Raw genomic sequence first — 64,781 nt, 5'->3', positions numbered from 1 at the left:
GTCCAGCATGTGGTGAGTGGCATTAGGAAAGGTAATTCATTCTGTTCCCCTTTGACTTCACATGGTCCCCCTCCCAACAACAGTCCTCCATGACACCCGCTAAATGTTCATGCTGCTCTGTGGGCAGCCCCTTTTCTGCTGCATCCTTGGAGCTGCTGATCTCCACCTCCCACCCACCTGTGGCTGCCATCACAGGTTATGGGTGGCTCCTGTACAAAGAGAACAAAGAAAGGAGCATTTTGAGCCCTCTCTCTTTCAGATGCCCAAAGAAGTAATTTGAGGTTATAAATCTCCCTGAGAAATGTGCTTGGACTTTGAAGTGCTGCTGCTATTCACAGGCTAATAAAGAATTTAAAAGACACTTGAGATCACTACTGCTCCTCCGGATGATGACCCTGACCCTCTGGGTTAGTCAGCTTTGTATCGCTGCAGTCAAATACCTGACAAGAACGACTTAGCACAGGATAGATTATTTTGGGCTCACAGTCTTAGAGGTCAGTCCTTTGTCAACTGGCATGAAAGCAGGACATCCATAACATGAGGGCATGTGGTGGACAGCTCCTTAGTCCATGGCAATCAGAGCCAGGAAGAAGAAGAAGGAGAAAGAGAATGAGAAGAGGATGAGAATGAAGAAGAATAAGAAGAATAAGGAGGAGGAAGAGGAAGAGGCAGAGGAGGAGGAGAAGGAGGGGGACAAGGGGACAGGGAAGAATAGAGAGAAAGGTGGTGTAGGTGGGAAGAGCAAGTGCACATGGAAACCCATGGACAAAGTACAGTCCTCAGGGACAAGCCCCAGGGACCTACTTCTACTTCCTTCCTCCAGTCCACACCTGCCTATATGACCACCACCTTGGAATTCCAACACACTCCTGTCAGATGGCAATCATCAAGAATATAAACTACAGATGGTGGTGAGGATGGGGAAAAAGGAACCCCTTACTCAGTGTTAGTGAAAATGTTAATTACCAAAGCACTATGGAAATCAGTGTGGAGCATCCTCAAGAAACTAAAAACGGAACCACTATATAATCAGCTGGACCACTGCTTGGTATTTATCAAAGAATTAAAGTCAGGGGCTGGGGCTGCAGCTCAGAGGTAGAGCACTTTTCTCACATGCATGGGTTTGACCTTCAGCACCACATAAAAAATTAATAAAATAAAGATATTGTGTCTATCTACACCTAAAAATATTTAAAAAAGAATGAAAGTCAGTATCCTGAGGAGAACTGTAGAGACACATGCTTACCTACTGTTATGGCTTAGACATGAGGGGTTGCTCAAAAGCTCATGTGAGACAGTGTAAGAAAGTTTAGAGGCGAAATGATTGGGTTATGAGAGCCTTAGCCTAATCAGCATCTTAATCCCTAAAAGGGATCAATGAGGGTGACTGCAGTCAGGTATGGTGTGGGTAGAGGACGGGGTCCACAGGGGCGTGCCTTTGGGGTCTATATGTGGTCTGTGAATGCAGGTTTCTCTTTTTCTGCTTCTTGGTGGCCAGACCTGCTTCCCTCTGCCACATACGTCTGGTTTGATGTTGTGCCTCAACTCCAGCCCTGAGGAATGGAGCCTCCATGGGCTGAGACCTCTGAAACTGTGAGCCTCCAATTTAATCCCTTTTCCTCCTCGAATTATTCTTGTCATGTCTTTGGGTCACAGTGGAAAAAAAAAGATGACTAAAGACACCCATGTTTGTCACAGCACAGCTCATAATAACCAAGTCATGGAATCACCTCAGTGTCCTTCAACAGATGAATGGATAAACAATATGTGCTCTATTTACACAATGGAGTGTTATTCAACCATAAAGAAGGATGAACTTATGTCATTTTCAGGAAAATAAAAATTAAAAACACCAGACACCCCTGTTATTTCCTTCAACCAGAGCAAAAGTAAATTCCGCTTGGGGACTCTCGAACACTCACAATGACCATAGGCTGCTTCATGGCTTTGGAGACAAACTTCTTCCCGTCATGCTCTTGTCCACGTATTATTAAAGCAGCAGATGTCTCCTGGTGATCTCCTGGCTCTCAAGGACTTAGATGCTCTGGGAACAATGATCACCTGAACTTCTCCCCACAACTACCAAAGAATCCTCAGGACAGGAGAGAGCCAAGCCTAGACCTTGGTGTGTCCACCTGCAGGATGGAGTGGCTTCCATGCTAGGCTCCTTACACGAAGCCTGGGTATCAAAGGGTGTCACCTCCCACCAGACCCCTTGATGCCTGGAGCCCTAAGAATTAACCTGGTGGATATAATTGGAACCTGTGGACTGTGGGAACGGCACAGCCACCCATCATACATCATGGAACTCAGTGGGATATGGCTGCCTTAACCAGAGCCTCCCTCTAAAGCTTGGAAACCAAGGACAACACACCTGGCCACAGCCCAGGCAGCCTCCTGAGCTCAGGGCAGTTCACCTCTCTGCTCCACACCTGGAAGTGGCTCCCATTTCAATCAGAGTGAGAGGAAGTCCCTTGAACACAGCAGGGACATCTGCTCTCACGTCCTGTGCACATGGGTTTCTCTATCAGGAAGCCCTTCTGCCAGAAAACCTCAGGGCTGCTCCTGCACCTCCTCTTAATTGCTGCTCAAATTCCCCTTCTCGTGATGCCCGCCCAGATCACCCCATTTGCAGTATCTCTCTCCCACAGGTTCTCCAGTTCCCTTATTCAGCTGATTGATTTCACTTCTCATAGATCACTGTTTGGTATGTTACACAATTTATCTATTTTTTGTGTGTGTATTGATCACAACCATTGTCCTTAGAGTGACCTTGGTTACACAGGGCAATTACTTTTTCTCTTTTGTGTCCAATGCATTTCAAGTTCCTTAGTAGGAATAGTAGGTGTCCAATCAATGTGTGCTTCATGTGGGAATTGCTCAGTGCAACCCTCCCTGCATTGCAGAAGTCTATTGAAGGGAATGCATTTTGTAGAAATTGCCACAAGTTGAGTTTTCCACACAGAATATTTAGCAAAACAAGAAACATTTGCCAAATATAGGCAGGAAGTAGAAGAGCCCAGGAGAATAAAAACACAAACCTTCTTCCCCTCACTTCACCATTCTCTACACCCATTGGCAGAAACTTCAGAAAATTCATAAATCAGCCAACTTGTGCCTCATTTACTAATTTCACATACCTCTTAAGATGAAAACGCACCTTTCTTTTTGCTTTCAAAAAAATACTAAGATGGAATCAATATAAAATTCCTGTGAGGTCTCTAGACCCCCTCATGATGACCATAAAATGACCCAGGGCTTCAGAGCAACAATCTGCCCCCTGCCCCAAGGTCTTGTACTATACGCCATTAAAACAGATGTCTGGCCACATGCAGGGTCAGGGCCACAGAGTTTGAGAAGATGGTGGCTGAACCACGGGCTCCAGATCAGACCATCTGCACCCAGACCCCAGCCCCAGCACTGCCCCTGGAGGACCCCGGAGCTCCTGGTGCTTCTGCTTCTCAGCTGTAAGGTGGGTGGCCAGAGTGTCTGCTGTGGGTGTCATGGTCACGTGACGAGCTGTACAGCATTTCAATGGAGTGTGGTCCATGGTGAGTGTTCAAGAAATTGAAAGTTATTACTCAGTTGGTTTCCTGAGGCCTGGAGCCTTCCACTGGCTCCCTATGATGTAGATAAGGGTAAGGTCATCGTCACAGCTTGTGTCAGTCAACTTTTCATTACTGTAAGTAATACCTGAGACAAATCCACTTATGAAGAGAAAAGCAGGATGAGCTCACAGTTTTAGAGGTTTCAGTCCAGCTTTGATTGGCCCCAAGGCTATTGGGCCTGTGGGAGGCAGCAAATCAATGGAGGGGGAAAGTATGATGGTTGAAGTCATGAATCTGAAGGCCAGACTAGAGAGAAAGAGAGGAGAGAGAGAGAGAGAGAGAGAGAGAGAGAGAGAGAGAGAGAGAGAAGGAGAAAGGGAGACATTGCTCCCTGCATGGCCTTAATCAGGTCGCCTCACCTCTTGGGGTCCCAGGAGTTATTAGACCTTAACATTGATCCTCTGGAAAGGTACTGTGAGCTGAAGATTATAATATGCAGGTCATTCTTGTCAGCTGTTTGAAGCATCAGCTGATGTGATGTCTCTAGTCCCATCTTCAGAGGACACATCCACAGAGACAGTGCTCAGGACCTTTGGTCTGGGCTCCAAACAATGCCCCGTCCTTGCCATGATAGCAAAGCCTGTGTTTATCCTGAGTCCCTGGGAGTCCAAGGGCAGAGCTGACCCAGGGCCAGGAGAGAGGACTCTCCCCAGACAGAGCTCACTCACCTGTGAGTCCCAGCAGGAGGGTCAGCAGCAGGACAGGACAGGGACGCTGGATCTTGGAGGCAGGTGCAGACATGGTGGAGCCCTGAGGAGCCTGCCCTGTCCCAGGGTCTGTGCTGGGGAGATCCCTGACTCTGCTCTATGGAGAGAACGGACACTCTGCCTCCCTAGTTGCAAGAGGAAGTGACAGTGACAGAGTGGCAGGCAATTTGCTTCAAGATTGTGAAATAGAAACCAGGAGCACAGACAGCAAAGGTTAAGGGTCTCTCATGCTGCATTTTCAGAAGAAATCGGACAGGCCTCGAGGAACAAGGCCTCCCTAGGCCCGTACTGGTCCACGAGGCCTCTCGTGGTTTCCTGGGCCTTAGTGATGGTCTTTGGGAGTCGCAGGACAGGCAGGACGTGCCCCAGACTCCTGACCCTGAGACCCTGGTGTGGCTGGCTGGTGGCCTCACTAAGCGCTACTCAGCAGAGGGAGGAGGAGGGGTCCTGGGGCCTCCTCAGTGTGGGGGAGGAACTGGTCATTTCCTTCAATGGCCACCCATTGCACACCTTTATTTTATTTTTTAGAGGGTTACAGTTACCTATATAGTTGGTTCATCCTGACAAAAACCATACATTCATGGAATTTGGTTTCAGCTCTGGATCACTCCTTTCCCCTCCCAATCTCTCCTCCTTCCTCATCTCTACTAGACCTCCCTTTGTTCATCTCTATATCTGTTTTTGGTTGGTCCTTTTTATTTATGCATAAAGGTGAAATTCCCTGTGGAATATTTATATTTGCAACTAAACATGATTTTTTAATAACTCATTCCAGACTTCCTCCCCCTTTCTGTTTCTCCTCTCTGACTCCTTTTTTTTTGTTATTTGTTTTATTTTTTAAATACATGACAGCAGAATGCATCACAATTCTTATTACACATATAGGACAATTTTTCATGCCTCTGTTTGTATATAAAGCATGTTGACACCAATTCCCATCTTCATACATGTACTTTGTATAATGATGTCTGTCACATTCCACCATCCTTGCTAATCCCCTGTCCCCTCCCTTTCCCTCCCACCCCTTTTCCCTATCTAGAATTCATCTCTTCCTCCCATGCTCCCCCTCCCTACCCCACTATGAGTCAGCCTCTTTATATCAAAGAAAATATTCAGCATTTGCTTTTTTGGGATTGGCTAACTTCACTTAGCATTATCTTCTCTAATGCCATCCATTTACTTGCAAAGCCATGATTTTATTCTCTTTTATAATGAGTAAAATTCCATTGTGTACATATGCCATATATATTTTTTATCCATTCATCCAGTGAAGGGCATCTAGGTTGGCTCCACAGTTTAGCTATTGTGAATTGTGCTGCTATAAACATTGATGTGGCTGTGTCCCTGTAGTATGCTGTTTTTAAGTCCTTTGTTTATAGTCCAAAGAGAGGGATAGCTGGGTCAAATGGTGGTTCCATTCCCAGATTTCCAAGGAATCTCCATACTGCCTTCCATATTGCTTGCACCAATTTGCAGTCCCACCAGCAGTGTGTGAGTGTGCCTTTTCCCCCACATCCTCACCAACACTTATTGTGTTTGTCTTCATAATAGCTGCCATTATGACTGGAGTGAGATGATATCTTAGAGTAGTTTTGTTTTGTGTTTCTCTAATTGCTAGTGATGATGCATATTTTTTTTCATATATTTGTTGATTGATTGAATATCCTCTTCTGAGAAGTGTCTGTTCATGTCCTTGGCCCATTTATTTATTGGGTTATTTGTTTTTTTGGTGTTTAGCTTTTTGAGTTCTTTATATACTCTAGAGATTAGTGCTCTATCTGATGTTGGGGGATAAAAATTTGCTCTCAAGATGTAGGCTCTCTATTCACCTCAAAGATTGTTTCTTTTTCTGAGAAGAAACTTTTTAGTCTGATTCCATCCCATTTATTGATTCTTGGTTTTAATTCTTGCACTATAGATGTTTTATTAGGAAGTTGGGGCCTAATCCCACATGATGGAGGTTAGGGCCTACTTTTTCTTCATTAGACTCAGGGTCTCTGGTTGTATTCCTAAGTCCTTGATCCATTTTGGGTTGAGTTTTGTGCATGGTGAGAGATATAGGTATAATTTCATTTTATTGCACATGGATTTCCAGTTTTCCCAGCACCATTTGTTGAAGAGGCTATCTCTTCTCCAATGCATGTTTTTAGCACCTTTGTCTAATGTAAGACAATTGTAATTTTGTGGGTTAGTCTCTGTGTCCTCTAATCTGTACCATTGGTCTACCAGCCTGTTTTGGTGCCAATGCCATGCTGTTTTTGTTACTACTGCTCTGTAGTATACTTTAAGGTCTGGTATAGCAATGCCACCTGCTTCACTCTTCCTGCTAGGATTGCTTTAGCTCTTTTGGGTATCTTACTTTTCCAGATAAATTTCATAAGTGCTTTTTCTATTTCTATGAGGAATGTCATTGGGATTTTGATCAGAATTGCATTAAATCTATACAGTGCTTTTGGAATTTTGGTCATTTTGATAATATTAATTCTGTCTATCCAAGAGCGAGGTAGATCTTTCCATCTTCTAAGGCTTTCTTTGATTTTTTTCTTTAGGGTTCTTTGTTTTAACTGTATAGATATTTCACCTCTTTCATTAAGTTGATTCTCAAGTATTTTATTTTATTTTTTTGAGGTTATTGTGATTGGGGTAGTTTTCCTCATTTCCTTCTCAGAGGATTTGACACTGATATACAGAAATGTCTTTTATTTTTATGTGTTGATTTTATAACCTGGTACTTTGCTGAATTTGTTTACTAGTTCTAGAAGTTTTCTGGTGGAGCTTTTTGGGTCTTCTAGGTATAGAATCATATCGTCAGCAAATAGTGCTAGTTTAAGTTCTTCTTTTCCTATTCATATCCCTTTAATTTCTTTCATCTGTCTAATTGCTCTGGCCAGTGTTTCAAGGACTATGTTAAATAGAAGTGATGAAAGAGGGCATCCCTGTCTTGTTCCAGTGTTTAGAGGGAATGCCTTCCATTTTTCTCCATTTAGAATGATGTTGGCCCGGGGCTTAGCATAGATAGCCTTTCCGATGTTGAGATATGTTCCTGTTATCCCTAGTTTTTCTAGTGTTTTGAACATAAAGGGATGCTGTATTTTGTCAAATACCTTTTCAGCGTCTATTGAGATGATCATATGATTCTTATCTTTTGAGTCTATTGATGTGATGAATTACATTTATTGAGTTCTGTATGTTGCACCAACCTTGCATCCCTGGATGAATTCCACTTGATCATGGTGCATGATCTTTTTGATATGTTTTTGTATTTGATTTGCCAGAATTTTATTGCGAATTTTTGCATCTATGTTCATTAGAGATATTGGTATAAAATTTTCTTTCTTTAAAGTATCTTTGCCTGGTTTTGGAATCAGGGTGATATTGGCCTCCTAGAATGAGTTTGGAAGTGCTGCCTCTTTTTCTATTTCCTAAAATAAATTGAAGAGTATTGGTATTAGTTCTTCTTTAAAGGTTTTGTAGAACTGGGCTGTGTTACCATCCTGTCCTGGTCTTTTCTCGGTTAGTAGACTTCTGATAACGTCTTCTATTTCCTCACTTGATATTGGTCTGTTTAAATTATGTATATCTTCCTGATTTAGTCTGGGCAAGTCGTATGACTTAAGAAATTTGTTGATGCCTTCACTATCTTCTATTTTATTGGAGTATAAGTTTTCAAAATAATTTCTAATTATCCTCTGTATTTCTGTAGTGTCTGTTGTGATACTACCTTTTCCATCATGTATGCTGGTAATTTGGATTCTCTTTCCCTTCTTCAGTAATGTAGCTTAAGGTCTGTCAATTTCATTTACTTTTTCAAATAACCAACACTTTGTTTTGTCAATTTTTTCAGTTGTTTCTTTTGTGTCAATTTCATTGATTTCAGCTCTAATTTTAATTATTTCCTGCCTTCTACTGTCTGTGTGAGTGGTATGATTTGTCCCAACCTTTCACCTTCAGTTTGTGTATGTCTTTACCTATCAGATGAGTCTCCTGGAGGCAGCATATTGTTGGGTCTTTTTTTTTTTTTAATCTAATCTGTTAGTCTATGTGAGTTTTTTTGATTGGTGAATTTAAGCCATTAACATTCAGGGTTACTATTGAGACATGTTTTGTATTCCCAGACATGTTATTTAACTTGACTTGATTTTCTTCTTTGATTAGTTTTTCCTTTAGGGTACTACCTCCCTCTGCTGATTTTCATGGTTGTTTTTTGTTTCCTCTTCATGGAACATTTTTCCAAGGATGTTTTGTAATGTCAATTTTCTAGCTATAAATTCTTTTAACTTCTGTTTATCATGGAAGGTTTTTATTTCACCTTCAAATCTAAAGCTTAAGTTTGCTGGATACAAGATTCCTGATTGGCACCCATTTTCTTTCAGAGCTGGATATATGTTGTCTCAGTATCTTCTAGCTTTCAGGGTCTGTGTTGAAAAATATGCCATTATCCTAATTGGTTTTTCCTTATATGTAATCGGATTGCTTTCTCTTGTGGCTTTTAAAATACTCTGCTTATTCTGCATGTTGGGATTTTCATTATAATGTGCCTTGGTGTGGGTCTGTTGTGATTTTGTACACTTAACATCTTGTAGACTTCTTGAATTTGGATTTCCAATTCATTCTTCATGTTTGGAAAATTTTCTGATATTGTTTCATTGAATAGATTGTTCCTTCCTTTAGTTTGGACCTCTATGCCTTCCTCTATCTCAATAACTCTTAAATTTGGCCATTCTATGCTATACCATATTTCTTGAATGTTTTGTTTGTGATCTATTTTCTTTTCAAGATTATATATTTTGTCTTTATTGTCTGATGTCCTATCTTCCAAGTGGTTTACTCTGTTTGTGATGCTTTCATTTGAGCTTTTAATTTGGTTTATTATTTCTTTCAATTTAAGGATTTCTTTTTGTGTTTTTTAGCACCTCCATCTCCCTGTTGGGGTGATCTTTTGCTTCCTGTATTTGTTTATGTAGCTCCTTGTCAAAGTGATCTTTCACTGCCTGTATTTGCTCTCTTACATCTTCCTTGAGTTCTCAGATCATTTTAACCATGTGTATCCTAAACCCCTTCTCTGTCATTCCTCTTGCTGTGGCTGCCAAGGATTCTCATGATGTGGTGTCTTCATTTGTTTGGGGCACTTTCTTCCCTTGTCTTTTCATTTTGCTCCTGTGTCTTCCTTTCCAGGGTCTAGATTATTATTGTTTTATCCTATAGGTTTTTAGTGTTCTTGTATGGCTTCAAGACCTCTCCTTTGTGGGGAAGGACAATGTTAACAGATCCCAATATCAATAATATACCACCTACGAACAATTGTTGTTATTTAGACATTTACAGTTTTTAGTCTCCATGTACAGACATGTTGGATTCAATTTTTATCAAAAATATAATCAGTAGTTTTGTAAAAAGGTTTACAGTTTCTGACAGTGGACAATAAACTGCACGTGGGGTTTAGGATGATACGTTGAGGAGGTAGAATGTGAAGACAGAGAGTTAATATATCTTAGGAAGTATGAAGGAGAAATCTAGTGAAGAGGGTTAGTAGCAAGAGAATAGACAGGAGGTAATTTAGGGTAGGCAAGTAGGTGGGATGACAGTAGAGTACTTAAAACAAACCCACATATGTATTTAGAAAAATACAGATGTTCAAACAGTAAAATTTGGAGGGGGAAAGAAAAATGAAAGAAGAGAAAAGGAAAAAAAGGGCATATACAACACCTCTATACTATATTATTCAGATGACTCAGTCCCCAAAGTCCTGTTTCATGCAAAGTTCTTGATTTCACATATGTTGGGGATGTGAGGGCCGGAGATGGAGGGGTAGAAGAGAAAAAACCAACCAACCGACCAACCAACCAACAAAAACTTGAAGGAAGAAGCCAAGGTTGTAGCTATCTTTAGAGATCCCTCTTTCCTGCTTCTCTTCTCTTCCAGTAGGTGGCGCTGTCTGCTGTAAGCTGGTGTCTGTCCTCTGGATGGTGGAGGTAACCAGAAAGACTGGTCCTGGCACAGGGAACCTGGATGTGGGGAGTGCCACTCACCAGTCCCTGCAGAAAGACTGCACCTCATGGATCTCTTTTTGGGACCGCTCACTCGTATGAGGTGAGCTCCGGGTACTATCTCCCTCTCTTGCTTGGAGATTCCCCAGTTCCTGGTCTCCGCCCCCCTCCTGTGGGCGGCTCCCTGGTTGCACTGCACACCTGTGTTGGGCAGCTACTGTGTTGGTTACCACCGCTGGGGAGTGGGTAAGGTTGGAAACCTGGTACCTGGCCTCTGGAGATCCCATCTGGGAACTTTCCCCAGCTGAATGGCGAGAATGTTGAGCCAAGCAGCAGCGGTCTGCTTTCAGTGCCAGGGAGCCTGCGGAGGTGGGGGGAGCTGGGCAATGGCGTTGTGCTATGGGCAGGTAGCAGCTGAGTGACCTGCGTGGGAGCGGAGCCAAGTCTTGGCGATCTGCAGATGTGTTGATAGGTGATTCTGCTCAGGCACTCGCCAAGTCTTGCGTGGACTGGAACTTCGGGCTTTGGGTCCTGCTCCAACACTGGGTGTCCTACTTGTACACTGAGGCCCAGATCCCTGCTTGGGGTCACAGCGCTGGTGATTTCTGCAGAGAGCTGCTGGCTAGGGGTCCTCTAACACTCTCAGAATGTAGTATTCCGAGTAGGCAAATCTGCGGGGGTCTGGAGGTGTGGGGTGCCAGTAAGGGACAGCTCACTCCCTTCCTGCCATCATGTTTGAGAGCCCTCTCTGACTCTTGATCTTCTTCTATGATACTGACCTTTCTTATATTTTTTATTATACCCTGCTCTTCTCTCCTTGAGAAAAAAACATTAAAACATTGATTTTCTGAGTCTGACTTATCTCACATAGCACAATGTTCTCCATTTTCATTCATTCACCACCAAATGCCATAATTTTATTCTTTTTTTTTTTTTTTTTGATGAGGAGATCTCCATTGTGTATAAGACCACAGTTTCTTAATCAATTCATCTATTGAGAGGCAACTGGTTTATTCCATAATTTAGCTATTGTAATTGTGCTGTGATAAATATTTAGGAGGCTGTGTCCCTGTAGGATGCTGATTTTAGATCTTTTGGGAAAATACCAAGGAGTGGGATAGCTGGGTCATGTGGTGGTTCCATTCCTAGTTATTTTATGATTCTCCAGTCTGCTTTGCTGAGTGGTTGCCTTCATTTGCAGTCCCACCAACAATGCAGACTTCAGTGTACATTTCACATACATCCTTGCCAACACTTATTATTATTTGTAATCTTGGCATTTGCTGTCTGACTGGAGTGAGATAAAACTGTATTGGAGTGTTAATTTGCATTCCCCGGATTACAAGGACTGTTGAAATTTTGGCCATTTGTGTTATTTCTTTTGAGACATTTCTGTTTAGTTTTTTTTTGTCCCATTTGTTTTTTGGGGGGGTTTTATTATTATTATGGGTTAGGTTGAATGCTTTGAGTTTTGTATATTTTCTGCATTTTAATCCCCTGTTGGGGGAGTGGCTGGTAAAGCTCCTTTTCCATTCTGTAGGCCCTCTCTTCATTCCCTTCATCATTTCCTTTGCTGTGCACCAGATGTTAACTGATGACATCACGCTTATTGATTCTTGATTTTCTTTCTTGCACTTTGAGTTTTCATTAAAGAAGTTTTCATTGCATTTTTATTTGACTTCTGTGCAGGGTGACTGATATGGATCTAGTTTCAATTTTCTACATGTAGCAGCTCTCCAGTTTTCCCAGCACCATTTGGTAAAGAGGGTTTTTCTAAATGTTTTTAGCACTTTTGTCAAATATCAGGTAGCTGTCAGTATGTGGGTTTGTCTCTGTGCCTCCTATCCTTTTACAGTGGTGGCCAATACCATGCTGATTTTGTTACTATAGCTCTGTAGTATAATTTCAGGTCAGGTCTGGTGATGGTCCCTGTATCACTTTTCTTGCTTAGTATTGCTTTGGCTATTCTGAGTCTCTTATTCTTCCAAATGCATTTAAGATTTTTTCCCTAATTCTGTGAATAATGTTATTGTCACTTTGATGAGGATTGCATTGAATCTGTATATTACTTTTGGTAGTAAGGCCACTGATCTTGGTAGTAGGGCCATTTTGAGATATTAGTTCTGCCTATGAAAAAACATGGGAAGTTTTTTATCTTCTATAGTTTTCTTCAATTTTATTCTTCAGTGTTCTTTAATTTTCATCTAAAGCTCTTTTAATTTTTTGAAAAGATTAATTCCCATGACCTTTATTTGTTTGAGTTTTTGTGTGAATGGGATGGTTTTGATGATTTCTTCTTTGTCCGAATCACTGTTAAGAGTATAGGAAAGCAATTGATTGATGCTTATAGATCTTGTGTCCTTCTCTTTTGTTGAATTGATTTATAATCTCTAGAAATTTCCCAATGGAGTTTTTAGGGTCCTCTAGGTATAAGATTATGTCATTTGCAAGCAGATGATTTACTCTGTTCCTATTTGTATCCCTTAATTTCCATCTCTTGCCTAATTGTTCTGTCTACTGTTTCAAGATTTATACTGCACAGGAATGGGGAGAGTGGATAACTCGGGGAGAGTGGATAACTTGACTTGCTCTTCATTTTAGGGAAAATGCATTTAAATTTTCTCTACGTACTGTGATGTTGGTTGAGGTTTGTCATTCAAAACTTTTAAAATGCTGAGGTAAGATTCTCTGTCCTCACTTTCTCCAGCATTTTTAACATGAAACGATGCTCAAAAGATCTTTTCTGCATCTATTGAGATGGTCCTGTGATTCTTGCCCTTAATTCTGTCTAATTGGTAAATAACATTAGTTGATTTGCTTAGTTGATTTGCAAATGTTGAACCAACCTAGCCTCCCTAGGATGAAACCCATTGATCATGCTGTATTTGCATCTTGATGTGTTTTTCATGCCGGTTGGTAATATTTCATTAAGTATTTTTGCATCTAGGTCCATCAGTGATATTTGCCTGGTTTTCATATAAAGATTATTCTAGCTTCATAGAGTGCATTTGGGAGTGTTCCCTCCTTTTCAATTTCATGGCACAATTAGAGAAGGACTGGTGTTAGTTTTTCTTTAAAGGTATGGTAGAACTTAGCTGACGATGCCTGTGGTCCTCGTCTGTTCTTTGTTGGAAGCCTTTTACTTGCTGTTTGAATTTCACTCCTGACACTGTTCTGTTTTTGGGTTCAATATGGGTAGGTCACATGGATCTAGTAAATTGTCAATATCTTCTAGATTTTTCTGTTTTTTTTTTTTTAGTCTGAATTTTGCACATAGCGTCTAGACTTTCTTTGGATTTCAGAAGTGTTTCCAGTGATGTTTCCTTTTTCATCTTTAATTTGATAAATTTGGGTCTTCTCTCCCTTCTTTTGGTCATTTGGCTGAGGGATTTTCAATCTTATTTAGCTTTGCAAAAAACCAGCTCCTCCTTGCATTGATCCTCTGTGTTGTTTTTCATTCTCAATTTCATTAATTTCTGCTCTGATCTTAATGATTTCCTATCCACTACTCTTTCTGAAATTAGTTTGTTCTTCCTATCCTAAGGCTTTGAGTTAGAGTATAACCTTATTTATTTGATATCTCTTTTATTTCGTTCAGATAGGCACTCAATGATTTAGATTTTCCTATTAGAGCTGCTTTCATAGTGTCCCAGAGATTTAGATATGTTGTATCTCTGTTCGAATTTGCTTCTAAGAATTTCTTCATTTCTACTCTCCTTTCCTCTTTGATCCATTCTATATTTAAAGATTAACCCATACAGACAAAAGCACAATGAGGACAGGAGAGGTGACAATTGTGGAAATGAGATTAAACTGGGCACAAGTGGGTCAGAACAGAAGCAGCTGGCTGTGGTGTGTGGACATGGATCCCGCATACGGACTTTCCTTTGTGGATGGATGAACCTAGTGAATTGATGTTACCCACATATACAAGGGAGTGGTGGTGACCAAAAGGGCGATGGTATTAAAGGGGCTGATAAATCACCCAGGTAGAAAAGATGCTTGCTTCACATCTTCCAATAAAGAAGAACAGGCCAATTTGCTCAAATTCCTCTGGGTAAGCTTTTATAAAGAAACAAAACACTAACACTCAGTGTTTCTAATGTTTCAAATGACTGGGCACTATGCCTTCATTTTATTATGGTCTCCCTATATGTTTAAACTGGCATTTTGTGTCTTTCATATTGTGACAAATGGGTGAAAAGGTGGAAGAACCATCATTATTTTCATGATTACTATGGAGATGGCTTCCCAGGGTTTTGGTTTCAGTTTGCAAGGTCATTTTGACAATCCTGCTCTTCCAGGGAGAGAGAAGACTGCCTTCATCCAGGACAATACTGATGTTCATAAGTGCTAAGGAAGACAATCACTGGGTTTAAGGAGCACCTTTTTCTTTATGGGTTTGAGGAATAGGACACTTAGGTAAAGAGGAAGGAGAATAATTTTTCATATTAAACAGAATGAGTTTCATGTGAGAACCTCAACAAGGCTGGGGAGGAGGCGTAAGCAGGAAAAAGATGGCTGAGTGAGGACTTGGGGTGCTTGATGTCCAAGCCCAAGGCAATGGAGGAGAGGTTTCCTGACGTGGTCAGGTGGGGCTTGCTGGTCACATCTGGGGAGGTGTCATGAGTACTGCTCAGAGGCATATGCCAGGGCCTTGCTCAGGACCATGAGTGCAGGCTTAGCCATGGGGCATCGAGGACTGGGCAGAGGAGCAACAGAGGCCTGTGGGCTGGTGTCCTGGGAGGAGGCATTTGGAACAGTGTGCAGAGGCTTCTCGGCAGCTCCTTCTCTCAGGCTGAGCACCGTGGAGCAGGAAGAAGGTGGCAGAGACTGAGGGTCCCAGGTAGCAGGGAGTGATGAAGGACCTGTGGGAAACATGTCCACATTCACTTATCTGCTCACTGTTCATGAAAGTTTTCTGAGAGCACTGAATGATCCTCATGTGGCTGTCCTGGGACACTTGTTTTGACTGAAACTATGGCCCCAAGACAGGACTCTCAGCTCAACCTCTCCTGTGTCCTGACTCCCCTTCCCCCCTTCCCTCCCCCCGCAGTGGGCCACAATGAGGGTCAGAAGTGAGCACCCTGAGAGCAGCCCACCTAGGTCTTCTCACATTGCTCTGTATGACAGAATCTTCCTGCGCATGGAGGCCCAGCCGTTGACTATTGGACTAACCTAGAGGTGGCCTCTAAGGACACACTCAATCTGCTGCACCTCTTTGTACCCCCATGACACTTCATCTCTGGAACTCCTAGGACTCAGTGGACACCCATTGCCAACCCTTGACCTCCTCATCTCCTGCACACCCCACACACCTCCTAGGAGCTGGCACCCCACAGAAGTTGCATGAGACCCTGAGGGTGCTGAGGGGTGTGTGCCTGGTTCTCCAGACCCACTGACTCTGCAGCTGTGCACAGGTGGGCTGCACTCCCCCTGGCCCTGCCCCCTCTGCAGCAGTCTGGGTGCACCCTCCCTCCTGGGGACTTACAGTCAGGACTTCTGCTTCCTGTGGATGTAGACGGCAGAGACACCGACTGCCAGTAGGATCTTGGGACCAAACAACAGGGCAATGAGGTGTGAAACTAGTGTAGACTTCACTGCTCCTGAAAATCAAGGGACAAGGGGAGCCATTAGGAGGACTCCTGTGTGTCCATTCCCAGGAGTCTCTACTTGCCCCAGGTGAGGCTACCTGGGCCCCCCAAAATTGTGAAGCAATAGCACACCCCCTGTCCTGGCTGCCCTGGTCAAGCCTGAGGCAGAACCTGGTCAAGGGATTCCTATTCCCACCCACCTAGTCCCAGGTCCCAGGTGACCTCCCTGAGGGAAGGTGAAATTGTGTGCTCTGTGCCCACTGCCATCCCAGCTGTGCTGATTCTGTATTGATCCTCTGCGTCTCATGTAGAGGGATCATCTCCTCCTGATAAGGACACTGAGGCCTGGGAGTTAGGGAGGGTCACAGCTTAGAGGAACCCAAACCCAGAGAAGCTCCTCCATGGAGTCCTACATGGTGACACCTGAGGTCATGGTTTTTGGACCAAACAAATGCCCAGTGTCTTCAGGCCCAGAAAACTATTTTCAGTGGGGCGTGCACATGGGTGAGGGCCCTTCCCTGGTGAGAGGTGAGGGCAAGGTTGCTGGCTCAGGTCCATGGGTGAGCTGAGGGGCCCTGGGTCTCAGCACCTTGGGGATCCTGCTAAGGAGGTGCTGGATGAACTAAGAAAACCGCTGGCCGAAAAAGACTTTTGTGGGTCAAGAACACGTTTGTCCTATGTGGGAGGGGCCATAGTCTCCTAATAGCAGACCCCCCTCCAGGGCTCTGTCACCTGAAGTCTTTCTGTTGGACACACAAACCAGATCCAGGGAATTAGACCTGGGGAGTCTTTTCTTTGTTGCCATGAGACATTTATCCTTTTAAAATGATGCTAACAAAGATGGAAAAGTATTTTATGAAGAAAGTAATGCTGCTGTATCCTTGGACAGGAGGGGAACCTCACCCCGTGGGGCTGCTGCCCTGCTGGTTCTCAGCTGAATGGTGCTCTGGGGCTCCCCCTCAGTGGAGGAGAGCTGCACTCCTGCCCCCTCCTCCCTCTAGAAGGCTCCAGCATCAGAGCCTGGCTGAGCAGGGAGTGGAAGGCCCCCCCTCCACTGAAAGCAGCTCTGGGGTTCCTCTGGCTTCTGTGGAACAGCTGAGCTGCTTCTGCATCTCTCTGCAGGTGGGAGGGACCCTGATGTTGATTCTGAGAACATTCCAGGAATCTCCCTGATCCCCTATGTCCATCACAGAGGGCACTTCCTATGGAAACCCAGCTCCAGGAGTGGTCTGGAAATTAGACTCTACACTGTGAGTTTGAACCTGGGACTCATCAGCTGTCTGGTAACATGGCTCCAGTGCTGGAGGTCAGTGGCACCTGGGCAGGCAGTGGCCAGTGGTGGAGGTGCTGAAGTGAACCTGTTATTTAACCTCAGGAAGGGAACTTGTGGCATCTAGTGCTTGAACATGAAATGGCTGCTATTAGACTCTGGCTTTGGAGGGCAGAGGTCAGCAGAGTAAGTAGGAGAGAGAGGCCGTGAGGAAGGAGAACAGAGCATCTGGTAGGTGGACACCAGTCCTGTGGGGAAAGACAGTGAGAAAGTAAGCGTGAGTCATCAGAAGGTAAAGGTGAAGTCTGGGAGCCAATGGAGTTCCTGGTGGATTTTTTGTCCCCTGGAGCCAGAGGGAAGCAAAAGCAGAGGTTTGGTTCCTGGATGTAATTCCAACAGTAGTAGAGATTCAGAGGAGTTGACATTCTCAGGTTCAAGGGCTGTTCCTGATAGGAAGTTGAGGAAGCTGGAAATGAACATTAGGGCCATACGGATCAAAGCGCTCCAAGACCTTCAGTGGACGTCTGGGTTGCTGGCCACAGTCTCAGCAGGATGGCTGCCAATTAACTCTGCCCCAAAGACATTCAGTGCCATGTTCCATCCCCAAAAAAATGCCTCTCCTGCATCATGTAATCCTCACCACATCCCAGAAAGGAGAAGTGCTGTGGTTCCATGTTACAGAGAGGATCTGGGATGCCCCAGGGCACACTCCCCATGGGTTGGCCCTCAGGATGCACTTTTTATGCTGGTGTCCAGGTGTGTCACAGGAAACTGGGAGACTCTCAGACCATTAACTGAAGCCTCCTCCCACAGAAGCAATAAAAAGAAGATTGATATAAACCCGAAGTAAGCAGAATAAAGGAAATAATAAAGAGTCAAAATTCAATAAAATGGAATACAGGGAAGTAATAGAGAAAATCACTGAAACACAAATTGATCCCTTTGAAAGATCAATAAAATAGAAAATTCTCTTGCAAAATTGATGACAGATGAGTGAGTGAGAGAGAGAGAGAGAGAGAGAGAAGAACGGCAGGAGAGAGGACACCCTAGTAACATCAAGATTGTTATTATTCTTTTTTTAACGGGGATAGTGCTGTTGGATTTGTAGAAGAATGTCCTTCATCATTTGACAACTCTAGCTGTGGACTCCTGGTACTGGTGTGCATACCTGTCTAAGTTTTTAGCAGATGTGTTTATGAAGCTTCCCTGTATCTCCTACTATAAGGAAAATTGCATTTGCTTCCTATCATTACTCTTCCTTCAAGACAGGGACAAATCATGGCCCAGTGTTGACCCAGCACATGAAGCCCAAGATAGGGCATCTGGAAGGAACTTGCACCTTGAAAGAGTTTTTTTGGAGTCCAGACCTGCTCCTGTGGTTCACAGGGAAATGACACACATTGGGCCACAGGATGGGGTCTCAGACAACTGTGGGTCTTTGGGACAATTTTTCATGGGAGAAGGAACATTGTTTTTAATTAGCAAAAGTTTGCTCTATGGGCTGGTGTTGGCCCTGTCCCCAGCAACTTAGATTTGCATTGAGTAGTATGGATATTCTCTCCATGTGTCAGGGCAGGAAGTCATCAGCCATGTTCCCATTGGTCTCCAGGGCTGTCCTCGTTTCCCTTTCTGTCAACTCCTAACACAGGTGGTTGGAGCATCAAAGGAGAATATACACCAGCAGAAATTTGCCTGTTGTGATGAGGCTTTGAGGGTCGTCATTACAGTAGGTCTGTGACCACAAATCAGGAGGAAATCAAGAAACCTGTGGAGATCACTCAAGGTCACCTGGAGGCCTATTCCAAATAGTCTCCACCTCCTCAGGGAGTCCTTTCCAGATTTCCCCTAGAGGAGCCAGAGTCTGCTTAGTGAGGACACAGATGTGTATGGGAAATTGTAATACGGAATAGAACCTGGGCAGAGGTCAGCAGGGTAAGTAGGAGAGAGAGGCCCTGAGGAAGGAGAAGAGAGCAACTGGTGGGTGGACAGACAAGAGGCTGAAGAGTAGGACAGGAGGGTTCCCCTCCCTCTCCTTCTTCTCTAATATCTGTTTATGTCAGAGGATCCATGGAGAGGTGGACCAAGCTGTTCACAGGGGAGACTCTTGGGGTGAGGAGTGGGGGATTGCCAGTGAATGTAAGGTATATATACACACTTGAGAATTATTCTACAGTGAATAGGAATACTACCTGTAGCACTAAAAAAAAAAAAAAAAAGATAGAAGATAGTAAAGACCCAGTCAGCTGAAGTGGAGATTCCACCAGGGAGAAATTTTTTCTTTTTGGTGTTGGAGATTGAGCCCAGGGGTGCTTATCCACTCAACCATGTCCCCAGCCCTTTTCAATATTTATATACAGACATGGCCTCTATGAGTTGCTTAGGGGCTTGCTGAGTTGCATAGGCTGACCTGGAATTTGCCTTCCTCCTGCACCAGCCTCCTGAGTGGCTGCGATTGGACACCTAGCCTGGCCAGGGAGGTGTCTGTACCCTGCTTCTTCTGGGGGGCGGAGATATGCCTATGGTTTCTGGAGGTAGCTGGTTGCCTTTCATGTACCAGCTAGCAGGTGACCACCGCATCCCCACTCAGGGCACAAGAGTTCACCAGGTACTGTCCATGGTCTCTGTGATGACTGAGGTGGTTTCATCCTGGACACTTCCATTCTCTAGCCAGGTCAGATGCAAGCTCAGGGGATAGAACTTCTTTGCCTGGCAGGTGACAATCACCTGGTTCTGTGTCACTTGCGTTTTTTAGGTGACCTCCATGGTGGGTAAAAAGAGAGGTCGAGGGCGAGAGCAATTAGAATTGACAAGTGGCAGGTGAAGAAGGCAAGTGGCAGGTGCCAGGACAGGCCCATCCCCCCCTTCTTCCTTAGTGTCCCTGTTTGAAGGCCCCATGAGATGTGTGCCCAACCCCACAGAGGAGACCCCCAGAGTGTGGTGTGGGGAGCTGACTAAGACGCTGCTGTTCCCAGGCTCTGGGTGCCCTGGGGGAGGGGGGTCACTGCTCTCAGGTCACAACACACAGAGTCAAGGTGAAGTTTAGAGCAATCGATCTCCTGGGAGAGGCCTCACCAGGGGTGTTGTCCAGGCCTTGCTCCCTGGGGCCAGCAGAGACCTGCAGGGTGTAGCTCCTGGTGGTGGCTGGCTGCCCATCGTGCTCCACCCGGCAGGTGAACGTCACGTCCTCCCTGTGCACAGAGGAGTTGACCAGCAGCCAGCTCATCAGGTTGAAGGTCCTGTCCTTGTTCTCTGAGCGGGTCGAGCCTGTTTCTGTCCTGGACACATTTCCATTCTCCACCCAGGTCAGCTGTAGGCTCTGGGGGTAGAACTGCATCACCTGGCAGATGATGTTCACCAGATTCCCTGCCGTGGTGGGCAGTGGGGTGACCTCCACGGTGGGTGGAACTGAAACAGCACAGGGAGAAGCTGTGACCTTATGGCACAGATGCTTAGCTCTTCCCAGCAGGGCAAGGGCCTCCCTCGGGACAGGGACAGGCATGCAGAGGGGCTCAGACACTGAGGGTTTGCACGGGAGTGAATCACTAACCACAGGACCTGCCACCCACAGGTGCCAAGTGACCAGCAGCTCCCCTCAGGGTAAAAGTGAGTGAGGTTGACAAGCAGAATTCTGACCTGAAAGAAGTTTAGCAGAATAGATGGAACCCCCCATTCAGCAGTGGTAGTTTCTACTGGTCGATTTAATGAAGCCACCAGCACATGCTGGCCATGGGGCAGGAGTCCACATATGATGGCAGGTGGCAGCACTCCTGGGAATTAGACCCCAAGCCACTGAGGTCCTGGAGCAAAGGCCCCTGGGGAGCAGCAGGCTGGGTGGCCAGTGTGGGCTGGAGCAGGGAGTAGGGTCCTGTACCTTGGATGGTGTCAGACAAGTTGACAATCCCATGAAGAGGAGGGCCCCCCTCCAAGGTGACGTGGCCCACCTCACAGATGACCTGAGAGTAGATGTCTCCAGGGGCCAGGGTCACCTGGGCTGTGCTGGACACGCTGTAGGACACACTTTCTCCCCTGGGGTCCACGCTGGTCTGGGTGTGCGAGAGCTCATTCCTATTTTTGAACCACTTCAGGGTGATGTTCTTGGGGGAGAAGCCATGGGACTTGCAGGTGAAGCTCACCGTCTGTCCAGGTGTGGCCCTCGTCGCTGGACCTGACACCACAGGGGGAGAGGGTCTGGCTGTGAAGGGGATTGACAGACGAGTCAGGTAATTGGGAAACCCCTGCTGCCCACAAACCAGTGACATGGTTAACAATCGTCCCCAACGTTATTGTTGGTGTTATTATTTGCTGTGCTGGGGATTGAGCCCAGGTGCATGCTGAGCACATGCTCTGTCACTGGGCCACAACCACAATGACAAGACATGATTTTTTTAATGCTCCTAATAAAGCTCTCTGGGTGCTGAACTGATCCCTGTGTGGTGTCCCTACCCTCAAGTCCCTGGGTGAGCCCAACTGTGTAGCAACACAGTGAGGAACGTCAGCCCAGGTGCTGCTCCAGGCTTGAGATCAGAGCCTTCCTCTCAGCACCAGGGCACTGCTACCAACCTGGGCCCAGGGAGGACTGCGCAGCCCTGTCTCACCCTTTGTTAAAAACCTTTTCCTGCTGGCCTGACCTAGAATGCTTGACACCAAGGGGAGTCATATTTAGAAACAAATGCAGGGGACAAATAGGACCAGGACACCAAATAAACATGGGGACCAGCTCTCCATGCTGAGACCTGGCCCAGCACCTCATCTGTGGGATGGGGTGGTTGGCAAATCTCCTCCCAGGCCACACTGAGCACAGTTGGCTTTGATCACACAGAGCTGCCCCTGGAATCTCACCAAACTGTAGGGCGTGTTGTCCAGAGACTGGGGAGGCTGAGGCAGGAGGACAGCAATGTCCAGACCAGACTGGGAAACATAGCAAGAACCTGCCTCAAAATATATAATAAAAAGGACTGAGGATGAAGCTCAGTATTAAGGTGCCCCTGGTTTCAATCCTGAGTAACAATAACAAAACAAACAAAAAAAACCCCAGGTTCATCCTTCTCCCAGACTTTATACTGTGCAGGTCTCCTCCACGGGTGGTTATGAATTCACCCCAATTGTTCTTCTTTCCACACGTATGCCATGGGACTCACCTGGGCCAAGGCCTGAATTTGAGAAGGAGAGGATGAATGGGAGCTTTTTTTGAATCTGGGCTTCCCTGGGTCAATTGGCATTGGAGTCACAGGTCAGTGAGTGCTGAGGAAGCCGCAGGGATGAGTTCATAACTGATGGCTAATTACAAGAGATGCAGACCCAGGCCCCTGAGCAGGTCCTGAGGGCACTCAGGTGAGAGTATCAGGAGACTGCTTGCCTGTGGACAGGTCCTCAGGTGGGTCCTTTGGTGTCTCCAGATTGCTCATCACCACCGAGCACCTTCTACAGCTGTCACCAGGCAGCAAAAATCATGAAGGTTTGTATCAGCAAATACTGACCTCACTGCCTGACATGTACCCAACACCCAGAGAGCACAATATGCAGGATGTCACTGAAGAAGTGGAGTCGCCCAGACCCCAGCAGCCTGGAAGACACTACAGGGGTTAGAGACTCCATTCAGTGGCCTCTTATCAGGAGCTGCTCAGCATCCTGATGCTGCCCTGAGCCCCCTGAGCCCCTCAGCTCTCGATAACCACCTGCCCATGAGGAGGTGCTAGTGAGAGCCCATTATGGGACGAGGCTCAGAGAGGGACATGGCCAGCCAAGGGCATCGGGCTGGGGGAGAGGGGATAGAGCAGACTCCTCGCATCCACACAGGAGGACAACGTAACCCCTGTTCTTTTTCTGCTGAGCCTCAGTGTCCCCTTCTATAGAGAGTTCTTAAGGCACCACCCTGCAAGACTGGGGTGAAGGCAAGGGACGGTGCTGGAATGGAGTAGGTGCCCAATAAATGACATCTGTGGCTGCTATTGTCACCTTCTAACCCACACATTCATTGTTTAGCAACAAATGCAGTGGGGACCCCAGGAACAGTCTCCATCCTGTTCCTGTGTCTGCCAAGAGAGGAGGAGCAGAAATCAGGCCTTGGCCCAGGTGAGACCCATGGCATGTTGTGGAAAGAAGACAACTGGGGTGAATTCATAACCACCTGTGGAGGAGCCCTGCACAGAATAAACCTGTGTGAGAGGAGGAGCAGAAATCCCTGGATGATGGTGAAGCACCTGTTTTCTTGTCCCCTGCCATCCCCTCAGGGAGGTACTGAGGGTCTACCCAGGGCCTCAGGGGGGCTCAGCAGGAACCAGCAGTGAGCTGCACCCCCGCCCTCTCCCTGTGTTCTTCAGAGTCCCCACAGGAAACAAGGTGGCAAAGTGCTTCTCACATCACAAACAGCATCACAGGGTTTCATCCAGAGAAGCTGTTTCCTTGTCCCTGTGAAGGGACAAGGGACAGATACCTGAGTGACATTCTGGGTCATCAAGGCAGGGAGGACTGTGTGCTGAAGAGCCAGGACTCACTGGGTCCAGCTCCTGTTCAGAGACAGACTCATGTCAGATGTGGGCCCCAGGATGACGCTGGATCTGAGCGGGCTCTGTCGGGAGACCCTGCCAAGGGCCAAGAGAGCAGGAACACCTGAGAAGGACTCCTGTGCTCTCCCTTATTGCCAAAGGAAAAAATGCCAGCTTCCCTTCTGTGTCTTAAGGACATGGATCTCAGGGGTTGAGAGCCCTGGCTGTGTGTTAGAACCTTCTGGAATAAGTAAAATCTTCAGATGCCCAGACTCATGTTGGAATTTTTAAAGCAAAATGTCAGGGTGTATCCTGGGTCTGGAATTTCTGTCATCAGTTTCCCACATGATTCCTATGCAGAGCCAATGGGGAGCCCCCGACCCCACCCACCACAATAGTAAGAGAAAATATAACATCTCCACAGGAAGAAGTCTTTTGCCCTTGTTCAAACAATGGAGCAGCTCTGTGTGTCCTGCTGGGGCATCTCCCTGTGGAAGGAGATCATGGCCGACATTCAGGAGAGGTTCCCCACTCACTGTGGATTCAGGGTGTAAATGTGACTCGCTTCCTGAACCTTGGGAGAGGGAGGAGGACCAGAGATGCTGCCCCTGCCCAGTGGGTCAGGTCAGGGTCTGTATTGAGTCCCTCCTGTGCCCTGGCTCCTCTGTGGGGACAGTGTCTATTCCAGGGCAGCAGGAGCCTGGGCTGGAGTCAGGTTGGGCTCTGTCCCCTCCTGGCATCAATGTGCTGTGTGAGAGAGGGCCTGCTGGGCCTCCAGCTCCCCAGGTCAGCAGGGGTGGGCACAGGTGTGAAGGTCCATGTGTGCTGACCACCTCAGCCTCATGGCTTAGGGAGAGCATGCAGGGCCTCTTGCAGGAACCACACAGTGAGCACCTGTGCTTCCTGAACTGGGACCCCTGGGTCACCACATGGGAAACATTGCCTGGTGAGTGACCCAGCTCTGCTCCTGCCCTGCAGGGCCTATGAGGGCTGGTCCCTGAGACACAGGGATTTACAGGCAGACCCAGGGCAAAGGCCCAACCCCTTGGCAGCTCCTCCACTAGGGCCCCAGGTCTACAGGGAACCTGAGCCTGTCAGAATCCTCTCAGGTGCTGTTCCAGGAGGGGAAGGAAGGAAAGCATGCCCTGTCCCCTCCCTGCTCTGGAGGCCTGGTCCTCAGGGAGGGACAGGAGCAGTAGCCTGTGGGAGAGAACTTTAGCCTACAATGCTCCCAAGCTGTTTCCAGACCATCCAGAGTGTAGACAGGTAACCAGTGGGTCCTGGGTGCTGGTGGCAAAAAAATAAGACTCATCCATACATAGGCAATGCTCTCTGAAGGCAGCAGACATGCTCTGGCTCTGTGATTGGCAAGTCCCTCAAACCCTCAGAGCCCTCAGCTGGGGAGCCACAGGGCAGGCCAGACTGGAAAAGGTCAGGGCTGTGGAGCAGGCAGGTGAGGGGTGCAGATGCCCCCCATTTACCAGCCATGGAGCCTGGACCAAATAGCACAGCCTCCACAGGCCTCTGCCTCCCTGACCTGCAGAAGGGTGACAGCAGGTCATGACATGAGCACCCAGTGCTGCTCCTGCTTCTCAGCTGGGCCCCAGGGTGGAGGGCGTGACCCCTGACCTCCTGTCCCACCCCAGGGAGGAGGAGGCAGCTGCACTCACCTCGCACAGACAACTCGGTGCCTGGTCCAGACTTATACTCCTTGTCAACAGGGGTCGATTTCTGGAACTTCACACAGTAGTAGGTGCCGGCGTCTGCTGGGGTGACATTACTGATGCGGATGGAAAAGTCCCTGTTGTCCCTCTTTGTGACATCTGAGAGATTTGTGACTCTTGGGAAGTGGCCTCCTATGAACTTGTAGATTATCTCCTGGCCTGACCCTGTCCCCTTAAACCACAAGATGGACCCCACGGGGAGCAGGGAGGTGACAGTGCAGTGCAGAGTGGCCGACTCTCCAGCAGCGACAGACACTGACTTCTCAGGCTGGATCACCTGCAGCTCCTGAGCAGCCGCTCCTGGGGGAGACACAGGGTGGTCACTGCTCATCCTGGGGATCCCCTTGGTTTATCACGTGGTATCAGCAAAGCCTGTCACTGGCTGAGTGCCCAGAGTGGCCTTGAGCTCAGCACAGGGCGTGTCCTCCCACTGAGCCTCCCTGGCCTGCACCTCCACACTGTGGGACACCTGCCCCTGAGGCCCAGAGCCCTGAGCACGGTGGGGGGAGGGGACTTGGGGCCTGAGCCCTCCCCTGAGCTCTCCCGTGTCACAACTGTTTGTTGCTCCTCCCTTTCTGACCACAAGGTCAGTTTTACTTTATGGACCATGACACTGGGTGGGGTCCTGTGGCTCTTGGGTCTCCTGAGTTTTGGGGAAGTGGTGGGTACAGTTAGTGGGACATGCATTTGATTGAGAGTCTCTGTTCAGGTTCCATGTTCCACAGAGATTCCAGCTCATGATGGGGTTCCCTCCTTCAGCCTGGAGTGATCATGGTGCATACAGCAGTGAACGTGCAGCTCAAGTAAGAAATGGAACATTGCTGAAGCCCCTCACATATCTCCCCACAGTACAACCACCTTGTGTAAGTTTCTAATGCTGCTGTGACAAAGGACTGCACACCTAGTGCCTACAGCAACAGAAATCTATCTGTTATGGTCCTGACCATCAGAGCCCAAATTCACTGTCACTGGCCTCACCCAGGGGTCCTCGTGAGAGCTCTTTCCTTAGGAGGCTGTTCCCTGCTCTCCACACCCAGGGGGCTGCCTGGGCTGCTCCCCTTGTTTCCCATCCTCCTGTTCCTCCTCCCTCTTGCCTCCCCATCCCATGTCCTTCCCTAGCTCTTACCCTCCTGTCTCTTCCTCCTCAGGACCTTAGTGACCTATTGGGCCCCACCTGAAAAGAGACCAGCCTGTGAAGCAGCTGTCTCCAACATGCTCCTGGAAAATTTGGATGAAGTAGAAAAGAAAATCTAGAATATGATCAGCAAAATGAGAACATCACCAAAGAGAGACAATGTATATATATAAAAAAAAGAGAAATATGGGAGTTGATAAGCTCAATTAACTCAGAAGTTCACTGGTATTTTCACAACAGGTTTGAACAGGCAGTTGAAAAAAATCACAAAATGTGGAGCAGGATCCATTGACATTGCCGAGTCTGCAATTCAGGAAAACAACAACAACAACAACAACAAAACCCCCAAAGCCTCAGAATCTTAAAAAAAATCTAAAGTCATTCAGGATGTCAGCATTGACAAACACAAGAATCCCAGAGATTCGAGAAAGAAAAAAAATGACAAAAGTTTATTGGAAGATAAAAGTTCTCCACAATCTTGAATATAATCAAGTATATGAACGTTCTAATCCAAGATACTGAACAAACTCCAGGAACCATCAATGTGAGCAGACCCACACTGAGGCCACTGGAAACCAATTTGCCAAAGCTAAAGTAAAAGAGAAAACACTGAAGCAGAAAGAGAGGCATGTCTACCAGACACAGGAGAGCTTCCTGAGTTTTTTAAAAAAAATTTTAAATTTTTAAAATTTTTATGTAAGTTTATGTAAGTTATATATAAGTATATATGTGTACATATATGAGTTTAGGCCGCTAACATTCAGGGTTATTATTGAGACATGATTTGTAGTCCCAGCCATTTTTGTTTATTTTTGGTATTTAACGTGACAGCTCTGTTGGGGTGATCCTTATGTTGCTCATCAGTGGGATCAACCCTCCCATTGACCACACAGTGGAGATGAGGAAGGGAGGAAGTCACGGGCAAAGTCCCTGGGACATGGCCTCTGACTGCTCATGTGTTACTCCCTATCTGTCCCCAAGGCTCCACTGCGTTGCACAGCTCTCTGGCCTGCTGGCTGTCTTGTGCCCTGCTTTGTGAAGCTCTCTGTTGCTTTTCCAGAGACCTTATAACGGTCTTCACCTTAGAGTGCTACTCCCATCCCAACCTCAAGAATGCACACTGAGATACCAGTTCCCAACCTTGACCCCAGCTACAGAATCATCCTACCATTGAAAGGAACACCTGACCCTGTGAATTGGTTATTTACCAGTGTACTGTGTGGGAATGTGATTTGAGGAAGGGCCTCTTCTGATGGGTGTGCGTAGAGGTATTAGGGGCATTAGGGAGTGAATTTCATCATTTGATGTTATATGCATGTATGAACATGCCAAAACCCATTATTTTCTCAAATTCATATGTGTTCCACCATCCAAAAAACAAAACAGTTAAAAAAAATAAAGAGGAACAAAGGCCCCTGGCATTTCCCCAGATACTTTTTCTAGGCAGAGGAGGGGGACTCCTGTTTGCAGAGCAATGATGTGGGAAGCTTCAAGCAATGTCAGCATCTTAGCTGCTATAAAAATTCACGGTGGAGGGGATCCAAGAAGAAGGGCCAGAAGGAGGTACATTCTGTGTCACTCTGTTACCTGGGACCCAAGTAGTGAGAGTATACTGCTTCTCTGCAAGTGATTTTTCTGCTTCTGAACAGGAATAATGGCCACTGTGTGCATGCAGGGCTCCAGGCCTCAGCGTCAGAGTAGTTCTCCCAACTACTCACCCACGCAGAACTACTGGGTGCCCAAGCAGGACCATCAGCATCAGCACCCACACAGAACTTATGGCCACCCACACGAGAAGAAATCCAGAATGCTGCTTCCATGCAGGACTCCTGGAAGCTACCGTGTGTGGGAACTCTGGCCACCACTCCTGTGTGAACCCCCATCCACTAATGTTGGGCTCCCCTGGTTGCCTCCATCTTGGGACTCCGCAGCAATGGAGATAGTCCCTTATGCACAGTAGCCTGCCTGCACCTGGGGACTTCACCTAGCTCTGAAGACAGCCAGCTTGTCTCTGAACACATCACTCATTGCCATCTTCCAGCTCCTCCCACCTGACCTGACACCCCATTGCTGAAAGCAGCCGCCTCCATCTTGGGTCACCTCATCACCATCTCTAGAGAGGGCAATTCCCAGGTTGGAACTCTGGCTGGCCAGGTGCTGGGCCCATGAGTTGGAGAGCAGCCTATGTGGCCTATGTGAGGGACTCTCAGGGTCCAGCACACTGAACCTGGATACAGTGGTTAGCACACTACCTGCACTCAGCCCAATCACCATGGTAACCTGGCCTCCCTCAGGTGCACAGCATGTTCCTTTCCTTCTGCTTTTCTGCCATTCACCTTTTAGACCATTGGCCGCCACTCGTAAGCATTTTGCTAGCTCATTGGGTTATGTGACCCTCAGATGAATCTGCCCAGTAACAGGCTATGCATAAAAACTTGCCTATGCAATAATAAAGTGGGTTGAGTTCTCTGTCACTGACCCTGGAGGTCTCTTTTCCTCTCCATTGCCACACTTTCCTCAGCTCTTTGGTGGGCTTTGGCTGGACCTAGTGAGCCCTCAGCCAGGTACCCAGTTTCTACCCCCTCCCCCAGCAGCTGCTAGCTCAGCACAATGACTGCCAACACAAAACAGCTCTTGTAACACACCCAGAGTGCCCCACACAAGATCCCCAGAGAAAAATGTCCCTTATTATGAACTAGTAAGGGAGAGGGTGAGTGTGATAGAATTTAGAGACTAACATAGAGACCAGGACCTGGGAGGTCTTCAGGGAAGATAAGGAGATAAGACTAGGTGCTCACATCACACAGGTGGGCCCAAAAAGAGATCCTTGAGGTGCAGTCTCCCTTTGTGGACTGGCGGGTGCCACACTTTGATTTCTGGTGCCCTCCTCCCAGGACCAACCCTCCCTCCCTGATTTCCTTCACTGTCCTGAGGGTGGAGATACCAGCTAACACAGACGACCCTCCTGTTGGATGAGAAGGGAAGCAGGAAAGATCCTGATCTCCAACCAAAACATTCCTGATTTCTTCCTTCAAGATTATTTTTCTTTCCTTTTTCTTCTCCCTCTCTATTTTCCCTCCCTCATCCCCAACATATGTGAAACAAGTACTTTGCATGAATTGGGATTTTGAGGACTGGGATACTGAATAGTATATTACAGTTGTGTTGTATATATTTTTTTCCCTCCAATTTTTACCATTTTAATTTTTCTTAATGCATGTATTTTTTAAATGTATTCTACATAGTTCCCACTTGTCTACCTAAAATTACTTCCTCTCTATTCTCCTGCTACTAACCTTCTTCTTTAGATTTCTCTTTCACACTTCTTAAGATATAATAACTCTATATCCTCACCTCCTACCTCCTCAGCATATCATCCTAAAACTCACCCCCAGTTCTTTGTCCACTGTCAGAAAATGTAAACCCTTTTACAAACCTATGGATTATATTGTAGATAATAATTGAATTCAACATTTCTGTATATTATGACCGAACTGTAAATGTCTTAATAGCAACTATTTGTTTTAAGGCTGTATATTGTTTTTATTGGGATCTATTAACATTGCCCTTCCCCTCAAAGGAGAGGTATTGGGACCCTACAGGGGCACTATAAGCCTTAGGGTAAAAATGGTACCACCTTGGATCTGCAGAGATAGAAGGGAAGACACATGAAGAACATGAAAAGACAAGGGAAGAAACTGCCCCAAACAGACTAAGATACCACTTATTAGAATCCATGGCCAGCACAGCAGAAGAAATTACAGAGAAGGAGTTCAGGATGTACATAATTAAAATGTTCTGTGAATTAAAATATGATATAAAAAAGCAAATACAAGCAGTAAAAGATCATTTTGAGGGGCTGGGGATGTGGCTCAAGTGGTAGCATGCTAGTCTAGCATGCGTGAGGCACTGGGTTCGATTCTCAGCACCACATAAAAATAAAATAAAGATATTGTGTCCACCTAAAACAAAAAAAAATATTAAAAAAGATCATTTTGACAAAGAGCAACATAAACAAATACAGGAAGCAGAAGATTACTTCAATAGGGAGATAGAGGTAAACAAACAACAAACCGAAATCCTTGGAATAAAAAAAAAAAACAACAATAAATCAAATTAAAAGTTCAATTGAAGAATCACCAACAGAGTAGACCATTTGGAAGACAGGATATCAGACAGTGAAGAGAAAATATATACGCTTAAAAAGAATGTAGACCACATAGTCAAAATGGTAAAAAACCATGAGCAGAACATTCAAGAAATATGGGATAGCACAAAAAGACCAAATTTTAAGAGTCATTGGAATAGAGGAAGGCATAGAATTCCAAACCAAAGAAACGAACAACCTATTCAATGAAATGGTATCAGAAAATTTTCCAAAGAATGATTTGGAAAATCAAATTCAAGAGGCTTACAGAATGCCAAATGTACAAAATCACAGCAGATCCACACTAAAGCACATTATTATAATAAAAATGTCTAACATACAGAATGAGAAGAGAATATTAAAAGTCACAAGAGAAAGGAATCAGATTACATATGGGGGAAACCAATTAGGTTATGAGCAGATTTTTTCAACCCAGACTCTGAAAGCTAGATGATCCTAGAGCAACATATACCAAGCTCTGAAAGAAGATGGATGCCAACCAAGAATTTTGTATCCAGCAAAATTAAGGTTTAGATTTTATGATAAAATAAAAATCTTCCATGATAAATAAAAGTTATAAGAATTTACAGCTAGAAAGCCTTCACTACAGAACATTCTCAGCAGAATATTCCATGAAGAGAAAATGAAAAACAACAATGAAAATCAGCAGAGGGAGGTATTGCACTAAAGGAAAAGCCTATCAAAAGAGAAATTAAGTCAAATTAAGTACCAAAAATAAACAAAAATGGCTGGGAATACAAATCATGTTTCAATAATATCTCTGAATGTTAATGGCCTCAACTCACCAATCCAAAGACATAGGCTTGCAGATTGGATAAAAAAAAGATCCAACAATATGCTGCCTCAAAGAGACTCATCTCATAGTAAAAGACATTCAAAGACTGATGATGAAGGGTTGGGAAAAATCATACCACTCACATGAACTCCAGAAGCAAGCAGGAATTTCCATCCTCATATCAAATAAAATAGACTGCAAACTAAAGTCAATCAAAAAGGATAAAGAAGGACACTACATGCTGCTCAAGGGAACTATACACCAACAATACTTAATAATAATAAATATATATGCTCCAAACAATGCGGCATCTATGTTCATCAAACAAACTATTTTAATGTTCAAGAGTCAATAGACCACAACACAATAATTTTGGGTGACTTTAACACACCTCTTTCACCACTGGATAGATCTTCCAAAAGAAAGCTGAATGAAGAAACTATAGAACTCAATAATACAATCAATAATTTAGACTTAACATATATAGAATGTTTCACCTTTCAATGAGAGAATACACTTTTTCCTCAGCAGCACATGGATCCTTCTCTAAAATAGATCATATGCTATGCCACAAAGCAAATCTTAGTAAAATATAAAAAAGTAGAGACACTACTCTGCATTCTATCAGATCAATATGAAATGAAATTGGAAATCAATGATGAAATAATAAATAAAATCCACTCCAGAGACCGGAGGAGGAAGCCTGGCACCGCACCAGACTGGAGGAGGGAGCCCAGCACTGGCCCTGTGCGCTAGTCCAAAGGAAGCCCATCAACCCTTAAAACCAACCAAAGGGGGTGTGGCTATCAGCACGGTTCTGTGGCTGATCCAGGTACCTGGTTTCCAACTCCCCCAACCTTAGCTGTGATAAGTCAAAATATTTCCCACAAGCTTTTTTTTGGGGGGAGTGTAGCTATCAATGCAAAGCAACAACTGTACAGGCAGCTGGTTTCCACCTCAGAGACTAGAGTAGGGAGAATACAGGTGGAAGCTCATGTCCTTTTACATTGGCTACATCCACCACCCTGAACACAGAGGCTCAAGCTAGGAATAGACAATGTCACCTACTGGAAGAAAGGAAAACAGAGTTCTGAGAGACTTTTTTTCTCTTTCTTTTCTTCTCTCTCTTTCACAACCTCAACATATGTGAAACCAAGAACTGTGCATGAACAACTGAATCACCAAAATAATATAACATAGAGGAGTTGCATATGCCTCACCTACCCCATTTTTTCCTTTTTCCTTCCTTACTTTCTTTTTCCTTCTCTCTTTTTCTCTTTTCTTCTTGTTTTTTTCTTTCTTCTTCATTCTTACTCCCTCTATCCCACTTTCAACCCCCTAACTTTTACTATCTATACATAGTGTAACTATCTAAATACAGATAGGAGGTTGAATCTATACATTCTTCCATAAATTACCAGTCTATTGGTTAGAGTTCTCCAAAGTTGCTAAGTTAGATTAACTTCATACCCTCACTCCTTTCTACCTAAATATAACATCTTTCATCTGACATTCAGTTTTCTATATGCCACCAGATATGGTATGCCTTTTATGAAACTAATGACTATATTTTTAAATAATAGTTGAAACCAATATCTGTAGACTTAGATTCTAACTATAAATGTATTCATAATGAAAACTTGGCTTAGATGATGTACTGTTAATATTGGGAACTCTTAACATTGTCTTTCTCCGTAAAAGAGGAATTTTGGAGCTATACAAGAACAATATAAATATATAAGGGGAAAACCATTAACACAACAGTTTCACAAAGCTAGAAAGAAACATGAGCAGTATGAAAAGACAAGGAAAGAAAGGACCACAAACAATGCAGGTCAATTCAACATTAGAAGAGGTAATATCTGTAGCAGATGGAATGTCAGATAAAGAATTCAGGATTCACATGCTTCAGATGGTCTGGAGTCTCAAGGAAGACATTACACAGCAAAATCAGACAATGAAAGATTACTTTGACAATGAATTACATAAACAAATCCAAGAAGCAAAAGATCAACTCTACAGGGAGATAGAGGATATAAAAAACCCAAGAAATCCTGGAAATGCAGGAAACAATAAACCAAATTAAAAACTCAAATGAGAGTATTACCAGCAGAGTAGAACACTTAGAAGATAGAACATCAGACAATGAAGACAAAGTTTTTCAACTAGAAAAGAACATAGACAGCTCAGCAAGAATGTTAAGAAATCATGAGCAGAACATCCAAGAAATATGGGATAATATAAAGAGACCAAACTTAAGAGTTATTGGGATACAAGAGGGTATAGAGGTCCAAACCAAAGGAATGAGCAATCTGTTCAATGAAATAATACTAGAAAACTTCTCAGACTTAAAGAATGAAACAGAAATCCAAATATTAGAAGCCTTCAGGATGCCGAATGTACAAAATCATAAGAGATCCACACCAAGACACATAATAACGAAGATGCCCAACATACAGAATAAGTAGAGAATCTTAAAAGCCACAAGAGAAAGGAAGCAGATTACATTTAGGGGTAAACCAATCAGGATAATGGCTGATCTTTCAACACAGACTCTGAAAGCTAGAAGATCCTGGAACAACATATTTCAAATGCTGAATGAAAATGGGTTCCAACCAAGAATCGTGTATCCAACAAAATTAAGCTTCAGGATTGAAGATTAAATAAAAATCTTCCACGATAAACAAAAGTTAAAAGAATTTGCAGCTAGAAAACTAGCTCTTCAAAACATCCTTGGCAAAACATAACAGGAAGAAGAAATGGAAAATAACAATGAAAACCAACAGCAGGAGGTAGTACAATAAAGGAAAAACTAATCAAAGAGGAAAAACAAATCATGTTAAGTAACATAAATAAACAAATATGGCTGGAAGTACAAACCATATCTCAATAGTAACCCTAAATGTTAATGGCTTAAATGCACCAATCAAAAGACATAGGCTAGTAGACTGGATTAAAAAAATCCAACAATATGCTGCCTACAGGAGACTCATCTGATAGGAAAAGACATACATGACTGAAGGTGAAAGGTTGGGAAAAATCAAACCACTCATATGGACCTTGGAAGCAAGCAGGGGTGTCCATACTTGTATCAAATAAAATAGACTTCAAGCCAAAGTTAATCAAAAGGGATAAACAAGGACAATACATACTGCTCAAGGGAACCATACACCAACAAGACTTAATGATCATTAATATATATGCCCCAAACAATGGTGCAGCTATGTTCATCATCTTCTCAAGTTCAAGAGTCAAATAGACCACAACACAATAATCATGGGAGATTTTAATACACCTCTCTCACCACTGGACAGATCTTCCAAACAAAAGGTGAACAAAGAAATCATAGAACTCAATAATACAATTAATAACTTAGACTTAATTGACATATACAGAATATACCACCCAACATCAAGCGGATACACTTTCTTCTCAGCAGCACACGGATCTTTCTCAAAAATAGACCATATATTATGTCACAGGGCAAATCTTAGCAAATACAAAGGAGTAGAGATACTACCATGCATTTTATCTGATCATAATGGAAAGAAATTGGAAATCAATAATAAAATAAGAAAGAAAAATTCCTACATCACATGGAGAATAAACAATATGCTACTGAATGAACAAAGGGTTACAGAAGACATCAAAGAGGAAATAAAAAAATTCTTAGAGGTAAATGAAAACTCAGACACAACATATAGAAAACTCTGGGACACTATGAAAGCAGTACTAAAAGGAAAATTCATTTCATGGAGTTCATTCCTTAAAAGAAGGAGAAGCCAACAAATAAATGACCTCACACTATACCTCGAAACTCTAGAAAAAGAAGAACAAATCAGCAGCAAATACAGTAGAAGCCAAGATATAATTAAAATCAGAGCTGAAATCAATGAAATCGAAACAAAAGAAACAATCAAAAAAATTGACAAAACAAAATGTTGGTTCTTTGAAAAAAATAAGTAAAATTGAAAGACCCTTAGACATGCTAACAGAGAGAAAGAGAGAGAAAACTCAAATCATCAACATAGATGATGAAAAAGGAAATATCACAACAGACATTACCGAAATACAGAAGATAATTAGAAATTATTTTGAAAACTTGTACTCCAATAAAATAGAAAATATTGAAGGCATTGAAAAATTTCTAGAGTCATATAATTTACCCTAATTGAATCAGGATTATATACACAATTTAAACAGATGAATTCCCAGTGATAAAATAGATGATGCCATCAACAGTCTACCAACCACGAAAAGCCCAGGACCAGATGGATACACAGCCAAGTTCTACAATACCTTTAAAGATGAACTAATACCAATATGCTTCAAATATTTTAGAAAATTAAAAAGAGGGAGAACTTCCAAACTATTCTATGAGGCCAATATCACCCTGATTCCAAAACCAGGCAAAGAAACACAGCAAAAAAAAAAAAAAAAAAAAAAAAGAAAAGTTTAGACCAATATTTTTAATAAACATAGATGCAAAAATTCTAAATAAAATTCTGGCAAATCAAATATAAAAACATATCAAAAAGATTGTGCACCATGATCAAGTGGGTTTCATTCCAGGATGCAAGTTTGGTTCAACATATAGAAATCAATAAATGTAATTCATCACATCAATAGCCTTAAAGATAAGAATCATATGATTATCCCAATAAATGCAGAAGACATTTCATAGAATACAGCACCCTATTATTTTCAAAACACTAGAAAAATTAGGGATAACAGGAAAATATCTCAACATCAAAAAGGCTATCTATGCTAAGCCCCAGGCGACATCATTCTAAATGGAGAAAAATTGAAGGCATTCCCTTTAAAAACTGGAACAAGACAGGGATGCCCTCTTTCCCCACTTCTATTGAACATAGTTCTTGAAATACTGGTCAGAGAAATTAAACAGATGAAAGAAATTAAAGAGATACACATAGGAAAAGAAGAACTCAAATTGGCACTATTTGTCGATGATATGATTCTATATATAGAAGACCCTAAATGTTCCTCCAGAAAATTTCTAGAACTAGTCAATGGATTCATTAAAGTAGTAGGATATAAATTCAACACCCATAAATCAAAGGCATTTCTGTACATCAGTGACAAATCCTCAGAAAGGGAAATGAGGAAAACTACCCCATTTATAATAGCCTCAAAAAAAAAATTGGGGAATCAACTTAATGAAATAAATGAAAGACCTCTACAAGCATAAAACTACAGAATGCTAAAGAAATAAGTCAAAGAAGACCTTAGAAGATGGAAAGATCTACTTTGCCCTTGGATAGGCAGAATTAATATTAACAAAATGACCATACTTCCAAAAGCACTATATGGATTTAATGCAATTCCAATCTAAATCCCAATGACATTCCTCATAGAAATAGAAAAAGCAGTCATGAAATTCATCTGGAAAAATAAGAGACCCAGAATAGCTAAAGGAATCCTTAGCAGGAAGAGTGAAGCAAGTGGCCTCACTATACCAGACCTTAAACTATACTACAGAGTACTAGTAACAAAAATATCATGGTTTGGCACCAAATCAGACTGGTAGACCAATGGTACAGAATAGAGGACACAGAGACTAGCCCACATGGTTACAGTTATCTCATATTAGACAACGGTGCCAAAAATACATTGGAGAAAAGATAACCTCTTCAATAACTGGTGCTGGGAAAACTGGAAATCCATATGCAACAAATTGAATTACGCCCCTTTCTCTCACCATGCACAAACTCAACTCAAAGTGGATTAAGGACCTAGGAATTAAAGAAGAGATCCTGTGACTTATAGAAGAAAAAGTAGGCCCAAATCTTCATCATCTTAGATCAGGCCCTGACTTTCTTAATAAGACTCCCATAGTGCAAAATTAAAACCAAGATTCATTAAATGGGATGGATTCAAACTAAAAAGCTTCTCAGCAAAAGAAACAAATCAGTTAGGTCAATAGAGAGCCTACATCTTGGGAACAAATTTTTACCACTTGTACATCAGATAGAGCACTAATCTCTAGCTTATATAAAGAAGTTAAAATTCTTAACACACACACACACACACACACACACACACACACAAATAAAATAAAAAGCCCCACAAATAATCCAATCAATAAATGGTTCAAGGACCTGAACAGACACTTCTCAGAAGATGATATACAATAAATCAACAAATATATGAAAAAATGTTCAACATCTCTAGCAATTACAGAAATGCAAATCAAAACTACTCTAAGATTTCATCTCACTGCAGTCAGAATGGCAGCTATTAAGAATACCAACAATGATAAATTTTGGTGAGGATATGGGGGAAAAGGCACACTCATATATTGGTGGTGGGACTGTAAATTGGTGCAGCCAATATGGAAAGCAGTATGGAGATTCCTTGGAAAACTAGGAATGGAATCACCATTTGACCCAGCTATACCACTCCTTGGTCTATACCCAAAGGTCTTAAAAACAGCATACTACAGGTTCACAGGCACATCAATGTTTATAGCAGCACAATTCACAATAGCTAAACTGTAGAACCAACCTAGATGCCCTTCAGAAGATGAATGAATGAAGAAAATGTGGTGTATATTCACAATGGAATATTATTCAGCATTAAAAGACATAAAATTATGGGATTTGCAGGTAAATGGATGGAGATGGAGAATATAATGCTAAGTGAAGTTAGCCAATAACAAAAACAACAACAACAAAAAAAACAAATGCCAAATGTTTTCTCTGATATAAGGAGGCTGATTCACAGTGGGGTTGGGAAGGGGAGCCTGGGAGGATTAGACAAACTCTACATAGGGAAAGGGGCGGGCAGGGAAGGAAAAGGGCATGGGGGTAGAAAAGATGGCAGAATGAGATGGACAACATTACCCTAAATTCATGTATGAAGACACGAATGGTGTAAATATACTTTGTATAGAACCAGAAAAGAAGTGAAAAAAATAAAAGATTCACTATCAACATAGGCTTGGAGCCCAATTAGGGGAGCAGTCTGGAGTCTCCAGAGTAGCTGTTCATTAGAGAAGGATTTCACAGCATATCCTGGCAACCCCAGAGCCCAGGCTGCTCTAGCTTGGTGCTGTCTTAAGAAGTGAGATATTGTATGAATTGTACTGCTTGAGGGAATAAAACAACTATATATCCTCTACTCTGGTACCCCACAGTTGATGAAATGAGAATGGAATAGAATAAGAAATCAATGATTAAAAATAGAAACTACTCTAACACATGGAGAAAGATAATATACCTTTGAGTGACCAATGGATAGTAGAAGAAATCAGAGATTAAATAAAAAAATACTTAGAGTTAAACGAGAAGAGTAACACAAGATGTCAAAACTCTGGGACACTGTGAAGGCAGTGTTGAGAGGAAAGTTCACTGCATTTAGCTCATTCATTAAAAGAATAGAAAGTCACAAAATTGTTAAGAGCCACAGCTGAAGGGGCCCCAGCAAACTTCCAGCTGCCAGCAAACTTCCAGCTGCCAGCTGATGATTGGCTCACAGAGGCCCCAGCAACTTCTAGCTGCCAACTGATTGGCTCCTCTGCAGTGATGGTCATTGGGCTGTTTCCCCGCCCTTTCAGACCATGGAGCTGCTCATTGGGGGACTTTTTGGGCTCCGCCCACGCGACCCAGCCAATCGGCCTCAAGAGCAGGAGGAGTGGGGGAGGTTGAAAGGCTTGAGGGAAGCCAGTGGTGGCAGTTGGGCTCTGAAGGTTTTTCCTGAGGAGCTGTGTGGTGTGGTGTGTGTGTTCTAAAAATAAAGTTCGTTTCTTTTGACAAGTGGCTCCTGAATTGTGCCCAGCCAGACTGCGGCACAAACTAAATAAGTTAGTATTATATCTGAAGTCCTAGAAAAACAAGAAAAAAATCAACACCAAACACAGAAAAATACAGGAAACAATTAAGAGATGATGTCAATAAAATTGAAACAAAAACAGTTTTAAACATTGAAAAAGAAAAGTTTGGTTCTTTGAAAAAAGAAACAAAAGTTATAAATGCTTAGCCAAGCTAACACAGAGAAAGAGAGAGAAAACTCAAATTATAAAAAATTGTAATAAAAAAGGAAATAATGCTATGGACACTGCTGAAATGCAGAAGATAATCAGAAACTATTTTGAAAATATAAACTCTGATAAAACAGAAAATCTTGAAGACATTGACAAATTTTGAGACATATATGACCTATCCAAATTGAATCAGAAAGACATGGAAATGAAGATGTCATCAAAAGCTGACCAACAAAGAAAAAGACCAGATGGATTCTCAGCCTAGCTGGAACAGATCTTCAAAGAAGAAATAATACTAATGCTCCTCAAATTATTCTATGAAATATAAAAGGAGATAACACTTCTAAACTCATTATATGAGGCTGGTATCATCCCTAATACCAAAACCAGACAAAGCCACATCTAGGAAAGAAAATTTCTGAACAATATCCCTGGTGAACATAGATACAAAAATTCTTGACAAAATACAAATAACATAAAAACATATTAAAAAGATAACGCACCATGATCAAGTGAGGTTCATCCCAGGAATGCAAGGTTGGTTCTACATATGGAAATCAATAAATGTGTTTCATCATGTCAATAGACCTAAATACAAGAACCAGTTTATTATCTCAATAAATACAGAAAAAGTATTTGACAAAATTCAGAATAAATTCATATTCAAAACACTAGAAAAACTAGCGATAATGGGAACATACCTCAACATTGTCAAAGCTGTATATGCAAAACACAAGGCCAACACCATTCTATATAACAAAAAAAATGATAGCATTTCCTCTATAAACTGGAACAAGACAGGGACACCCTCTCACCACTTTTATTCAACATTGTCCTTGAAACTCTAGCCAGAGCAATTAGACAGAAGAAAGGAATTAAAAAGATATGCATAGGAAAAGAAGAACTCAGACCATCTGTGTTTGCCACTGACATGATTCTATACAAAGAAGATCCAAAAAAATCTCACCAGAAAACATTTCTCAAGAATGAATTCAGAAAACAGAAAGATATAAAATTAACACTCATAAATAAATTGCATTCCTATATATCAGTGATGAATTAACTGAAAAAGAAGTTAAGAAAACCATCCCATTCAGAATGGCCTCAAAAATACTTGGGAATCAATCTAACAACGAAAAGTACAAAAACACTAAAGAAAGAAATAGAATAAGACCTTAGAATGTGGAAAGATCTCCTGTGTTTTTGGATAGGCAGAGCTAATACTGTCATGATGATTCTACTACCAAAAGCACTATGCCTATTTAATGTAATACATATTATAATTCCAATAATGTTCTTCAAAGAAGTAGAAAAAGTAATTGTGAAATTCATTTGAAAAAAATAAGAGTCACAGAATAGCAAAATAATCCTCAGCAAGAAAAGTGAAGCAGGAGGCATCACAATACCAGACCTTAAATTATACTACAGAGCCATAGTGACAAAAACAGCATGGTTTCAGCACCAAAACAGACATGAAGACCAGTGGTAGAGAATAGAAGACAAACAGACACACCCACATACATAGTTCTCTCATACTAGACAAGGCACCATGAACCTATCTGGAGAAAAGAGAGCCTCTTCCCAAATGGTACTGTCAAAACTAGACAGCTGCATGTAGCAAAATGACATTAAACCTCTATCTCTAACCCTGCGCAAAACTTAACTCAAGTGGATCAAGGATATAGGCATTACACCAGAGACATTGTGCTACTAGAAGAAAAAGTAGGGTCAATTCTCCATCATATCATCTTAGAAAGCAAATTCCTCAACAAGACTTCTAAAGTGCAAGAGATAAAATCAAGTATCAATAAAAGGGATGATATCAAAGTACAAAGCTTCTTTACAGCAAGGGAAACATGAAGAAGGTGACAGAGATCCCACAGAATGGGAGAAAATTTTTGCCACCAACATCTTAGATACAGCATTAATCTCTAGGATATATAAAGAATTCAAAAACTTAACACCAAAACAAACAAACAACCCAGTCAATAAATGGGAAAGGAACGGAACAGTCACTTCATAGACAAAGAAATATAATCAGTCAACAAATATATGAAAAATGTTCAATATCTCTAGCAATTAGAGAAATGTAAATTAGTACTACAGTGATATTCCATCTCACTCCTGTCAGAATGGCAATTATCAATAACACAAGTAACAATAAAATGTTGGCAAGGATGTGTCGGGGGAAAGGTACATTCAAACATTAATGGTAGGACTGCAAATTGGCGCAGTAAATGCACAACCAGTATAACTCCACAGCATGCACAACCACAAGAATGGGAAGTTATACTTCATGTATGTATAATATATCAAAATACATTCTACTGTCATGTATAACTAAAAAGAACAAATTAAAAAATTAAAAAAAAGAACAACACACACCCCTGTTATCCCATTTAAGCAGCAGACAGAAATTCCCCTTGGAGTCCCTGGACCACTCACCAGGATCATAAACTGCCCCACGGTTTTGGGAAATTCTTCCCCTCATGGACTTGTCTACATATCATGAAAACAACAGTTTTCTGGGGACCCCTTGGCATAGATGCTCCATAAACATTGATCACCTCAACTGCTCCCACAGCTACGAAAGCATCATCAGGAGAAGATAAAGCAAAACCTAGACCATCTGGCCTTTCCCACTGGCAGGATGGGGTGACTTCCCCATGCTTAGACCCTTACCCAAAGCCTGGGTATCTCAGGGGGCCACCTCCCACCAGGCCCCTTGGCTAGCTGGACCCCTAAGAATTAACCTAGTGGACGTAATGGAAATCCGTGGACTGTAGGAATGGCACAGCCACCCGTCATACACCCTGGAACTCAGTGGGATGTGGCTGCCTTCCACCCCTAACCAGAGCCTCCCTCTAAAGCATGGGACCCAAGGACAACACACCTTGCAAAGCCCAGGCAGCCTCCTGAGCTCAGGGCAGTTCACCTCTCTACTCCACACCTGGAAGTGGCTCCCAGTTCAATCAGAGTGAGAGGAAGTCCCTTGAACACAGCAGGGACATCTGCTCTCACGCCCTGTGCACATGGGGTTTCTCTACCAGGAAGACCTTCTGCCAGAAAACCTCAGGGCCGCTCCTGCCCCTCCTCTAAATCTCTGCTCAGATTCCCCTTCTCAGTGATGCCCGCCCAGACCACCCCATTTGCAGTGCCTCTCCCACTCGTTCTCCAGTTCCCTTATCCCTGATTATTTTCAAGTCACACTGATCACTGTTCAATATGTGATATGATTTACCTCTTTGTAGTGTGTTGATCACCACCATTGTCCCTAGAGGTACCTTAGCTACACAGGGCAAATCCTTTGCCTCCTTTATGCTCAACACACTGCAAGTTTCTGTAAGAGTTCCTGCACACAGTAGGTGTACAATCAGTGTGTACTTAGCATGTGAATTGCTCAGTGCATCCCTTCCTGCATTGCAGAAGTCGATTTTCAGTGGATACATTTTGTAGAAATGGCCACAAGTTGAATTTCCCACACAGAATGCTTAGCAAAACAAGAACTGTTTGCCAGATATAGGCAGGAAGTAGAAGATCCCAGGAGAAGAAAGCCACAAACCCTTTTCCTCCAGCAGTCTCCACGCCCATTGGCAGAAGCTGTACAAAGTGTGTAAATCAGTCCACATACGAATTGTTTACTAATTTCATATAGAAATTTAAACCAGGCACCCTTCTTATTGCCTTCAAAAAAAGAAGAAAGAAAAAAAACAAGATCCAAATCCTCTTGGGGTCTCTAGACCACCATGATGAGCATGAGATGCCCAGGTCTTTGGAAGCAGACATCTGACCCCATGATGTTGTGCTACACACCATTAAAACAGTGTATGGCCACATGCAGGGTCAGGGCCACAGAGTTTGAGAAGATGGTGGCTGAACCACGGGCTCCAGATCAGACCATCTGCACCCAGACCCCAGCCCTCACACTGCTCCTGAAGGACCACGGAGCTCCTGGTGCTTCCGCTTCTTAGCTGTAAGGTGGGGTGACCAGAGTGTCTGCTGTGGGTGTCATGGTCATGTGACGAGCTGTACAGCATTTCAGAGAGTCTGGCCATGGTGAGTGTTCAAGAAATTGAAAGTCATTACTCAGCAGATTTCCTGAGGCCTGGAGCCTTCCACTGGCCCCCTATGATGTAGATAAGGGTAAGGACATCGTCACAGCCTGTGTCAGTCAACTCTTCATTACTGTAAGTAATACCTGAGACAAATCCACTTATGAAGAGAAAAGTATGATTAGCTCACAGTTTTAGAGGTTTCAGTCCAGCATTGATTGGCCCCATGGCTTTTGGGCCTGTGGGAGGTAGCAGATCAATGGAGGGGAAGGTGTGATGGGACAAAGCCATGTACCTCACGGCCAGACTAGAGAGAGAGAGAGAGAGAGAGAGAGTGAGAGAGAGAGAGAGAGAGTGTGTGTGCTTACTCTGTGGCCTGGAGGAGATCACCTCACCTTGGCTATCTCAGAAGTTATCAGGATTTACACACTGATCCCCTGGAGAGATGTTCTGTGAGCTGAAGGATTGTAATATGCAGGTCATTCTTGTCACTGCTGTTTGAAGCATCAGCTGATGTGACACCTCTGGCCCCAGCTGCAGGGGAGGCCTCCCAGAGACACTGCTCAGGACCCTTGGTCTGGGCTCCAGAGAATGCCCTGTCCCAGCCTCCATGGCAGAGCCTGTGTTTGTCCTGAGTCCCTGGGAGACCAGGGCAGAGCTGACCCAGGGGCCAGGACAGAGGACTCTCCCCAGACAGAGCTCACTCACCTGTGAGTCCCAGCAGGAGGGTCAGCAGCAGGACAGGACAGGGACGCTGGGGCCAGGACGCAGGTGCAGACATGGTGGAGCCCTGAGGAGCCTGCTCTGTCCAATGTCTGTGCTGGGGAGATCCCTGACTCTGCTCTCTGGAGAGAACGGACACTCTGTGTCCCTTGTTGCAAGAGGAAGTGACAGTGACAGAGTGACAAGCATTTCCTCCAAAATTATGAAGTAGAAACCAGGAGCACAGACAGCAAAGGTCAAGGATCTCTTATGCTGCATTTTTAGAAGGAATTGGACCACACCTCCCAGGAACAAAGCTACCTTCCCTGGGCCTGCGCTAGTCCCTAGTCTCCTCATGGTGTCCTGGGTGTTGGTGACAGTCTATTTGGGAGTTGCAGGACAAGGAGGATGTTCCCCCCACTCCTGACCCTGAGACCCTGGTGTGGCTGGCTGGTGGCCTCACTCTGCAGCAGCTACACACAGAGCTACTCAGCAGAGGGAGGGGGGTCCTGGGGCCTGCTCAGTGTTGGGGAGGGACTGGTCACCTCCTGCCATGGACAATCACTGAAAAGCTTCTTTTCTGTAAAGGATCATAGTTCCCCATAACAGTTGGGCTCATCCTGACAAAACCATACGTGCATGGAATTAGAGATCAATTCTGGATCTCCCTTTTTCTCTCCCCTGCTCACCCCACACCCTCCTCCTTCCTAATTTCTACTAGACTTCCTTTTGCTCATGTCTTCATTTATTTTTGATTGGTTCTTTTGATTTATCACTAAATGTGAAATTCCCTGTGGTATCTTTATATTACACATAATTTTAAAAGAATTCCTTGTGCATTTCCTCCCTTTTCCATCCCTCCTCTTTGACTCTTGCTCTCCTTCTGTTCTACTGACCTTTCCCACATCTGTGTGGTATCCTGTCCTTCTCTCCTTCTTTCCTTATTACACTCTAGTGTGCAGAGCTCAGAGAAAACATTAGACGTTTGTCTTTTTGAGTGTGACTTCTTTACTTAGCATGATGTTCTCATGTCCATCAACTTACTGTCAAATGCCATGATGTCATTCTTCTTTGTGGCTGAGGAGAACAGAAAGTGACCGTGATGGAGTGAGAAGCAATTTCCTCCAAATTGTGAAGTAGAAACCAGGGAGCACAGTTCCACAAAAAGCAGTTTTTTTAGTCTATTTATCTATTGACAGGCACTGGTTGATTGCATGATTTAGCTATTGTGAATTATGCTGCTACATACCTTTATCTAGTTCCATCCCTGATTTTAGATGTTTTGAAAAAATACCAAGGAATGGGATGGCTGGGTCATGTGGTGCTTCCATTCCTAGGTATTTGATGACTCTCCGCTCTGCTTTCCTGAATGGTCACCTTCATTTGCAGTCCCACCAACAATGGATGAGTGTGCATTTTCCAGTCATCATCGCCAACACTTATGATTTGTAATCCTGGCATTTGCTGTCTGACTGCAGTGAGATGAAGCTGTATTGTAGTGTTGATTTGCATTTCCCTGATGACAAGGTATGTTGAAAATTTTTTCATATACAGATTGGCCATTTGTGTTTCTTCTTTTGAGATGTTTCTCTTTGTTTTTTTTTTTTTGTCTCCTCTTTGTGGTTTATTGTTATTATTATGATTTAGGGTGAATGGATTGATTTCTGTGTACATTCTGAATACTAATCCCCTGTTGGGGGAGTGACCGATAATGATCCTCTCCCATTCTGTAGGTTCTTTCTTTATTCCCTTCATCATTTCCTTTTCTGTGCACAACATGTTAACTGATGGCATCCCTCTTACTGATTCTTGGTTTCCCCTTTTTGCACTTTGGGGGTTTCATTAAAGAAATTGTTGCCAGAAACTACAAGATGCAATATTGGCCCTAACTTTTCTTTTAGCATTTGCGTGGTTTCAAGACTAATTCCTAAGTCTTTAATCCATTTTGATTTGACTTTTGTTCAGGGTCTGAGATACAGATCTATTTTTCCTTTTTCTACATATATCTAGCATCCAGTTTTTCCAGAACCATTTGGTAAAGAGCCTCTCATCTAAAGTATATTTTTAGCACTTTTATCAAATAGGAAATAGCTGCAAGTATGTAATTTTGTCTCTATGCCTTCTATAATTTTACACTATTCCTCATGTCTATTTGTTGCCAATGCCATGCTGTTTTTGTTACTATAGCTCTATAGTATAATTCCAGGTCAGGTACTCTGATGCCCCCTGCATCACTTTTCTTGCTCAGTATGGCTTTGGCTATTCTGGGTCTCTTATTCTTACAAATGAATTAAGAATTGTTTTTTTCTAATTCTGTGAGGAATGTTATTGTCATTTTGATGGGGATTGCATTGAATCTCTATGTTGCTTTTGGTAGTAAAGCCATTTTGAGATATTAATTCTGCCTATGCAGGAACAAAAGTTTTCTAATGCTGCTGTGACAAATGACTGCACACCTAGTCACTAAAGCAATAGAAATCTATCATGTTATCATTGTGAACATCAGAAGCCCAGGTTTGCTATCACTGGGCACATTGGGATGGATCGCTCAAAGAAATCTCTTGAGACAGGGTCTCATGCTCAATAAGCAAAGTTTATTGATGGGAACTGCCTGCCAGTCTGCCCAGTTGGGTTGTGCAACAGCTAGTGTCACTTGAATGGAAGCTTATATATCTTTTGGACAAGGAACAAAAGCAAGCTGGATTTGACTTGGGTGCAGGTGGCTGGGTAACAACAGAATTTTGTGTTTATGGATTTTGAGAGGGTATCTTAAGTTTTTTTTTTCTTTGCAATTCACAACTTTTGATTTCAGATCAAGATGGAGTTCCAGGACCAAAATGGAGTTACTAATATCTAGGATACCTTCTTAGGGCCTCCACCCAGAGTTGTGAGAGCTGGGTTTCATTACGAGGCTCTGTTCTGTGCTCTCCATATCCGGGGGGCTGCCTGAGCAGCCTCCCCCTGTTTCCCACCCTCCTGTTACTCACCCTCTTTCCTCCCCCTTCCCATGTCCTTCCCTAGCTCTTATCCTCCTGCCTCCTTCTCATCAGGATCTATTTGGCCCAATCTGACAAGAGACCAGCACTGTGAAGCAGCTGTCTCAAACATGCTCAAAGCAAAATATGGACAAAGAAGAAAAGGAAATGTGGAAAATGACCAGCAAATTGACAACATCAACAAAGAGAAAGGATAAAAGGAACCAACAGAATCTCAGGAGTTGATGAGCTCAATTAACTTACATAATCCCTGGAGATTCGACCACAGATTTGAACAGGCAGTTAAGAAATCACAAATTATGGAGCAGCAACCATTGTCATTGCTGAGTCCACAGTTCAGAAAAAAAAATAATCAAGAGAAAAATCTGGAGCTCATGCAGGACATCAACGAATGTATCGACACAGTGCCCTGAACCTCTCATATGAAAATCGGAGAAGAGAGGACAAAGAAGAGGGAAGGGGCAAAAGACTACTTGGAAAAGAAATATCCTCCACAATCTCAAATGTGATAAAACATATGAATGTACAAATTCAAGATAGTGAACAAACTCCAGGTACCATCAAGTCAAGCTGACTCCACAGAAGCACATTGTAACCAGTCTGAAAAAGCTAAAGTAAAAGAGACAAAGCTGAAGCATGCTCACCACATACAGGAGATCCTCCTGAGGTTTCCATCCAAGATCTTAATGATGGAAACCAGGAGGCAGTGGGATTATGTCTTTAAAGTGTTGAGAAAAATGTACCTAGAATTCTATACGTGGCACAACTGTCCTTCCAACATGATGGAGAAATGCAGATATTCCCAGATTAACCAAATCTGATCAGGTTATTCCCTCTGTGCCTGTCTTGCAAGAAATGTCAAAGGGATTACATTAGGTTGGAGCTTAAGGATGCTGGAGACAGAAAGTCCAAGTAGTACCACAGATACAGGTCTCCAGTTGCATCCCCAATTTCTAAATTTTCAAATTTTCCTGATGCCTCAACATCCCCTCAAGTAGATAAGAACACTCCATTCAGCAGCAGATACAACAATGCAATGTGTTGGTCTCTGTCCCAAGTTCTCTTGTTGCTGTCCCTGGACTGTGATCTAGTGGCATCTACACACACATCTGTGAAATCCCTCACAATGTTGGCTTGTGTGCTCTGCAGCAATCCCCAACAAGTCACTTGCCCAGGGGTTTTCTCTATAGGAGGTGTGTTCCTGATAAATCTTGTGCGTATCTAGGTACAATTCCCACAGCTCTGTTGGCATGGTCCTTAAGTGGCTTATCAACTGTCTCTTTGACAATAGAGTGGAGATAAGGAAGGAAGGTTCTAAAGTCAGGAGCAAAGTCCCTGGGACATGCCTCTGACTGCTCATGCCTCCCCCTGGCTGTCCCCAGGGGCTCCACCATGTTGCACAGCTCTCTGGCCTGCTGGTTGTCTGTGCCCTGCTTTTTGCTGCTCTCTGTTGCAGAGAGCTGCTAACACTCTCTACCTAACAGTACTTTCCTGTCCCAACCCCAAGAATGGATACAGAGATACTATTTCCTAGCCTCGACCCCAGCTGCAGAGTCATCCTACCATTGGAATCTGGAACACCAGACCCTGTGAACTGGATCTTTGCCAGTGTACTTGTGTGGGAACATGATTTCAGGAAGGACCTCTGCTGATGGGTGTGTATTTCCACGAGGAGCTAAGTGTCCACTGCTGAGTGCTCCTGTGAGAGTCAATGGGGCAGAGGGCCATAGTACAGGTGCATGTGCCTGTCCACAGCATCCAGCCTGTGGTAAGTGGCATTAATGAGAGGTAATTTGTTCTCTTCCCTTTTGACCTCACATTGTCCCCTCCTCCATGAAATGACACTCCTCCACGAAACCCCTTAAATGTCCATGCTGCATGGCTGGCAGCCCCTTCACTGTTGCTTCCTTGGTGCTCTTGATCTCCACTTCCCAACCCCATCCATGGCTCCATTCAATGTGATGAGGGGCTTCTTGTATGAGAAGATCAGGGGAAGCAGCAATTTGAGCCCTCTCTCCTTCAGATGATTGGAGAAGTAATTTTAGGTTATAAATCTCCCTGGGCAATTGCTTGGACTTTGAAGTACTACCAACCATGGACAGGCTAAGGGTTTCCCCCTTAAAATAAATTTTAACAAAATAAAGAATTTAAAAGACTCAGTTGAGACCACTATTGTTCTTCTTTCTGTGAAAGAAGGGGATGTGTTGGAAGGAAGCTTAGCTCATGGCAGCCAGAGCCAGGAAAGAGAGTAATTTGTGATGGTGGGAGGAGCATGCAGCAGAGCAAGTGAACACCAGGATCCAGGGTGAAAATACAACCCTGAAGGACATGTGCCCAGTGACCTGCTTCCCCTAGAAAGTCCTCACCTACCTATGGGTACCACCCAGTGGTCCATTTAAATTAAAATCCATCAGGTGGATTAATCCAGGTTAGGTTGCAGCTCCATACTTTAGCCATTTCCCCACAAAACCTGATGCATTTGTCTAATACATGTTTGTTTTTTTTTAATTCCAAAATTTTATTTATTCTAATTTATTATACATGACTGCAGAATGCATTTCAATTTATAGTACACATATAGAGCACTATTTTTCATATCTCTGGTTGTACACACCATTTGTGTCTTCGTATGTGTACTTAGGGTAATGATGTCCATTTCTTTCCACTGTCTCTCCTATTCCCATACCCCTCTCTTCCCCTCCCTCCCCTGTGCCCTATCTAGAGTTCACCTATTCTTCCCATGCTCCCACCCCATCCCATAATGAATCAGAATCCTTATATCAGAGAAAACATTTGGCATTTGTTTTGGGGGATTGGCTTACTTCACTTAGCATTATATTCTCCAACTCCATCCATTTACCTGCAAGTGCCATGATTTTATTCTCTTTTAATGCTGAATAATATTCCATTGTGTATGTATATGGCATTTTCTTTATGCATTCATCTACTGAAGGGCACCTAGATTGGTTCCACATTTTAGCTATTGTGAATTGTGCTGCTGTAAACATTAACGTGGCTATGTCCCTGTAATATGCTGTTTTAAGTTCTTTGGTTATAGACCAAGGAGTGGGATAGCTGGGTCAAATGGTGGTTCTATTCCCAGAATTCCAAGGAGTCTCCATACTGCTTTCCATATTGGCTGCACCAATTGGCAATCCCACCAGCAATATATGAGTGTGCCTTTTCCCCACATCCTCACCAATAACTATTCTTAATAGTTGCCATTCTGACTGGAGTGAGATGAAGTCTTAAATAGTTTTGATTTGCATTTTTCTAATTGCTAGAGATGTTGAAAATTTTTTAATATATTTGTTGATTGGTGATTGTATGTCCTCTTCTGAGAAGTGTCTGTTTATATCCTTGGCCCATTTATTGGTTGGGTTAATTGTTTTTTGGTGTTAAGATTTTTGACTTCTTTATATATATCCTAGAGATTAGTGCTGTATGTGATGTGCGTGTGATAAAAATTCACTCCCCAAATATAGGCTCTCTATTCACTTCCCTGATTTTTTTCTTTTGCTAAGAAAAAACTTTTTAATTTGAATCCATGCCATTTATTGATTCTTGATTTTGATTATTGTGCTAGAAATCTTATTAAGGAAGTCAGGGCATAATCCAACACCATTGAGATTTGGGCCTACTTTTTTTTCTATTGGGTGCAGGGTCTCTTAATTCCTAGGTTCTTGATCCACTTTGAGTTGAATTTTGGGCATGGGGAGAGATAAAGGCTTTATTTCATGATGTTGCTTATGAATTTCCAGTTTTCCCAGCTTCATTTGTTGAAGAGGATATCTTTTCCCAAGTTTATGTTTTTGACTCCTTGGTCTAGTATGATGCAACTTTATTTTTGTGGATTTGTCTCTTGTCCTCTATTTTGTAGTATTGGCCTACAAATCTATTTTAGCACCAGTATCACTCTGTTTTAGTTACTATAGCTCTGGAGTACAGTTTGAGGTTTGGTATTGTGATGCCACCTGCTTCACTCTTTTTGCTAAGGATTACCTTAGCTATTCTGGGTCTCTTATTTTTCAAGATGAATTTCATGAGTACTTTTTCTATTTCTATGAGGAACGTCATTGGGATTTTGATTGGAATTGCACTAAATCTGTATAGTGCTTTTGGTAGTATGGCCATTTTGATAATATTAATTCTGCCTATCCAAGAACAAGGAGATCTTTCCATCTTCTGAGGTCTTCTTTAATTTCTTTCTTTAATGTTCTGTAGTTTTCATTGTAGAGGTCTTTCACCTCTTTTGTGGATTCCCAAGTATTTTATTTATTTTTTGAGGCTATTGTAAATTGGGTAGTTTTCCTCATTTCCCTTTCAGAGGGTTTGTCACTATATAAAAAATTGCCTTTGATTTATGGGTGTTGCTTGTATATCCTGATGCTTTGCTGAATTCACTTATTAATTCCAGAAGTTTTCTGGTGAAATTTTTTGGGTCCTCTAGTTATGGAATTATATCATTGGCAAATAGTGGTAATTTGACTTCTTCTTTTCTTATCTTTATTCCTTTAACTGCTTTCATCTGTGCAGTTGCTCTGGCTACTCTTTCAAGAACTATGTTAAATAGAAGTGGTGACAGAGGGCATCCCTATCTTGTTTTAGTTTTTAGAAGAAATGTTTTGATTTTTCTCCATTTAGAATGATGTTGACCCTGGGCTTAGTACAGAGAGCTTTTACAATGATGAGATATGTTCCTATTATCCTTAATTTTTCTGGTGTTTTGAACATGAAAGAGTGCTTTATTTTATCAAATGCTTTTTCTGCATCTATTGAGATGATCTTATGATTCTTACCTTTAAGTTTATTGATGTGATGAATTACATTTATTGATTTCTGTATGTTGCACCAACTATGCATCCTTGGGATGAACACTGGATTTTTGATATGTTTTTGTATTCCATTTGCCTGAATGTTATTGAGATGTTTGCATCTATGTTCATTAGAGATATTGGTCTGAAGTTTTCTTTCTTTGATGAGTCTTCGTCTTCTTTTAGTATCAGGGAGATATTGGTCTCATAGAATGAGGTTGGAAGTGCCCCCTCTTTTTCTATTTCCTGAAATAAACTGAAGAGTATTGGTATTGGTTCTTCTTTAAAGGTCTTGTAGAACTCAGCTGTGTATCCATTGGTCTTGAGATTTTTTTTGTTTGTTAGACTCCTAATGGCATCTTCTATTTTGTCACTTGAAATTGATCTGTTTGAATTGTGTATATCATCCTGATTTAATTTGGGCAAATAATGTGACACTAGAAATTCGTCAATACCTTTGATATTTTCTATTTTATTGGAGTACAAGTTTTTCAAAATAATTTCTAATTATCTTCTGTATTTCTGTAGTGTCTGTCGTGATATTTCCTTTTTCATCACATATGTTACTAATTTGAGTTTTCTCTCTTTTTTCACTTTGTTAGCATGGCTAAGGATCTGTCAATTTTATTTATATAGGGAGAACCCAATTAGGTTATGTGCAGAACCAACTTTTTGTTTTCTCAATTTTTTTCTGATTTTTAAAATTTCAATTTCATTGATTTTTAGTTCTTATTTCCTGTCTTCTACTGCTTTTGGTATTGATTTTTGCTTCTGTTTTTAGAGCTTTGATATGTAATATTAGGTCATTTATTTGTTGACTTTTTTTTCTTTTAAGGAATGAACTTCATGGAATGAACTTTTCTCTTAGCTCTGCCTACGAAGTGTCCCAGAGATTTCAATATGTTGTATCTGTGTTCTCATTCACCTCTTAGAATTTTTAAATCTCGTCCTTGATGTCTTTTGCAACCCATTGTTCATTCATAGTATATTATTTAGTCTCTAGATTTTATTTTTCATTTTATCATTGAATTCTAATTTCATTCCATTGTGTTCTGATAGAATGCAGGGTAGTATCTCTCCTTTTTTGTATTGGCTAAAAGTTGACTTGTGGCATAATATATGGTCTATCTTTGAGCAGGATCCATGTAGTGCTGAGAAGAAAATATATTTGTTCACTGATGGATGAAATATTCTATATATGTCAGGTAAGTCTAAGTTATTGATGGCATTATTGAGTTCTATAGTTGTTCACCTTTTGTTTGGAAGATCTATCCAGTGGGGGAAAGAGGTGTGTGTTAAACTCACCCAGAAACATTGTGTTATGGTCTATTTGACTCTTGAAGTTGAGAAGAGTTTGTTTGATGAACATAGATACTCTGTTATTTGGGGCATATATATTTATAATCATTATGAGTTGTTGGTGTATGATTCCCTTTATCGGTACAAAATGTCCTTCTTTGTCTCTTTTGACTAAGTTTAGCTTGAAGTCTACTTTATTTGATATGAGGATGGAAAGCCCCTCTTGTTTCTGCAGTCCATGTGAGTGGTATGATTTTCCCCAACCTTTCACTTTCAGTCTGTGGATGTCTTTTCCTGAGAGATGAGTCTCCTGGAGGCAGCATATTGTTGGATCCTTTAAAAAAAATCCAATCTGCCAGTTCATGACTTTTCATTGGTGAGTTTAGGCCATTGACATTCATATTGGGATATGATTTGTATTCCCAGCCATTTCTGTTTATTTTTGATGTTTGGCTTGATTAGCTTTTCCTTTAGTGTAAAACCTCCCTCTGATGATTTTCATCATTGTTTTTCATTTCCTCTTCATGAAATATTTTGCTGAGGATATTTTGTAGTGCCGGTTTTCTAGTTGTAAATTCTTTAAACTTTTGTTTTTCATGGAAGGTTTTTATTTCATCATAAAATCTAAACCTTAATTTTGCTGTATATAAGATTCTTGGTTGGCATCCATTTTCCTTCAGAGCTTGATATATATTGCTCCAGGATGTTCTAGCTTTTAGGATCTGTATTGAAAAATCTGCACTTACCTAATTGGGTTCTCCCTATATGTAATCTGATTCCTCTATCTTGTGGCTTTAAAAATTTTCTCCTTATTCTGTAGGCTAAGCATTTCATTATAATTTGCCTTTGGGTGCATCTGTTGTGATTTTGTGCATTTTGCATTCTGTAATCCTCTTGTATTTGTTTTCCAATTCATTCTTCATGTTTGGAAAAGTTTCTGATATTATTTTATTGAATAGATTGTTCATTACTTTGGTTTGGAACTCTCTGCCTTCCTCTATCTCAATAACTATTAAATTTGGTTCTTTCATGCTATCTCATTTCTTAAAGGTTATGCTCATTGTTTCTTATCATCTTCACTGTGAGGTCTACATTCTTTTCAACATTATATATTTTGTCTTCATTATCTTAGGTCCTTTCTTCCAAGTGGTTTAAGCTGTCGGTGATGCTTTCAATTGAACTTTTAATTTGGTTTATTGTTTCTTTCATTTCAAGGATTTCTGTTTTTTTTTATTTTAAACATTCTTTTTAATTAGCTATACATGCCAGTAGAATACATTTATGTACTTTGATCTACATAGATGGGACATAATTTCTCATTTTTCTGAGTGTACATGTAGAATCAGAGTGGTCATTTAGTCACACATATATACATATAGTAATAATGTCTTTTCATTCTACTATCTTTTCTATCCCATCACTTCCCTCTACCTAATATAAGGTAATGCTATTCTTCCCTGGTGACCCCTGACTTATTGTGAATTAGCATTCAGTTATTAGAGAAAATATCTGACCTTTGGTTTTGTGGGATTGTCTTATTTTTCTTAGCACAATATTCTCCAATTCTAACCATTTACTGAAAAATGCCACAATTTGACTTTTTTTTTTTAATGATCAGTAATATTCCATTGGGTATATATACTACATTTTCTTTATCCATTCATCTATTGAGGGACACCTAGGTTGGTTCCATAGTCTAGCTATTGTGAATTGAGCTGCTATAAACACTGATGTGGCTGTATGTTTACTTTTTAGAACTTCTATCTCCTTATTAAAGTAATTTTTTGCTTTCTATACTTGCTTGTGTATGTCTTCATGATCTTTTGTTGCCTATATTTGCTCTCTTTATATCATCCTTTAGTTTACAGAACATTTTAATTATGTACATCCTGAACTCCTTCTGCTGTGCTGGCCATGGATTCTAATAATTTAGTATCTTGATTTGTTTGGGGCACTTTCTTCCCTTGTCTTTTCATGTTGTTTTTGTCTTCCCGTCTAACACTGCAGATTGGAGGCATTACCATTTTCACCATATAGGATTATAGTGCTCCTGTAGGGTTCCAATACCTCCCCTTTGAGGGAAAGAACAATGTGAACAGATCCCAATGCAAACAATATACAACCTTAAACCAAGTAGTTGCTATTAAAACTTTTACAGTTTGGTTGCAATATATAGAAATGGTGAATTCAATTATTATCTACAACAGTTGGTTTGCAAACTGTTTGGAGTTTCTGATGGTGGACAAAGAACCGGGTGTGAGGTGTAGGGTAAGATGTTGAGGGGGTAGGACGTGAGGTTATAGAGTTATTATATCTTAGGAAGCATAAAAGAGGCATCTAAAAAGAAGGTTAATAGGTGGAGAAGAGGAGAAGAGAGAGGAAGTAATTTTATGTAGAATAGTAAGTGAGAAGACAGTAGAGTACATAAAACAAACACACATAAATATTAAAATATAAAAAAGTGTAAAAATAAGAGAAAAATATACAACACAACTGTGATATACTATTCAGACATTCTAGTCCTAATTCATGCAAAGCACTTGGTTTTACAAATGTTGGGGATGTGAGGGTGGGAGAAGAGAAAGGAAGAAGAATCTCAAAGAAAGTCTAGAAAATTTCAAAGGAAGAAACAAGGATTGTTTTTGTTGGAGATCACTATCTTTCCTGCTTTTATTCTCATCCAATAGGTGGGGTTGTCTATTGTTAGCTGGTATCTCCATGCTCAGGTTGGTGAACATTACCAGGGTGGGAAGGTGGGTCTTGGGTGCAGGGCACCTGGAAGTGGGGTATGGCACCTGTTGGTCCCCAGTGGGAGTCTGCACCCCAAGGTTCTCTTTTAGGGCCCACTCATGTGATGTGGGTGCCTGACTTTATCTTCTTATTTTGCCTGTAGACTTCACAGTTGTATCTAAATTAATCTCTAAACTTTATCTTACTCATCCTCTCCATTTCTACTTCCTCATTTCTCTCTGGAGGTCTTGTGAGTTGTACTTTGGGTACTGCACATCTGTCTCAGGAAACTGTTTTGTATTGGGAAGTCACTATTCTGGGTTAGTGGCTGCCAGGGAGAGGGGAGAGTTGGGAACTATGGTACCTGCCCAGCCAGTGTTCCAAATTGGGACCTGCTCCAACTAAGAATTGTGGTGAAGCTGATCCAAGGTGGAGGTGGCTCCTTGCGGTGATAGGGTATCAGGGTGGGTGGGAAGAGCCAGGCCAGGCATTGGGTGATGTGTTCAGAGATGAGCTCCATGGCAAGCAGTGTTGTGGCTATCGGCTGTCTTCAGAGCAGCTGCCATGTCCCCAGGTCTGCCACGAGACCAGCAGGACCTTCATGAAAGAAGGTTCGGTTCATAAGAAATTGCTAGTGAGTTTTAAATTAAAGAGACAGACTCTCATTACCTTTAACACAGCTCCGAGAAGGCTTCTTCTAGCTCCTGCCTCCAGTCACCTAATGCAGTGGCGAGGTTTACAGAAGAGACTAGCGAGAGAGGGAAAGCATGCCAGGGAGTGAGCTTTTATTGGGGAACAAAAAATTCAAGGGAAAATCCCATCCAATGAAGGTTAAGGGGGGCAGCATCCCAAGGTCAGGGCTGGTGATTGGGTCTTCAGAGGCCAGGCACGCCTCTGCACAGACAAGCCCTAAGACCTGGGAAAGGGTGGGGAAGGCTTTTTAACACAGGCTGTGTTTAAGCACCTCTCACCCAGCCAGGGAGGTAACTCAAATCATGTGCGAGGATGGCCTCCCACACCCAGGTGCAGGTTGGCTACTGCTTATAGGGGACTATGGCAGTTACTGCAGAGTCCAAAGATGGAGGCAAACAGGGGAGCCCCACATTGGTAGATTGGGGACCACATGGCTGTGGAAGTCAGAGTTCTCATGTGTAGGTAGTGGCTGGGTGTACTGCATGAGAGCAGCACCTGGGATTTCTGTGTAGGTGGGTGGCCAGGGGTCCTGCATGGGTGCTGATGCCAGTGGTCTCACTTGGGCACATGAGAGAATTGCATGGGTGAGTAGTCAGGAGCCCTGATCTGATGCTGAGACCAGGAGCCTTGAGTAGGCATGGTGACTGTGATTCCTGCACTGGAGCAGCTGTTTGTTGGGTTCTTCTATACTCACAGAGAAGCAGTATTTCCACTACTTGAGTTCCAGGTCACAGAACAACACAGAATTCTGCCTCCATCTGGCAGAATTGGCCATCCATTTTGGATTCCCAAATCTAATACGTGGGGTTTTGAGGGAATACTTCACGTGCAAACATAACAACTTCTGAGACTGAATAGTACACCTTTGGAGCAAGTGTGAGGGTAGGATGAGGGTTAGGGTAGCTTTAGAATATTTATCAAGTTAAGAATAAGGCACAGGCCAGAATATAAATGGGAGTGAATTCAAATCAAAGCATAGTTAACATTTTTTGTAGAGTTATGTAATAAATTAACTACTGTACAGGTTTTTTGTAATATGTAACTAAAATGACTCAAAGTTTCATAATTTGACTTGACTGAAAACCCCAAATTTATATATTACATTTTTACACTAAATATTGATATAAGAAACAACATTATTAAGATAACTGCATTAAGGGTGTTAAGTGGTTTTTGTGCCACTACAACACAAGTGGAAATAGCATAATTATGCCAGTTCTCAGATTTCATAGACAAAAGTAGTAAGGAAATCAAATTATAGGTACAAGTGAGAAACTCACAAAATTCAAACATCATGACTCCTATAATCTTCAGAAGGCAACTAAATATAAAATAGAGGAAAGATGGGCATCCCTCATTTTATCTGAAATCTTGCCTATATGTCCCATAGTTGTGGTCTCATTGGTATAAATATTCCAAAGTGCTCTAACATAAGGAATGCTACATTAATAATATTTTTTTCTTAATAAATTACATTTAGGACTTAAATTTCAATTGATTAACAAACGATATAAACCCACAGTTAAAACAGTTCACATGGGGAGGTTCCACAGTGGCCAAGCAGAGGTGCCTAGCACTCATTCCGCATGAAGAAAAACCAAACCACAGGTGGCCACTGCATTTTGAATTCAATGATGTGGGAGGTTGCTGGGCCTCAGCTGGTAGAGACTAAGCCATGTGAGACTCAGAGACCCTGGATGAGACCACAGGAAGAGCGACAAGAGGTTCCAAAATCACACGCTGGAGAGTGCATGGCCTCCTTAACACCTGATGCTGGAAAACCTGGCCCTCTCTGTTTGGAGGAATGGAACTGGGTGCCCCCTTCTCTCACCCGGCTCAAGAGTCAACTCAAAGAGGATCAAAACTCAAGTCTGAAATGACAAAGCTCGGAAGTACTTGAAGAAATCTAAAGAAACACTTCAACATATAGACACAGGCAAAGATTTCCTGAAGAGAACTTCTATAGCTCAGAAAATGGCAAATAGAATTGATCTGTGGAATAGCCTCAAATTAGAAACCTTCTGCACAGAACAGGAAATAAAAAAAACAGATTGAAGAGAAAACCTATATAGAGGGAGGAAATCTTTGCCCACTATTCTTCTGACAAGAGTAATGACCAGAACATATAAAGAAGTTAAAAAAAAATCATCAACAACAACAACAAAACCCAAATAATGAAAATAACCCATTTGATAAGTGGAGAAATGAGTTGAGCAAGTACTTTTCAAAAGAGAAAAGAGAGTAGAGAAGGGAGAACAGTGAGGAGAGGCAGAATAGTAGGGAAAAAAAGGAGGAGAAAGAAATAGATCATGAACTGAGATTTAATTCCATGCATGCAAGAGTTTATTGAGATGAATCCAACTACTATGTAAAAGTCTATTAAAGATACATTCCACTATTTTTTTTAAAGGACAAGAGGCCAACAAATCAAAGAAAAGAAGATTCATCATTCTTAGCCATCAGGAAAATGCAAATCCAACACACATTGTGATTTCATCTCATCCCAGTCAGAATGGCAACCGTCAAGATGCAAACATTGTGGTCACCTGATGCTCCTGCATTTCCTCCCCCCATGATGTGATGCTCTGAGAAGTGAGCTGATGCCAGTGCTATGCAACTTGAATCTCCTACACTCTGTGGTAACTAAACCTCTTCTCCTTTTTCTTAAAAAAATTCTAAAGATGAATGCTGGTGAGGATGTGGGAAAAAAAGGAACTCTTACTCACTGTTAGTGAAAAAGTAAATTACTAAAACCACTATGGAAATCAGCATAGAAGTTCCTCAAAAACCTGAAAATAGAACTATCATGTGATTCAGTTGCAGCACCCTTAGTCAGACTACTGTAGAGATACATGCACTTCCATGTATATTACAGTACAACTCACACTAACCAAGTGATGGAATCACCTAGCTCTCTGTCCACAGAAGAAAGGATAAAAAGAATTACACCAAATATACCCAATGAAAAATTTTTTTGAACTGGGGATTGAGCCAGAGGTTCTTAACCTGTAAACCACATCCTCAGCCCTTTTTGGTGTTTTATTTTGAGACAGGGACTTGCTAAGTTGCTTAGGGCCTCACTGAGACTGGCTTTGAAGTTGTGATCCTCCTGCCTCAACCTCCCAAGTTGCTAGAAGTAAAGGCATGTACTACCGTGCTGGGTACATAATGGAATTTTATTCAACCATTAAGAAGAGTTAAATTACATCATTTGCAGGAAAAGGAATGGAACTGGAGACCATCATGTCAAAGGAAATAGGCCAGATTCAGAGAGACAATAATGTTATGTTTTCTCTTAGAGTGGGAGATAGAGTAGAGAAAAAAAATTTGGTTATGAGTGTAGAATAGAGTTCATTAGTATAGAAGAAGGAAAGGGAATTGGGGAGGGGAAAGGGAGGGTACAGAGTGGTATTAGAAAGTGATTTAATTATATTATATTATACACGTGCATGAAAAGGCCACCAAGATACCCATTAATCTGTATAATTAATATGTATCCTCCAAAAATGCAGGACAAAGAAGAGGAAAATGAACAAAACACCTTGACATCTTTCACCTGGTCTCCCCAGAGGTGGGACTCCCCTTTGCAGAGGAAGGTTGAAAGAGAATGTCCAAGTAACTTTATCCCCATGGATTTCAGCATCACAGACATTGGAAAGGTTTACAGTCAACCCAGGCTTCCAGCCCAGTTATGGAAGTGGCCTGGAATCTCCATAGTAACTGTGAATTGGAAAAGGATCTCACATTATCTCCCCACCATCCCCAGAGCCCAGCCTGCTGTAGCTTGGTGCTGTCTTAAGAGGTGAGGTATTTTCTGAATTTTTACTGCTTGAGTGGATCAAAAACAACTGTATATACCCTGCTCTGGTCCCTACAGAAATCCACCACATCTACACAAGTGGTTGCATTCTCAGAAACCCAGCTAAGCCTAGCAGACCAACTGTGATCCCACCACCCAAGTGTGTTCTTTGCCCTGAGTTGCAGGAGGCAGCTATTATATAGCACAGTGGGAATGGATGCGTACCTTCCTCCAGAATTGAAAAAAGAACACTTGTCCTTAGGGGTTAAAAATATAGCTATCTGTGTGTGGTTTTGTGCCAATTTCAGGACATGTATCCACCTTGTCCTGGCCACCCCTGTGCCCCCATTTTATTTCTGTGTGGGTCTGCTAGGGAGGCTGATAGGAAGCTCAACACAGGGGTCATTCTCCCCGTCCCTGTGCAGTGTATGGGGTCAACCACTGCCTTAGCTGTGGACAGGTGCTTCTGACCCCCACACTCTACTGAAATTGCCAGTGCCAGAGACCCTTCCCAGCAGCAGAGTGACAGAGAAACCATCCATCACCCAACTGGTGCCATCAGCCCCATCATCGGAGGTGCCACAGACTGGCTCTCCCTTAACCAGTGCTGTGTTAACTTGAAACCTGCTAGAGGGTTCTCACCTGTGTGGGTCTCACCTAGAGACAATGGGCCTTTTTGACTCTGCTACAGTATGCCCTGTACCCAAAGTCATGCTTACATCCCAAGTAGCTATGGGAGTTCACATTGTGGTCCTCGGCTGGAAACAAAGGCAGCATTCCATATCAAACCAGAAAGACACATCTCCAGGAAATAGCCTTTTACTACAAGAGATTCATCCCATGAAACTTATAGAAGTGGCCAATCCAGCAGATGCCCAAATCTCAATACAGAAGAATATGAAACATGATAAAGATCAAAATAACTCACGAGCAATGGATTTCAAAGAAAATGTTGTTGATGAATTACTTGATACAGAATTTGAAAAATTATAGAGAAGATCAATGAGATTCAAGAGAATACAATTGTAAATGTACATCCACTTAATAGTGGAATTTCTAACTTGGGAAGATCAACATAGGATCTGAATGGAAAATGAGGCTAGTATACAATAATACTGGGAGATTTCAACACCTCCCTTTCACCAACACACAGATCGTTCTGACAAAACAGCAGCACAGATCCATCAGGAATCAACTCTGCACTAGATCTCAGGCCTTACACACAGCAAAGCAAACACCACACCTGCAGAACACACCTCCTTTACTTCAGCATGTGGAATATTCTCTAGAAGAGATCATCTATTAGGACACAAAGCAGTCTTAAGACATCCCAAAATGTCAAAATTATGTTATATATCTTCTCTGGCCACAGTGGAATAAAAGCAGCAATTAATAAAAAACATATAAACATCAAAAAGTGTAGAAATCATGGAGACTTAAAAACATGCTCTTCAATGAGTGATGGGCCACTATAGAAAGAAAATGGGAAATTACATATTTCTTGAAAAAAATGGAGATAGAAACACAACACACGGAACCTCGTGGGATACAAAAAGAGCAACTCATCTTACAGCACTAATGTCCAAGTAAAAGCACATTAAATAAACAACACATAGAACCTGCCAAAGTTGAGCCACGAATACACTGAAAACCTAGGTTTAAATAATGAATTGTGAGATTGAATCAGTAATAAAATGTCACCCAACAAAGGCAAGGCCAGGCCCACATGGCTTTACTGCTGAATTGCCTCAATCTTTTATGTAAAATCCAATGTCAACTCTGCTCAAACTATTACAAAGATCAAAAGGGAGAGAAGAATTTCAAACTCATTTTATGAGGTTAGAATTACCCTGATTCCCCAAACACACAAAGAAAAAAAAAAAAACAGAAATGTAAAGACCAATATTCCTGATGAATGTAGATGTGAAAATTCTCAACAAACTACCAGGATATCAAATCCAATAACAAAACAAGACCATTTCCCTGACAACTTGGATGTATTCCAGTGATGCAAGGTTGTTTCAACACGCATGAACAATAAATGAGATATTTCACATCAACAGAGTGAAGAAGAATTCATATTATCATCAGAATAGACTCAGAAAACCATTTGATCAAATTCAACTTTTGTTCATGATAAAGACCCTGAACAAATTAGGCATAACAAATTGTAATTCAACAGAAGGGAGACTAGATAGAACAAACTCATAGTCAATGTTGTGCTGAATGGGGAAAAGCTGAAAGCATTTCATTCAAGATACACAACAGGACAAGTGTGTTCACCATAATTACTATTATTCAGAACAGTCCTGGAAGACTTAGATAGAGTCCCTGTAGTATGCTGTTTTAAAGTCCTTTGGGAATAGTCCCAGGAGAGGGATAACTGGGTGAAATGGTGGTTCCATTCCCAGATTTCCAAGGAATCTCCGTACTGCTTTCCATATTGGCTGCACCAATTTGCAGTTCCACCAGCAATGTATGAGTGTGCCTTTTCTCCCACATCCTCGTCAATTCTTATTGTTGTTTGTCTTCATAATAGCTGCCATCCTGACTCAAGTGAGATGATGTTTTGGAGTAGTTTTGATTTGCATTTCTCTAATTGCTAGAGATAATAAGCATTTTTTCATATATTTGTTGATTGATTGTATATACTCTTCTGAGAAGTGTCTATTCAGATCCTTGGGCCATTTTTTGATTGGTTATTTGGTTTATTTGGCGCTTAGCTTATGAGTTCTTTATATACCCTAGAGATTAGTGCTCTATCTGATGTGTGAGAGGTACAAATTTGCTTCCAGGATGTAGGCTCTCTGTTCACCTCACAGATTGTTTCTTTTGCTGAGAAGAAATTATTTAGCTTGATTCCATCCCATTTATTGATTCTTGGTTTTAATTCTTGGACTATAGGAGTCTTATTGAGGAAGTTGGGGTCTAATTCCACATGATGAAGATCAGGGCCTACTTTTTCTTCTATTAGATGCAGAGTCTCTTGTTTTATTCCTAGATCCTTGATTCATTTTGAGTTAAATTTTGTGCATGGTGAGAGAGGGGTTTAATTTCATTTTGCTTCATTTGGATTTCTAGTTTTCCCAGCACCATTTATAAAGATGCTATCTTTTCTCCAGTGCATGTTTTTGGTGCCTTTGTCTAATAAAATATAATTCTCTGTGTCCTCTGTACCATTGGTCTACCAGTCGATTTTGGTGCCAATACCATGCTGTTTTTGTTACTATTGCTCTATAGTATAGTTTAAGGTCTGGCATAGTGATGCCACATGCTTCACTCTTCCTGCTAAGGATTGCTTTAGCTATTCTGGGTCTCTTATTTTTCCAGATGAATTTCTTGACTGCTTTTTCTATTTCTATGAGAAATGCCTTTGGGATTTTGATCAGAATTTCATTAAATCTGTATAGTGCTTTTGGAAGTATGGTCATTTTTATAATATTAATTCTGCCTATCCAAGAGTGAGGCAGATCTTTCCATTTTCTAAGGTCTTCTTTGATTTCTCTCTTTAAGATTCTGTAGTTTTCACTGTATAGGTCTTCCACCTCTTTCATTAAATTGATTCCCAAGTATCTTATTTTTTTTTTTTTTGAGGATATTGTGAATGAGGTAGTTTTCCACATTTCCTTCTCAGAGGATTTGTCACTGATATACAGAAATGCATTTGACTTATAGGTATTGATTTTATATCCTGCTGCTTTGCTGAATTAATTTACTAGTTCTAGAAGTTTCCTGGTGGAGTTTTTTGGGTCTTTTAGGTATAGATTCATATCATCAGCAAATAGTGCTAATTTAAGTTCTTCTTCTTTTGTACATATCCCTTTAATTTCTTTCATTTGTCTAATTGCTGTGGCCAGTGTTTCAAGAACTATGTTGAACGGAAGAAAGAGGCATCCTTGACTTGTTCCAGTTTTTAAAGGTAATGCCTTCAATTTTTCTCCATTTAGCATGATGTTGGCCAGAGGCTTAGTGTAGATAGCTTTAGGATGTTGAGATATGTTCCAGTTATCCCTAGTTCTTCTAGTGTTTTGAACATAAAGGGGGGCTTTATTATTGTGTTGTGGTCAATTTGACTCTTGAACTTGAGAAGAGTTTTGTTGAGGGCCGTGCACCCTGGTGGCGGCTGCTCCCCGGCCCCCGTGTCCTCCTTCATGTCCCCACTTTCCCTCGCGGTGGCCCGACCTGTCTCCAGGCGGCGGTCATCTCGCCTGGTCTGGGGTGCCACCTGCCAGCGGGGCCTG

The 64,781-nt window shown here is 42.3% G+C and overlaps 1 protein-coding gene across 1 annotated transcript; it reads right to left on the bottom strand.

Annotated features, from left to right (window-relative positions):
- Window positions 1-14,677: 14,677 nt before the first annotated feature.
- LOC143394881 (signal-regulatory protein beta-1-like) lies at window positions 14,678-44,288 on the bottom strand. Its single transcript, XM_077109046.1, has 4 exons — window positions 44,216-44,288; window positions 25,322-25,675; window positions 15,794-15,908; window positions 14,678-15,170 (listed from the first exon to the last, which is right to left on the bottom strand). The coding sequence occupies exons 1-3, from the start codon at window positions 44,286-44,288 to the stop codon at window positions 15,796-15,798; spliced, it is 540 nt and encodes a 179-aa protein (XP_076965161.1). The 3' UTR covers window positions 14,678-15,170; window positions 15,794-15,795.
- Between the last annotated feature and the right edge of the window lie 20,493 nt (window positions 44,289-64,781).

Source organism: Callospermophilus lateralis, chromosome 3 (assembly GCF_048772815.1).
Source record: "Callospermophilus lateralis isolate mCalLat2 chromosome 3, mCalLat2.hap1, whole genome shotgun sequence".
NCBI classification, from domain to species: Eukaryota; Metazoa; Chordata; class Mammalia; order Rodentia; family Sciuridae; genus Callospermophilus; species Callospermophilus lateralis.
Note: the sequence above shows the minus strand (reverse complement) of the source record. Positions and strands in the feature narration are given on the sequence as shown.

Excerpts from the sequence above, each read along its gene's own strand:
- LOC143394881 (XM_077109046.1), bottom strand. The coding sequence starts at position 44,288 with ATGTCTGCACCTGCGTCCTGGCCCCAGCGTCCCTGTCCTGTCCTGCTG. Across the intron at positions 25,676-44,215 it reads CCTCCTGCTGGGACTCACAG|GAGCGGCTGCTCAGGAGCTG; the intron begins GTGAGTGAGCTC and ends TGTCTCCCCCAG. Across the intron at positions 15,909-25,321 it reads CACCGAGTTGTCTGTGCGAG|GAGCAGTGAAGTCTACACTA; the intron begins GTGAGTGCAGCT and ends CTTGATTTTCAG.